At 50.1% G+C, this 71,258-nt stretch overlaps 1 protein-coding gene across 1 annotated transcript; it reads right to left on the bottom strand.

The window, feature by feature from the left end:
- Positions 1-41,252: 41,252 nt before the first annotated feature.
- MRC2 (mannose receptor C type 2) lies at positions 41,253-68,994 on the bottom strand. The gene is made up of 30 exons (XM_030231462.2): positions 68,706-68,994; positions 57,433-57,831; positions 56,984-57,157; positions 56,642-56,806; positions 56,355-56,468; positions 55,514-55,657; positions 54,825-55,013; positions 53,922-54,076; positions 53,541-53,648; positions 51,100-51,215; positions 50,822-50,970; positions 50,487-50,704; positions 50,124-50,266; positions 49,390-49,492; positions 49,163-49,301; positions 48,887-48,922; positions 48,228-48,388; positions 47,845-47,912; positions 47,491-47,591; positions 47,244-47,389; positions 46,720-46,834; positions 46,476-46,639; positions 46,162-46,270; positions 45,474-45,712; positions 45,218-45,386; positions 44,894-45,043; positions 44,498-44,617; positions 43,835-44,014; positions 43,395-43,421; positions 41,253-42,567 (listed from the first exon to the last, which is right to left on the bottom strand). Exons 1-30 carry the CDS (start codon positions 68,818-68,820, stop codon positions 42,347-42,349), a joined length of 4,437 nt encoding a protein of 1,478 aa, XP_030087322.1. The 5' UTR covers positions 68,821-68,994; the 3' UTR covers positions 41,253-42,346.
- Positions 68,995-71,258: the final 2,264 nt, after the last annotated feature.

The following is a 71,258-nucleotide window of genomic DNA, read 5'->3' as shown; positions in this document are numbered from 1 at the left end:
GCTGTCTTCTGCGGCGGAAAGCAGGTCTACCCCGGCTTCTGCGGCTGACACCTGGTCTACCCCATTTGCCGCGGCAGACACGAGGTCTACCCCGTTTGCCACGGCGGACACGGACTCTATCCTTTCTTCTATGACGGTCACCACGTCTACCCTGCCTGCCGCGGTGGAAACCAGGTCTACCCCATCTTCCGCGGCTGACAACAGGTCTGCCCCGTTTGGTGCGGCGGACACCATAACTTCCCAGTTTGTTGAGGTGGACACCAGGTCTACCCCTTCTTCCCCGGCTGACACCAGGTCTACCCCGTTTGCCGCGGCAGACAGGAGCTCTATTCTGTCTTCTGCGGCGGACACCAGGTCTACCCCGTCTTCCGCAGCGGACACCAGGTCTACTCCGGCCGCCATGGCGGACACCAGTTCTACACCGTCTTCCGTGGCGGACACCAGGTCTACCCCATTTGCCGCAGCAGAAACCAGGTCTACCCTGTGTTCCCCGGCAGACACCAGGTGTACCCCGTTTGCCACGGAGGACAGGAGCTCTACCCTCTCTTCTGCGGCAGAAAGCAGGTCTACCCAGGCTGCCGCGGCGGACACCAGGTCGACTCCGGCCGCCGCGGCAAACACCAGGTCGACCCAGTCTTCTGTGGCGGACACCAGGTCTACCCGTTTGCCGCAGAGGACACCAGGTCTATCCTGTGTTCCGCAACAGACACCCGGTCTACACCATTTGCCACGGCGGTCACCACATCTAGCCCGTTTGCCACGGCGGACACCAGGTCTACCCTGTTTGTTGCCGCGGCAGACACCAGGTTTACACCATCTGCTGCAGCGCAAATGAGGTCTACCCCGTTTGCCACCATGGACACTAGTTCTACCCTGTTTGCCGCGGTGGTCACCAGGTCTAACCCGTTTGCAACAGCGGACATCAGGTCTGCTCCTTCTTCCGCGACGGACACCAGGTGTACATCGTTTGCTGCGGCGGATACCAAGTCTACCCATTTTTTGCGGCGGACACCAGGTCTACTCCGGCCGCCACAGTGGACACCAGGTCAACCCAGTCTTCCGTGGTGGACACCAGGTCTACCCCTCTTACGCGGCAGACTGCAGGTCTATCCTGTTTGCGGCAGCGGACACCAGGTCTATCCCTGTGTTACGCGGCAGACACCAGGTGTACCCCGTTTGCCACGACGGATAGCACGTCTAGCCCGTTTGCCACGGCGGACACCAGGTCTACCCTGTTTGTTGCCGCGGCAGACACCAGGTTTACCCCGTCCGCTGCTGCGGACACGAGGTCTACCCCGTTTGCCACGGTGGACACCAGGTCTACCACGTCGTCCGTGGCAGACACCAGGTCTACTCCGGCCGCCGCGGCAGACAGCAAGTCTACCCCATTTGCCGCAGCGGACACCAGGTCTACCCCGTTTGCCACAGCGGACAGCACGTCTAGCCCGTTTGCCACGGGGGACACCAGGTCTACCCTGCTTGTTGCCGCGGCAGACACCAGGTTTACCCCATCTTGCTGCCGCCGACACGAGGTCTACCCCATTTGCCACAGTGGACACCAGGTCTACCGCGTCGTCTGTGGCAGACACCAGGTCAACGGCGGTTTCCGTGGAAGACACCAGGTCTACCCCTTTTGCTGCTGTGGACACCAGGTCTACCCCGTCGTCCGTGGCAGACACCAGGTCTTCCCCGGCCACCATGGCGGACACCAGGTCTACCCTGTCTTCCGCAGCGGACGCCGGGTGTATCCCGTCATCCATGGCAGACACGAGGTCTACCCCGTTTGCCATGGTGGACACTTGTTCTACCCTATTTGCCGCTGGAGACACCAGGTCTACCCCGTCTTCCACGGCGGGACACCAGGTCTCCTCCGGCTTGCGCGGCGGACACCAGATCTACCCTGCCTGCCGCGGCAGAAACCAGGTCTACCCCGTCTTCCGCGGCTGACACCAGGTATACCCTGTTTGCTGCGGCGGACACCAGAACTTCCCAGTTTGTTGAGGTGGACACCAGGTCTACCCCTTCTTCCCCGGCAAACACAAGTCTACCCCCACAGTCGCAGCAGACAGGTGCTCTACGCTGTCTTCTGCGGCAGACACCAGGTCTGCCCCAGCCTCTGCGGCGTACTCCAGGTGTACCCCGTTTGCCATGGCGGACACCAGATCTGCGTGTCTTTCGCGGCGGACACCTGGCCTACCCCGTCTGCCGCGGCATACAGGAGCTCTACCCTGTCTTCTGTGGCGGACACCAGGTCTACCCCGTCTTTCGTGGTGGACACCAGGTCTACTCCGGCCGCCACGGCAAACACCAGGTCTACCCAGTCTTCTGTGGCGGACACCAGGTCTACTCCGTTTGCCGCAGAGGACACCAGGTCTATCCCGTGTTCCGCAACAGACACCCGGTCTACACCGTTTGCCACGGCGGACACCAGGTCTACCCAATTTGTTGCTGCGGTGGACACCAGATTTACCCCGTCTGCTGCAGCGGACACGAGGTCTACCCCATTTGCCACCATGGACACTAGTTCTACCCTGTTTGCCGCGGTGGACACCAGGTCTGCTCCTTCTTCCGCGACGGACACCAGGTGTACATCGTTTACTGCGGCGGATACCAAGTCCCACCCATTTTTTGCGGCAAACACCAGGTCTACCCAGTCTTCTGTGGCGGACACCAGGTCTACCCCGTTTGCCGCAGTGGCCACCAGGTCTACCCAGTCTTCCGTGGCAGTCACCTGGTCTACCCCGTTTGCCACGGCGGACACCACATCTAGCCCATTTGCCACGGCGGACACCAGGTCTACCCAGTTTGTTGCCGCGGCGGACACCAGGTTTACCCGGTCTGCTGCAGCCGACACAAGGTCTACCCATTTGCCGCGGAGGACACCAGATCTACCGTATCGTCCGTGGCGGACACCAGGTCAAAGGCGGTTTCCGTGGCAGACACCAGCTCTACTCCGAACGCCACTGTGGACACCAGGTCTACCCGGTCTTCTGTGGCAGACACGAGGTCTACCCCGTTTGCCATGGCGGACACATGTTCTACCCTGTTTTCCGCTGGAGACACCAGGTCTACCCAGTCTTCCATGGCGGGACACCAGGTCTACTCCAGCTTGCGCATCAGACACCAGGACTACCCTGCCTGCCGCGGCGGACACCAGGTCTAACCCGTCTTCCGTGGTGGACACCACGTCTACCCCCTTTGCTGCGGCGGACACCAAAACTACCCAGTTTGCCGCGGCGGACACCGGGTCTACCCCATCTTTCCCGGCGGAAACCAGGTCTACCCTGTGTGCCGCGGCTGACAGGAGCTCTACCCTGTCTTCCTGCGGAGAAACCAGGTCTCTCCCGTCTTCCGCGACGGACACCAGGTCTCTCCCGTTCGCCGCAGAGGTCACCAGGTCTACCTCGTGTTCCGCGGCAGACACCAGGTTTACCCCGTCCGCTGCTGCGGACACGAGGTCTACCCCGTTTGCCACGGTGGACACCAGGTCTACCGCGTCGTCCGTGGCAGACACCAGGTCCAAGGCAGTTTCCGTGGCAGACGCCAGGTCTACCCCCTTTTGCTGCTGTGGACACCAGGTCTACCCCGTCTTCCGCGGCTGACACCAGTCTACCCCGTTTGCCGCGCGGACACCATAACTTCCCAGTTTGTTGAGGTGGACACCAGGTCTACCCCTTCGTCCCCGGCTGACACCAGGTCTACCCCAGTTGCCGCGGCGGACAGGAGCTCTGCTCTGTCTTCTGCGGCAGACACCAGGTCTACCCCAGCCCTCTGCGGCGGACACCAGGTCTACTCCGGCCGCCATGGCGGACACCAGTTTCTACACGGCAAACACCAGGTCTACCCAGTCTTCTGTGGCGGACACCAGGTCTACTCCGTTGCCGCAGAGGACACCAGGTCTATCCCGTGTTCCGCAACAGACACCCGGTCTACACCGTTTGCCACGGCGGACACCAGGTCTACCCAATTTGTTGCTGCGGTGGACACCAGATTTACCCCGTCTGCTGCAGCGGACACGAGGTCTACCCCATTTGCCACCATGGACACTAGTTCTACCCTGTTTGCCGCGGTGGACACCAGGTCTGCTCCTTCTTCCGCGACGGACACCAGGTGTACATCGTTTACTGCGGCGGATACCAAGTCCACCCATTTTTTTGCGGCAGACACCAGGTCTACCCAGTCTTCTGTGGCGGACACCAGGTCTACCCCGTTTGCCGCAGTGGCCACCAGGTCTACCCAGTCTTCCGTGGCAGTCACCTGGTCTACCCCGTTTGCCACGGCGGACACCACATCTAGCCCATTTGCCACGGCGGACACCAGGTCTACCCAGTTTGTTGCCGCGGCGGACACCAGGTATACCCGGTCTGCTGCAGCCGACACAAGGTCTACCCATTTGCCGCGGAGGACACCAGATCTACCGTATCGTCCGTGGCGGACACCAGGTCAAAGGCGGTTTCCGTGGCAGACACCAGCTCTACTCCGAACGCCACTGTGGACACCAGGTCTACCCGGTCTTCTGTGGCAGACACGAGGTCTACCCCGTTTGCCATGGCGGACACATGTTCTACCCTGTTTTCCGCTGGAGACACCAGGTCTACCCAGTCTTCCATGGCGGGACACCAGGTCTACTCCAGCTTGCGCATCAGACACCAGGACTACCCTGCCTGCCGCGGCGGACACCACGTCTACCCCCTTTGCTGCGGCGGACACCAAAACTACCCAGTTTGCCGCAGCGGACACCGGGTCTACCCCATCTTTCCCGGCGGAAACCAGGTCTACCCTGTGTGCCGCGGCTGACAGGAGCTCTACCCTGTCTTCTGCGGAAGAAACCAGGTCTCTCCCGTCTTCCGCGACGGACACCAGGTCTCTCCCGTTCGCCGCAGAGGTCACCAGGTCTACCTCGTGTTCCGCGGCAGACACCAGGTTTACCCCGTCCGCTGCTGCGGACACGAGGTCTACCCCGTTTGCCACGGTGGACACCAGGTCTACCGCGTCGTCCGTGGCAGACACCAGGTCAAAGGCAGTTTCCGTGGCAGACGCCAGGTCTACCCCTTTTGCTGCTGTGGACACCAGGTCTACCCCGTCTTCCGCGGCTGACACCAGGTCTACCCCGTTTGCCGCGGCGGACACCATAACTTCCCAGTTTGTTGAGGTGGACACCAGGTCTACCCCGTTTGCCGCGGCGGACAGGAGCTCTGCTCTGTCTTCTGCGGCAGACACCAGGTCTACCCCAGCCTCTGCGGCGGACACCAGGTCTACTCCGGCCGCCATGGCGGACACCAGTTCTACACCGTCTTCCGTGGCGGACACCAGGTCTACCCCATTTGCCTCAGCGGAAACCAGGTCTACCCCGTGTTCCGCGGCAGACACCAGGTGTACCCCGTTTGCCACGGAGGACACCACGTCTAGCCCGTTTGCCACGGCGGACACCAGGTCTACCCTGTTTGTTGCCCCAGCAGACACCAGGTTTACCCCGTCTTCTGCCTTGTTTGCCGCAGTGGACTCCTGGTCTACTGCGTCTTCTGCGGCGGACACCGGGTCTACTGCGGCCGCCTTGGAGGACACGAGGTCTTCCCCGGCCGCCACAGCAGCAGACACCAGGTTTACCCCGTTTGCTGCGGCAGACACGCAGACTACCCAGTTTGTGTCAGCGGACCCCAGGCCTACCCCGTCTTCCCCGGCGGACACCAGGTCTACCCTTTCTGTCGCAGTGGACAGGAGCTCTACGCTGTCTTCTGTGTCAAACACCAGGTCTACCCCAGCCTCTGTGGTGGACACCAGGTCTACTCCGGCCGCCACGGCGGACACCAGGTCTATCCCATTTGCCATGGTGGACACCAGGTCTACCCCGGCTTCCGTGGCGGAAACCAATTCTACCCCGTCTTCTGCAGCGGACACCAGGTCTACCCCATTTGCTGCAGCGGACACCAGGTCTACCCCGCCTTCCGTGTGAATACCAGGTCTGCCCTGTCTTCCTTGGCATATTCCAGGTCTACCCTGTCTTCCACAACAGACACCAGGTCTACCCTGTCTTCCGCGACAGACATGAAGTCTACCCCATTTACCGCGGCGGACACCAGGTCTACCCCGGCCGCTGCGGTGGACACCAGGTCTGCCCCGGCTTCCGCGGCGGACGCCAGGTCATAGGCGGTTTCTGCGGCAGACACCAGCTCTACCCCGTCTTCCATGGCGGACACCAGGTCTACTCTGTCTTCCGCGGTGGACACGAGGTCTACCCCATCTTCTACGGCAGCCACCACGTCTACCCTGGCCGCCGCGGCGGACAGTAGGTCTACACCGGCCGCTATGGCAGAAACCAATTCCACCCCGTCTTCTGCAGCGGACACCAGGTCTACCCCATTTGCTGCAGCGGACACCAGGTCAACCCCTCCTTCCGTGCGAACACCAGGTCCGCCCTGTCTTCCGCAGGGGACTCCAGGTCTACCCCGTCTTCCGCGGCAGACATGAGGTCTACCCCATTTACCGCGGCGGACACCAGTTCTACCCTGTTTGCCGCTGGGGACACTAGGTCTACCCCGTCTTCCACGGCAGGACACCAGGTCTACTCCGGCTTCCGCGGCGGACACCAGGTCTACCCCACCTGCCGCGGTGGACACCAGGTCTACCCCTCTTACGCGGCAGACAGCAGGTCTATCCTGTTTGCGGCGGCGGACACCAGGTCTACCCCGTTTGCCGCGGTTTACACCAGGTCTACCTCCTCTTCCAGTGCGGACACCACGTCTACCCCGTCTTCCGCGGCGGACACCGCGTCTACCCCGGGCGCTGCAGCGGTCACCGGGTCTACCCCATTCTCCAGGCGGCACTTAGCTTCTGGATGGCACGAGGTACACCTGTTTTCGAGGCGGGACTTTAGCTCTGGAGGCAACGGGGAAGACCTGTTGTCCCGGCCGGACTTAGCCTCTGGGAAACACGGGGTAGACCTCTTGTCCAGGCGGGTCTTAGCCTCTGGAGGGCTCGGGGTAGACCTTTTGTCCCTTCCAGACTTAGCTTCTGGGAAGCACGGGGTAGACCTGTTGTCTCGGCCGGACTTAGCCTCTGGAGGGCACAGGGTAGACCTGTTGTCAGAAAAGGAGCTCATTAGTAATTTTATCAAAGGTAGGATTAGATCAAGTATTCCTATAAGACTGTAGTAGTACTGTGAAAAGCCTTTTGGCATCTATTTGACTACAGGAAACTTGAGCAAGCAGAAGTGTCTTTCCCTGCTGCAAGCTGTACTTCCTATTTGCTACTGCTGCTTAAACATTGTTGAAAGAAAACTTGTCAAAATAAGACTACTCCATACGACCATCTGGAACTCTCCATCGCGTTCCAGCCACTTTGAACGAGAAAATATCAGACACACACTCTCGTTGAATATTCAAATGCATAGATGGAGTATACCATCACTAAGAAATGGGAACACTGGAGAAAGGAGAAAATGCAGATGAATTTCAGGGAAGGAAATTATTGGAGAGCTAACTGCAGTCCCTCGACTTGACAAGAAATGATGTCCAGTAAATCCCAACCTGAAACGTTAAGAACTCGCTTTTGAAATGGCTTGCATCTATGGTCCTCTGTTCTTCCTATATGAAGAAACTGTGTTTGGAATCAGTCTTCCAAGTGGTATGGCTAAAGACCTTAGATACCTCAAATTTTTTTTTTTTTTCCCAGAAGCAACTGTCTCAAAACCTCTTTAAACTGACTTTTTCCCTTAAGATGCCATATTTTAAAAGAGCACCTTGTCATTTAACAGGCTATTCCAAACATCATTTCCAAATTTAGACTAAAAGTAACACTCTTCCTATCTATGTTTCTTTTTTGCAGTTTCCTGCTAACATAGGCAACAGAGAACAGACCACAGCTCTTTCTGGAGCGTCTTGAACAAATGCCCTTGTTTATGTTCCAATCATTCACTTCACCAAAATCCCTAACGATGAAGAAAAGGATGTGAAGGCATTACTAGTAGTATTATATGGCAATGTACGGGTGTGATTTATCAAGTAGAATTTGTATCACATAGATGATACTTGGCAAACAGCAAATGAAGGGGTTTCTTTCAGCTCTCAGACTGATGTTCCATGCCAGGAATTGAATAAAAAGATAACAAGAAGGATATTTTTCAACAGTGAACACCCCTCCCCATGAACATCTGAATCTTAGGAATAGACAGTGTCTGATTTAGAAAAAAATAAAGAATGATCACAGTTTAAAGAAGCATATGATCATGAACGCTTTGCTGAAATGAAGCAGGTAGACAGGACATAGGAAATATCGTTTTGTGGATCAAACATTTATTTTCTAAAGTGATGCTTACAGATGGTGAACTCACCAACTTCGACATTGCACAGGAGCTAAGGGTACCTAACTTGCTCCATCAAGTTATCCCTTGGAATCATCATCCAAAGGGATTTTCCCCTGCCTCTGTGAAAATGGGCTTACCTTTTTCACAATACTTTTGCAGCAGCATTGTTAGGCCTGATCAGCTGGTATGGAGGGTGAATTATCAGAGGCAAGGTGACTGGCCAGGGTCATTTGCCTCAATGGATTTTGATCTAGGGGATATTTTGAAGACCTGCTTCAGCCCTGTTGGTCAACACAGCCTTCAAATGGTGCTAAACAATTATTCGGTCTGTGGACCACATGAAAACGTCCTTTCTGGTGCCTGTACTGGGCCATACGATCTTTATTCTCTCCCTCAACTTCTCCATCACCTCTCATCTGTTTCACATGAGCTGGGTTCAAGGTCCACAGGATACTTTTCACAGAATCTTCAGGCCTGATGAAGTAAGAGTGATGAACAGAACGCAGCTGGCATGAATTTTCCAGTTTGGATAAAACCTCTTGTGCACACAGATCCCCCCATGCCCAGAAAAACCTTCACCAGTACTAGTGTGCTACCTAAACCACAATTTAGTCTGAAAGAAAAGCTTTGGTCAGAGAGTATAGGAGAGATTTGCATGAAGCACAGGTATCTGACAGATGCACTTTTGAAGAGCAGAGGAAAAAGAAAATGGCAAGAAGTTTTTAATGTTACCCTGTTACCTTGTTCACAGGGGTCCCAGGATGAGGGAAGAGACGAGAAAGTTGACTCCATGTTTCAGAAGGCTTGATTTATTATTATATGATAGATAATATATAAAAACTATACTAAAAGAATAGAGAGAAGGATTTCACTACAAGGCTAAGCGAAGAATAGCAAGGAATGAATAACAAAGGTCTTCTCCCAGACCGAGAGCGGCCGGACAGGTGAACTGTGATTGGCTCTTAATTGGAAACAGTCTGACGAGGCCAATCACAGACCTCCCCTGTTGCATTCCACAGCAGCAGATAAAAATTTTTTACAGTTTGTTCCTGAGGCCTCTCAGCTTCTCAGGAGGGGAAAAATCCTAAGGAAAGGATTTTTCATAAAACATCTCGGTGACATTACCCATTCTAATTTTCAATTCCATGCACTTTTTCAAAAAGTGTCAATCTCAAATGGCCATCAACATCTTTCAGTCCTCTGTAAGTTAGTATTCATATCAAATGTGTTTCAAATCAAAAGAATTTCAAACCTTTCCTCAAAGTTGATATGCCTAGATTTAGTATTTCTGATCTAGATTAGATGAAAGGAAGACCTTTTTTTGCTGTTGGGGTGCTGGAAGCCTGGAACAGGTTGCCCAGAGAAGTTGTGCTAGTCGCATCCCTGAACGTATTCAAGGTCAGCTTGGATGGGGCTTTGAACAGCAATGAATGCCATCCTTGATGGCAGATAAACAAAGCTTGAATATAGAAGAAACTCATATGGAAGTATAGGAGCAAATTTTCTCTCAGCTCTTGGGGTAAATCCAAAGGTGTACAAAATTGCATTTCTCTGTCATTTCCACTACTGTAACAGAAAGGTTAATGAAAACTATGCAGAAGATATCAAATTTTAAAAGAGATAAGAACTACAACATCAAAAACATGGGATGGGTTTCAACATGGGATACTCTCGGAGAGAAAATCTCTGTCTTTCAACACTTCATCCCAATCACGAGGATTTAATGAAGTGCCAAAGATGGCGGCAAAATATTTTTCAGGACATTATTTACTGTAGTTCAGCCTGGCCATTAGTCGGAATTGGTCTTTGAACTAATGTAGATGTACCACGCACACTTTCCATGCACTGAAAAATTACTGTTTACAATGAATAAGCAATGAGGATCGAAATTGATTGAAAGCATCTTAAAAATGTCAAGTATTTCACTGTAAATAATCAATGATCAAAATACTTATTCCCCCTTAGTCAGGGACCAATAAATTCTTCCATACCATGATGGTTTAAAATTGTATAACCAATGTTTTCTTCTGAAAAGACATCATCTAATTTTTTCTATTTTTAGAAGAAAATATTCCTAGACATAGAACAAAGTAATTTGAAAGGAACAGAAGAAAGGAAAATATTCTGCAAACAGAATTCAATGAAAAGCTGTGTTTTAAATGTGAGATAGATATTAAACAGAATTTTTGTACCAGATATTTGAAATAGTGTACCAGCTCTTTTGCCCACAAAGAGAGGCATTTAGCATTTCAGTCTTTTCCAAGGTGTTCACGATCTGCTATGCTGATCTCTGCCTGCCTAGGTGTGTGCAGAAGGGGGGGGCAGGTGAAGGGGAGTGTCTATGTTTGCTTAAAATTCGTAGTGGCAGATTCATGCCTCAGCTACATAATTTGTTTTAGAAACTTCATGGAGAGTGGATATGAAGTTTATTATCCAAAAGAGATCAATTCCCAAGTCTCCCATTTTACTCTACCTTGTAAATCACATGCTTTGTTGCATATTTAATCAAATATATTTTCAAGCCACATGGAGGAATGAGAATGAAAAGCTGTTTCACGCTGTCCTGGTTTGAAAGGAAGTGGTTTTTTTTTTGGAGACAGTGGTTAGCCCAGTGGGGGCTCAGGTGTGAATATTGGCACCTGTTTGGACCAATGAGGAGATGGTTCCGCCTCTGAGAACACAGGGTACAAAGGTAGAACTCCCAGGAAGTGACACTCTCTTGCTTGTCGGTCAGCAAAGGGATCAGGTCAGTTCTCTCTCCCCCTCCGGCTGTAGGCTGGGTGGGGGAGGGGAAAAGGCCACGAGGCGTCGTGAGCTAGGCCGCAGGCCTTGGATCTTGGAGAGAGAGAGAGAGAGAGAGAGACCGGGGGGGGGAAGTGAAAGGATGGAGGGGTGGAAGTAGTGAAAGCACCGAGCAAATTTCCCCCCCCCCCCACCCCGCTTCCGAGAGAGAGAGAGAGAGAGAGAGAGAGAAGAGAGAAAAGAGATAAGACACGCCGGGCAGCTCCTGGAAGTCGGCCAAGAGTGAGAAGAGAGTCCGGCACCTAGAGATGATTTTAACTTTTTTTCCTTCACGATGGAAACCTTCCAGACGTTGATCCTCCCGGAGGACAGAGATAAGAACAAGAAGAAATGGACAAGTGAAATGAGAGGTTTGTGTGAGTAGGGAGTAGTGGAGTTAATGAGAAGAATTTACTTGGGAAGAGATAAACAGAGGAGCAGTTTTTTTCAGCTGTGGACGGACTAACTTTCTATTGTAACACAGAGACTGCGGTTTTGGGGGGAAAGCAATGGCTCAGACCCAAGAAAGGCAGTGAAGAGTAGTGGTAGGCAGAAATCAGAAATGGGAGGATTTCTGTCGTGAAGCCCTTGCCCCGGGGGAAATGGGGGGGATTTTGTTATCCCAAAAATGGAGAGACTGTCATTTTGTGGAACTGACCAAAGTATCCTTAAAAAGAGTAACCCCAAAAGCAATCTTCTGGTCCATTTCCATGGTGAGAGCATGGAATATGGAAAGGGGTTAGTCAAGAAATGGCACAAGGAGAAGACCCCTTCCTCTTTAATAGAATGTATTGATTGTTTGAAGAAGGATAATGGACTGAGAATTAACACCTGGGAGATGGAGACTGAAGGAAGATTTGAGTTCGTATTGTATGTTGTAATGTGGGTTGAGAGGGGGAGGAGAAATGTGATTGAAAGATTTCCATTCTGTTCTTTGTGTGTGTGTGTGTGTGTGTGTGTGTGTGTGTGTGTGTGTGTGTGTGTTAATAAAGTTTTTTTTCTTTTATTCCTAAGTTGGTGTTTGCTTGCTCTGTTTCTGGTCACATCTCACAGTAGATACTACGTGGATGTGTTTTCATGGAGGCACTGGCATTGTGCCCAGTCCAAAACCTAGACACACGCTTTCTCTTAAGAAGAAACTGGGCCAGCACAGCAAGTGTCCCTGGAGGTTTTTCATCAGGTTAGTCGAGTTCTTACCATCTCTGATGCAAAAACAAAAAGTAAGATTGGCCACGGAGTGCTGCGTAAGGTTTAGAAGGAATCTGAGTTTTAACTGCTGGAACATTTTCAGTTCTTGTCCTCTGTCAGTTTGAGAGCTGCACACTCAATCCCCGTGCTGTGCGGCTTCGTTCTTCCCGTCTCAGCATCTGCTGAGCTCTCCGTCTCCCAGAGGCGAAGAAGCGGCTTTTTCACACACAGAGCATTGTGCCGGTCGCGGTGCACTCCAGAGAGCCTCTGCTGCCAAAAGATGCTGGGGACCGACACCTACCTTCGGAGAGCTGCGGATGCCCATCTTCTGCAGCTCTTGCAGCCTACATCTTAGAGAAAAGCTTTCCCCCGCTTTCTCTCAAGAAGAAACTGGGCCAGCACAGTAAGGGTCCGTCGACGTTTTTCATCAAGTTAGTCGAGTTCTTACAATCTCTGATGCAAAAACAAAAAGTAAATTGGCAACGGAGTGCTGCATAAGGTTTAGAAGGTTGCAAGGTAAAGTTGTCCAAGAGCTCTTTCACTACTGATGCTAATGTACGTTTAAACTGCTGGAAGGTTCAAATACTTTTCCTCTGTCAGTTTGAGAGCCGCACACTCAATCCCAGTGCTGTGCGGCTTGGTTCTTGCCGTCTTGGCATCTGCCGAGCTCTCCATCTCCCAGAGGCTAAAAAGCGGCTTTTTCACGCACAGAGCATTGTACCATTCGCGGTGCGCTCCGGAGAGCTGCTTCTGCCAAAAGAGGCCATGAACCGGCACCTACCTTCTTGAGAGCTGCAGATGCCCATCTTCTGTGGCTCTTGCCGCCTACATCTTAGCGAAAAGCTTTTCCTTGCTTTCTCTCAAGAAGAAATTGTACCAGCACAGCAAGTGTCCTATGAGGTTTTCATGAAGTTAGTCGAGTTCTTACCATCTCTGATGCAAAAACAAAAAGTAATATTGGCCATGGAGCGTCGCATAAGGTTTAGAAGGAATCTGTCAGCGCATAGCCGACAGAGGGCGCCATTATGGAAATTGGCCAACTTTGCTGGATTTCTACTAAACGAATGCTGCCATCAAACTCGACTCCTGCACGTCCTTAAAGCCTCAAAAGCCGTCTTCAAACTGATACCCAGACCCTGGGGAAACGATGTTTTTTTCCCCCCAGTAAATGACCTCTCTTTGAACCTTCTGCGCATGGCCGACAGAGGGCGCCATCCTGGGAATTGGCTAACTTTGCTGGATTTCTCCTAAATGAAAGCAGTCAGAATCGAGGACCTGGCAAATATTTAATGCCCTAATAGGCCAGCTTTTAACTGATATCCAGACCATGGGGAAATGACATCATTTTACCACAGAAAATGGTCTCTCTTAGAACCTTCTCAGCATGGCCGACAGAGGGTGCCTAAGAGAATATTCGCCAACTTTGCTGGATTTCTCCTAAACGAAAGCTGATAGCCGCTAGGACCTGGCTAATATTTATTGCCCAAAAAGGCCAGCTTTAAACTTATACCCAGACACTAGGGAAATTACAGCATCTTCCATCAAAAAATAAAATCTTTTTTTGGCTAATCGGCCTGGCAGACAGAGGGCGACAAACAGAAAACTGGCCATCTTTCCGGGATTTCTCCATAAACAAAGGCTGCCTGCAACCAGGATCTTGCATGTCCTTAAAGCCCCAAAGGCCATCTTAAAACTGATACCCAGACCCTGGGGAAATGACGTCTTTTTCCTCCAGAAAATGGCTTCTGTTTTCTACTTCTCTGCAGGGCCGACAGAGGGCGCCAAACAGAAAATTGGCACTCTTTGCTGGATTTCTCCATAAAAGAAAGCTACCAGGAACAAGGACCTGGCAAACCTTTCATGCCCCAAAATGCCAGCTTTAAAGTTATACCCAGGCCGTAGGGAAATGACTGGTCCTTCCATCAAAAAATAGACCCAGTTTTTGCCTAATCGACCAAGCTTAGAGAGGGTGCCAAACAGAAAATTGGCCAAGTTTTCTGGATTTCTCCATAAACCAATGCTACCAGCAAGCAGGACCCTGCACGTCCTTAAAGCCCCAAAGGCCATCTTCTCACTAATACCCAGACTCTGGGGAAATGGCGTCTTTTTCCCCCAAAAAATGGACTCTCTTTGCACCTTCTCTGCATGGCCGACAGAGGGTGCCAAAGAGAAAATTGGCCAGCTTTGCTGGATTTCTCCTAATCGAAAGCAGACAGCAACTAGAACCTGGAGATAGTTAATGCCCCAAAAATGCCAGCTTTAAACCTATACCCAGACCATGGGAAAACGACTTCTTTTTCCCTCAGAACATGGTCTCCATTTTGGCCTACTTCGACTGGCCGACACTGGGCATCATCCTCGAAATTAGCAATTATTCCAGGATTTCTGTAAAAACGAAAGCTGCCAGAAACTAGGACCCTACGCGTCCTTAATGCCCCAAAGGCCAGCTTTAAACTGACACGCAGATTTAGGGGAAATGAAGTGTTTCTTCCCCAGAAAATGGCATCTGTTTGAAACTTCCCAGCATGGCCGACAGAGGCTGCCAAACAGAAAATATGCCAACTTTGCTGGCATAAGCCTAAACGAAAGCTGACAGCAACTAGGACCTGGCAAATATTTATTGCCCCAAAAGGCCAGCTTTAAATTTATACCCAGACCCTGGGGAAATGACTTCTTTTTCCATCCAAAAATGGACTCTGTTTGTGGCTAATCGGCCTGGCCAACAGATGGTGCCATCCTGGAAATTGGCAGTTTTTCCAGGATTTCTCTATAAACAAAAGCCGCCAAAAACTAAGACACTGCACATCCTTAAAGCCCCAAATGCCAGCTTTAAACTGACACCCAGACTCTGGGGAAATGACTTCTTTTTCCCATGGCAAATGGACTCAGTTCTCAGACACTGACTTGGGCCAACACAGGGTCTCAAGATAGAAATAGGCATTTTTTGCTGGATTTCTCCATAAACGAAAGCTGACAGCAACCAGGACCCTGCACGGCCTTAAAGCCCTAAAAGCCCTCTTCAAACTGATACACAGACCCTGGGGAAATGACTTCTTTATCCCGCATAAATGGCTTCTCTTTGCACAGTCTCTGAAGACCGACAGCGGGCATCATCCTGGAAATTTTACGACTATTTTGGATTTCTTCTAAATGAAAGCTGCCACCAACCAGGACCCTGCACGTCCCTAAGTCTCCAAAGGCCATCTTCAAAATGATACCCAGACCCTGGAGAAATGATGCTTTTTCCCCCAGGAATGGCCTCTGTTTGCACCTTCTCCGCATTGCCGATAGAAGGAGCCATCCTGGAAATTGGCCAACTTTGCTGGATTTCTTCTAAACAAAAGTAGTCAAAAACAAGGACCTGGCAAATATTCAATGCCCTAAAAGACCATCTTCAAACTGATACCCTGACCCAGGGGAAATGATGTTTTTTCCCTCCAGAAACACCCTCTCTTTGCAGCTTCCCAGCTTGCCCGACAGAGGGCACCATCCTTGAAATTGGCCAACATTGCTGGATTTCTCATAAACGAAAGCTGCCACCAACCAGGACCCTACACGTCCCTAAATCTCCAAAGGCCGTCTTCAAACTGATACCCAGACCCGGGGGAAATGATGTCTTTTTCCCCCAGGAAATGGCCTCTCTTTGAACCTTCTCCGCATGGCCGACAGAGGGAGTGATCCTGGAAATTGGCCAACATTGCAGGATTTCTGCTAAACGAAAGCTGCCACCAACCAGGACCCTGCACGTCCCTAAATCTCCAAAGGCCACCTTTAAACTGATACCCAGACCCTGGGGAAATGACATCTTTTTCCCCCAGAAAATGGCCTCTCTTTGCACCTTCTCCGCATGTCTGACAGAGCGTGCCATCCGAGAAATTGGCTATCTCTATTGGATTTCTCCATAAACGAAAGTTGACAGCAAGCAGAACCCAACATGTCCTTCAAGCCCAAAAAGCCGTCTTCAAACTGATACCCAGACCCTGGGCAAATGACGTCTTTATCCCCCAGGAAATTACCTCTTTTTGCATATTCTCCGCATGGACGACAGAGGGCATCATTATGGAAATTGGCCAAGATTCCTGGATTTTGTGTAAAGGAAAGCTGACAGCAACCAGGACCCTGCACGTTCTTAAAGCCCCAAAATCTATTTTCAATATGATACCAAGACCCAGGGGAAATGATGTTTTTTCCTGCCGGAAAACGGCCTCTCTTTGCACCTTCTCCGCATGGCCGACAGAGGGCGCAATCCTGGAAATTGGCCAACTTTGCTAGATTTCTGCTAAATGAAAGCTGCCAGGAATCAGGCCCCTGCATGTACTTAAAGCCTCAAAAGCCGTCTTCAAACTGATACCCAGACCCTGGGGAAATGACACCTTTTTTCCCCACAAATTGGCATCTGTTTGCATTTTCTCCTCATGGCCAACTGAGGGCGCCAAACAGAAAATTGGCCTACCTTTCTGAATTTCTCCTCAACGAAAGCTGAAAGCAACTTGGACCTGGGAAATATTTATTGCTCCAAGATGCCAGCTTTAAAATTGTACCCAGGCCCTATGGAAATGACTGCTTCTTCCATCACAAAATATTTTCCTTTTATGGCTAATCGGCCTGGCTGGCAGAGGTCGCCAAACAGAAAATTGGAACACTTTGCAGGATTTCTCCGTAAACGAATGCTGTAGGGAACCAGGACCCTGCACGTCCTTAAAGCCCGAAAGGCCTTCTTCAAACAGAGACCCTGGGGAAATGACGTCTTTTTCCCCCAGAAAATGATCTCTCTTTGCACCTTTTCCGCGTGGCCGACAGAGGGCGCCATCCTGGAAATTGGCCAACTTTCCGTATTTCTCCAAAAACAAAAGCTGCCAGCAACCAGGACACTGCCCGTCCTTAAAACCTCAAAAGCCATCCACAAACTGATACACAGACCCTGGGCAAATGACAGCATTTTTCCCAAGATAATGGTCTCTTTTTGGAACTTCTCTGCGTGGCCAACAGAGGGCGCCATCCTGGAAATTGGCCAACTTGGCTGTATTTCTCTCTAAACGAAAGCTGCCAGCAAACACGACTCAGCACGTCTTTAAATCCCCGAAGGCCCTCCTCAAATTCATAACCAGACCCTGGGGAAATGATCTCTTTATCCCTCAGAAAATGGCTTCACTTTGCACCGTCTCTGCATGACCGACAGCGGGTGCCATCCTGGAAATTTTACAACTATTTTGGATTTCTTCAAAAAGAAAGCTGCCACCAACCAGGAACCTGCACGTCCCTAAGTCTCCAAAGGCCATCTTCAAACTGATACCCAGACCCTGGGGAAATGACACCTTTTTTCCCCACAAATTGGCATCTCTTTGAACCTTCTCTGCAGGGTCCACAGAGGGCACCAAACAGAAAATTGGCCAACTTTGCTGGATTTCTCCTAAACGAAAGCTGACAGCAACTCCGACCTAGAAATATTTATTGCTTCAAAATTCCAGCTTTAAACTTTTACCCAGGCCCTATGGAAATGACTGCTTCTTCCATCACAAAATATAATCTTTTATGGCTAATCAGCCTGGCCGACAGAGGTCGCCAAACACAAAATTGGAACACTTTGCTGGATTTTTCCATAAACGAAACTGCCAGCAACCAGGACCCTGCACGTCCTTAAGGCCCCAAAGGCCATCTTTGCACTAATACCCAGATTCTGGGGAAATGACGCCTTTTTCCTCCAAAAATATGTCCTCAGTTTGCACCTTCTCAGCATGGCTGACAGAGGGCACCAAAGAGAAAATTTGCCAACTTTGCTGGATTTCTCCTAAACAAAAGCTGACAGCTTCTACGACCTGGCAAATATTTATTGCCCCAAAAGGCCTACTTTAAACTCAAACCCAGGCCTATGGAAATGACTGCTTCTTCCATCAAAAAATGGACTCTGTTTGATGATATTCGGTCTGGCCAACAGATGGCGCCAAAGAGAAAATTGGCCAACTTCGCTGGATATCTCCTAAACGAAGAGTACAGCAACTAGGACCCGGCAAATATTTAATGTACCAAAGGGCCAGCTTTAAACTTATACGCAGGCCCTAGGGAAATGACTTGTTTTTCCCTCGGAACATGGCCTCCTTTTACCCCCAGTACGCCTGGCCGACAGAGGGCGCCATCCTGAAAATAGGCAATTTTTCAAGGATTTCTGTATTAACAAAAGCTGCCAGCAACTAGGACCTTGCACGTCCATAAAGCCCCAAAGGCCAGGTTAAACTGACACCTAGACTCTAGGTTTATGACTTCTTTTTCCCACGGAAAATGGCCTCAATTCTTATCTACTGACCTTGGTCAACACAGGTGTCAAGCTAAAAATTGGCCAACTTTGCTGGATTTCTCCATAAACGGAAGCTGACAGGAACCAGGACCCTGCACGTCCTTAAAGCCCCAAAGGCCAGATTTAAACTGACACATTTAGGGGAAATGATGTCTTTTTCCCCTAGAAAATTGCATCTGTTTGCAACTTCCCAGCATGGCCGACAGAGGCCGCGAAAAAGAAAATATGCCAATTATGCTGGATTTCTCCTAAATGAAAGCTGACAGCAACTAGGACCTGGCAAATATTTATTGATTCAAAAGGCCAGCTTTAAACTTATACCCAGACCCTGGGGAAATGTCTGCTTCTTCCATCAAAAAATGGACTCTGGTTGTGGCTAATAGGCCTGGCCGACAGTGGGCCCCATCCTGGAAATTGGCAATTTTTCCAGGATTTCTGTATAAACAAGAGCTGCCAGAAACTAAGACCCTGCATGTCCTTAAACCCCCAAAGGCCAGCTTTAAACTGACGCCCACAATCTGGGGAAATGACTTCTTTTTCCCATGGAAAATGGTCTCAGTTCTCAGACACTGACTTGGCCAACACAGGGTGTCAAGATAGAAATAGGCAATTTTTGCTGGATTTCTCCATAAACGAAAGCTGCCAGCAACTAGGACCCTGCACGGCCTTAAAGCCTCAAAGGCCATCTTCAAACTGATACCCAGACCCTGGGGAAATGACGTCTTTTTCCCCAGAAAATGGCCTCTGTTTGCATCTTCTCTGCATGGCTGACTGAGGGCGCCATTCTGGAAATTGGCAAACTTCGCTGGATATCTCCAAAAGAAAGGCATCCCGCAAGTAGGACCTTGCAAGAACTTAGTGGAGCAAAGGCCACCCTTAAACTGATACCCAGACCCTGGGGAAACTACTTCCTTTTCCCATGGAAAATGTCTTCCTTTCTCAACCACTCAGCATTGGACAACAGTGGGCGAAAAGCAGGATTCTGCAATTTTTGGTAGATTTCCCCAAAATGAGACCTGCCAGTGTTATGACTTAGCACATTCTTAGGTCCCGAAAGGCTAGCTTTAATCTGATACTCAGACCCTGGGGAAATAACTTCTTTTTGTCACGGAAAATGTCCTCTGTTTACAGCCACTTGTCCTGCTGACAGAGGGTGCCATCCTAGAAGTTGGACAACCCTACTGGATTTCTAGAAAACGAAGACAGTGACTACAACAAACTTGCAAGCATTTAGGGCCCCAAAGGCCACATTTCATCTGATACCCAGACCGTGGGGAAATGACATCATTTTCCCCCAGAAAATGGCCTCTAATTGCACCTTCTCCGCATGGCCGACAGAGGGCGCCATCATGGAAAATGGCTAAATCTCTTGGATTTCTCCATAAACGAAAGCTGACAGAAACCAGAACCCTGCGCGTCCTTAAATCCCCTAAAGCCGTCTTCAAACACCCTGAAAAATAATGTCTTTTTCCTCCAGGAAATGGCCTCTCTTTGCACCTTCTCCGCATGGCCGACAGAGGGAGCCATCCTGGAAATTGGCCAACTTTGCTGGATTTCTTCTAAACGAAAGCAGTCAGAAACGAGGACCTGGCAAATATTAAATGCCCTAATAGGCCAGCTTTAAACTTACACCCACACCCTGGCGAAATGATGTCATTTTTCCCCAGAAAATGACCTCTTTTTGGACCTTCTCTGCATGGCCGACAGAGGGCGCCATCCTGGAAATTGGCCAACTTTGCTGGATTTCTCATAAACAAAAGCTGCCTGCAAACATGACCCTGCATGACCTTAAAGCCCCGAAAGCAGCCTTCAAACTGATACCCAGACCCTGGGTAAATGACGTCTTTATCCCCCAGAAAATGGTCTCTCTTTGGACCTTCTCTGCATGGCCCAAAGAGGGTGCCATCCTGGAACTTGGCCAACTTTGCTGGATTTCTCATAAACAAAAGCTGCCTGCAAACACAACCCTGCATGACCTTAAAGCCACAAAAGCCGTCTTCAAACTGATACCAAGACCCTGAGCAAATGACGTCTTTATCCCCCAGAAAATAGTCTCTCTTTGGACCTTCTGCATATGGCCGACAGCGGGCGCCGTAATGGAAATTTTATGACTAATTTGGATTTCTCCTAAACGAAAGCTGACAGTACCAGAACCCTGCACATCCTTAAATCCCCTAAGGCCGTCTTCAAACTGATACCCTAACCCTGGGCAAATGAGGTCTTTTTCCCCCAGGAAATGGCCTCTCTTTTTGGACCTTCACTGCATGGCTGACAGAAGGCGCCATCCTGGGAATTGGCCAAATTTGCTGGATTTCTTCTAAACGAAAGCAGTCAGAAACGAGGACCTGGCAAATATTTAATGCCCTAATAGGCCAGCTTTAAACTTACAACCACATCCTGTCGAAATGATGTCTTTATCCCCCAGAAAATGGTCTCTCTTTGGACCTTCTCTGCATGGCCGACAGCGGGCGCCATCCTGGAAATTGGAAACTTTGCTGTATTTCTCCCTAAAAGAAAGCTGCCTGCAAACACGACCCAGCACGTTCTTAAATCCCTGAAGGCCATCTTCAAATTGATACCCAGACCCTGGGGAAATGATCTCTTTATCCCCCAGAAAATGGCATCTGTTTGCAGCTTCCCAGCATGGCCGACAGAGGGTGCCAAAGAGAAAATATGCCAACTTTGTTGGATTTCTCCCAAACGAAAGCTGACAGTACCAGAACCCTGCACATCCTTCAATCCCCTAAGACCATCTTCAAACTGATATCCAGGCCCTGAAGAAATTATGTCTTTTTCCCCCAGGAAATGGCCTCTCTTTGCACCTTCTCTGCATGGCCGACAGAGGGCGCCATCCAGGGAATTGGCCAACTTTGCTGGATTTCTTCTAAACAAAAGCAGTCAGAAACGAGGACCTGGCAAATATTTAATGCCCTAATAGGCCAGCTTTAAACTTACACCCACACCCTGGCGAAATGATGTCATTTTTCCCCAGAAAATGACCTCTTTTTGGACCTTCTCTGCATGGCCCAAAGAGGGCGCCACCCTGGTAATTGGCCAACTTTGCTGGATTTCTCATAAACGAAAGCTGCCTGCAAACACGACCCTGCACGTTCCTTAAAGAGCTGAAAGCCGCCTTCTAATTGATACCCAGAACCTGGGGAAATGACATCTTTATGCCCCAGAAAATGGCTTCTCTTTGCACCTTTACTGCGTGGCCGAAAGAGGAAACCATCCTGGAAATTTTACGACTTTGCTGGATTTCTCCTAAATGAAAGCTTCCAGCAACCAGGACACTGCACATCCTTAAAGCCACAAAAGCCCTCTTCAAACTGATACCAAGACCCAGAGCAAATGACGTCTTTATCCCCCAGAAAATAGTCTCTCTTTGGACCTTCTGCACATGGCCGACAGCGGGCGCCATAATGGAAATTTTACGACTTTGCTGGATTCCTCCTAAACGAAAGCTGACAGTACCAGAACCCTGCACATCCTTAAATCCCCTAAGGCCGTCCTCAAACTGATATCCAGACCCTGGAGAAATGATCTCTTTTTCCCCCAGGAAATGGCCTCTCTTTTTGGACCTTCTCTGCATGGCCGAAAGAAGGCGCCATCCTGGAAATTGGCCAACTTTGCTGGATTTCTTCAAACAAAAGCTGACAGCAACACGGACCTGGGAAATATTTACTGCTCCACAATGCCAGCTTTAAACTTGTACCCAGGCCCTATGGAAATGACTGCATCTTCCATCACAAAATATAATCTCTTTTTGACTAATCGGCCTGGCTGGCAAAGGTCACCAAACAGAAAACTGGAACACTTTGCAGGATTTCTCCGTAAACAAATGCTGCTAGCAACCAGGACCCTCCACGTACTCAAAGCCTGAAAGGCCATCTTCAAATTTATACCCAGACCCTGGATAAAAGACGTCTTTATCCCCCAGAAAATGGTCTCTCTTTGGAACTTCTCCGCATGGCCGAATGAGCGCGCCATCTTGGAAATTAGCAAACTTTGCTGTATTTCTCCAAAAACGAAAGCTGCCAGCAACCAGGACCATGCCCGTCCTTAAAGCCTCAAAAGCCATCTTCAAACTGATACCCAGACCCTGGGGAAATGACGGCATTTTTCCCCAGATAATGGTCTCTCTTTGGAACTTCTCCGCATGGCCGACACATGGCGCCATCATGGAAATTGGCCAGCTTTCTTGGATTTCTCCATAAAAAAAAGCTGACAGCAACCAGGAACCTGAACGTCCTTAAAGCCCTAAAAGCCATCATCAAACTGATACCCAGACCCTGAGCAAATGACGTCTTTATCCCCCAGAAAATGGTCTCTCTTTGGACCTTCTCTGCATTGCCCACAGTGGGCGCCATCCTGGAAATTGGAAACTTTGCTGTATTTCTCCCTAAAAGAAAGCTGCCAGCAAACACGTCCCAGCATGTCCTTAAATCTCCAAAGGCCATCTTCAAACTGATATCCAGACCCTGGGCCAATGATGTCTTTTTCCTCCAGGAAATGGCCTCTGTTTTTGGACCTTCGCTGCATGGCCGACAGAGGGCGCCATCCAGGGAATTGGCCAAATTTGCTGGATTTCTTCTAAACGAAAGCAGTCAGAAACGAGGACCTGGCAAATATTTAATGCCCTAATAGGCCAGCTTTAAACTTACAACCACATCCTGGCGAAATGATGTCATTTTTCCCCCAGAAAATGACCTCTTTTTGGACCTTCTCTGCATGGCCGACAGCGGGCGCCATCCTGGAAATTGGAAACTTTGCTGTATTTCTCCCTAAAAGAAAGCTGCCTGCAAACACGACCCAGCACGTTCTTAAATCCCTGAAGGCCATCTTCAAATTGATACCCAGACCCTGGGGAAATGATCTCTTTATGCCCCAGAAAATGGCTTCTCTTTGCACCTTTACTGCGTGGCCAAGAGAGGAAACCATCCTGGAAATTTTACGACTTTGCTGGATTTCTCCTAAATGAAAGCTTCCAGCAACTAGGACCCTGCACATCCTTAAAGCCACAAAAGCCCTCTTCAAACTGATACCAAGACCCAGAGCAAATGACGTCTTTATCCCCCAGAAAATAGTCTCTCTTTGGACCTTCTGCACATGGCCGACAGCGGGCGCCATAATGGAAATTTTACGACTTTGCTGAATTCCTCCTAAACGAAAGCTGACAGTACCAGAACCCTGCATATCCTTAAATCCTCTAAGGCAATCTTCAAACTGATTCCCAGACCCTGGGGAAATGATGTCTTTTTCCTCCAGGAAATCGCCTCTCTTTGCACCTTTTCCACATGGCCGACAGAGGGCGCAAAAGAGAAATTTGGGCACCTTTGCTGGATTTCTCCTAAAAGAAAGATGACAGCAACTAGGACCTGGGAAATATTTAATGCCCTAAAAAGCCAACTTGAACTTATACCAGGGCCCTAAGGAAATGACTGTTTCTTCAATCAAAAAATGGACTCTGTTTGTGGCTAATCGACCTAGCCGACAGTTGGCACCAAAGAAATTTTGGGCATTTTTTCCAGGTTTCCTGTATAAACGAAAGATGCCAGAAACAAGGACCCTGTTTGTCCTTAATGCCCCAAAGGCCATCTTCAAACTGATACACAGACTCTGGGGTAATGACGTCTTTTTTCTCCCAGAAAATGGCCTCAGTTCTCAGTCACTTACTTTGGCCAACACAGTGTGTCTATGTAAAAATTAACAATTTTTGCTGGATTTTTCGATAAACGAAACTGCCCGCAACCAGAACCCTGCACGTCCTTGAAGCCCCAAAGGCCATCTTCGCACTAATACCCAGACTCTGGGGAAATGACACCTTTTTCCCCCAGAAAATGGCCTGTGTTTGCACCTTCTCTGCATGGCCCACAGAGGGCGCCAAACAGAAAATTGGCCAACTTTGCTGGATTTCTCCTAATTGAAAGCAGACAGCAACTAGGACTTGGAAATATTTAATGCCCCAAAAGGCCAGCTTTGAACTTTTACAGAGACCCTAGGAAATGACTTCGTTTTCCCTCGGAACATGGCCTCCATTTTGCCCCCACTACGCTTGGCCGACAGTGGGCGCCATGCTGCAAATTGGCAATTTTTTAAGGGTTTCTGTAAAAACGAAAGCTGCCAGAAATTAGGACCCTGCACGTCCTTAAAGCCCCAAAGGCCGGCTTTAAACTGAAACCCAGGCCCTAGGGAAATGACTGCTTCTTCCATCAAAAAATGGACTCTGTTTGATGATATTCGGCCTGGCCAACAGACATCGCCAAAGAGAAAATTGGCCAACTTCGCTGGATTTCTCCTAAACAAAAGTGGACAGCAACTAGGACCCGGCAAATATTTAATGTCCCATATGGCAAGCTTTAAACTTATACGCAGGCCCTAGGGAAATGACTTGTTTTTCTCTTGGAACATGGCCTCCTTTTGCCCCCACTATGCCTGACCGACAGAGGGCGCCATCCTGGAAAGAGGCAATTTTTCAAGGATTTCTGTATAAACAAAAGCTGCCAGCAACTAGGACCCTGCACGTCCTTAAAGCCCCAAAGGCCAGCTTTAAACTGACACCCCGACTCTAGGTTTATGACTTCTTTTTCCCACAGAAAATGGCCTCAATTCTCAGCTACTGACCTTGGCCAACACAGGGTGTCAAACTAGAAATTGGCCAGCTTTGCTAGATTTCTCCTTAAACAAAAGCTGCCAGGAACCAGAACCCTGCACGTCCTTAAAGCCCCAAAGGCCATCTTCAAACTGATACCCAGACCCTGGGGAAATGACATCTTTTTCCCCCCGAAAATGGCATCTGTTTGCAGCTTCCCAGCATGGCCGACAGAGGGTGCCAAAGAGAAAATTGGCCAGCTTTGCTGGATTTCTACTAAACAAAAGCTGACAGCTACTAGGACCTGGCAAATATTTATTGCCCGAAAAAGCCAGCTTTTTACTGAAAGCCAGGCCCTAGGGAAATGACTGCTTCTTCCATCAAAAAATAAAATCTTTTTTTGGCTAATCGGCCTGGCCGACAGAGGGTGCCAAAGAGAAAATTGGCCAACTTTGCGGGATTTCTCCTAAACAAAAGCGGACAGCAACTAGAACCTGGAAATATTTAATGCTCCAAAAATGCCAGCTTTAAACCTATACCCAGACCCTGGGAAAATGACTTCTTTTTCCCTCAGAACATGGCCTCCATTTTGGCCGACTTCGACTGGCCGACATTGGGCATCATCCTCAAAATTAGCAATTTTTCCAGGACTTCTGTATAAATGAAAGATGCCAGACACTAGGACCCTACACGTCCTTAAAGCCCCAAAGGCCAGCTTTAAACTGACACGCAGATTTAAGGGAAATGACGTGTTTTTCCCCCAGAAAATGGCATCTGTTTGCAGCTTCCCAGCATGGCCGATAGAGGCTGCCAAAGAGAAAATTGGCCAACTTTGCTGGATTTCTCCTAAACGAAAGCTGACAGCTACTAGGACCTGGCAAATATTTATTGATTCAAAAGGCCAGCTTTAAACTTGTACCCAGACCCTGGGGAAATGACTGCTCTTCCATTAAAAAAATGGACTCTGTTTGATGCTATTCGGCCTGGCCAACAGATGGCGCCATCCTGGAAATTGGCAATTTTTCCAGGATTTCTGTATAAACAAAAGCAGGGAGAAACTAAGACCCTGCTCGCCCTTAAAGCCCCAAAGGCCAGCTTTAAACTGACACCCACAATCTGGGGAAATGACTTCTTTTTCCCATGGAAAATGGCCTCAATTCTCAGTCACTGACTCTCGCCAACACAGGGTGTCAAGCTAGGAATTGGCAATTTTTGCTGGATTTCTCAATAAACAAAAGCTGCCAGCAACTAGGACCCTGCACGGCCTTAAAGCCTCAAAGACCATCTTCAAACTGATACCCAGACCCTGGGGAAATTATGTCTTTTTCCTCAGAAAATGGCCTCTGTTTGCATCTTCTCTGCATGGCTGACTGAGGGCGCCATCCTGGAAATTGGCAAACGTTGCTGGATATCTCTAAAAGAAAGGCATCCCGCAAGTAGGACCCTGCAAGAACTTAGTGGGGCAAAGGCCATCTTTAAACTGATACCCAGACCCTGGGGAAATGACTTCTTTTTGTCACGGAAAATGCCCTCTGTTTGCAGCCACTTTTCCTGGCTGACAGAGGGTGCCATCCTAGAAGTTGGCCCACCCTACTGGATTTCTATGAAACGAACACTGTGAGTACTACGAACTTGCAAGCCTTTAGGGCCCCAAAGGCCACATTTAATCTGATACCCAGACCCTGGGGAAATGACGTCTTTTTCCCCCAGAAAATGGCCTCCGTTCTCAGCCACTGATCTTGTCCAACACAGCGTGTTAAGCTAGAAACTGGCAATTTTTGCTAGATTTCTCCATAAACGAAAGCTGCTAGCAACCAGGATGTTGCATCTCCTGGGAGCCTCAAAGGCCGTCTTCAAACTGATACCCAAACCCTGGGGAAATGATGTCTTTTTCCCCCAGAAAATGGCCTCTGTTTGCACCTTCTCCACATGGCCGACAAATTGCGCCATCCTGGAAACTGGCAAACTTTGCTGGATTTCTCCTAAACAAAAGCTGACAGCAACCAGGACCCTGCAAATACTTAGAGGCACAATGGTGAGCTTTTAACCAATAGTCAGACCCTGGGGAAATGCTAGTTTTTCTCACGGAAAATGGCTTCAGTTTGTGGCCAATCAGCCTGGCCAACTGAAGACGCCATCCTGGAAACTGTCAAATTTTACTGTATTTTCTCTATGTCGATCTGCATGCTAAACTAAGAAAAATAATAAAATTAAGCTTTTTAGCAAACTGCAAAGAAGAATTGCCTTCTTCAGAGTCTTTCCAATGTGTTGGCTTTGCTTTGAATGCTTGGTAGGAGCCTGAACTCCCACATCTACACAATACAGCTTTCTGGTACTGGCAGCCAAGTAACACAGTTTGCATGTGAATCCCATACAGAGTGTTTTGTTTTGAAGTTTTTAATTTGAACTGATACCTGTATTCAACTCTCATTTTGTAACTCACAACTTCCTGCCTACACATTCCACACAAGGAGAAGTTGCAAGGCTCATTCCTTTCCCCACATTTTAAAACTAGGATGAATTCAAATGTGCATAATTGCTAGATTATTTAGAGTAACATTTGTGTTTTGAGGTGCTCGATATCATATTATACTGCTGTATTTTTAAGTTATTATTTGTGATGTATTCCTAGCGATGCCAAAAGCACCTAAACATACGGTTAGGTGCCCTTTTCATCATTTCTATTTGATTAAATAAATAATTCAATGTGCCAGAGTCCTTCCTATTAAGTAGAGAAGATGCACAATCTGGTAGAATTGTCTTTCTCAAATTATTTGCTGTAAACTGTCTATATTCGGATTCTGCATGCCTCCTAGCACTACACATAAAAGAAAATTATTTCCTAGAATACTCTGAGGGAAGCATTCACCAGCAAACTATTTTCTATATGATTGATTTTCCACTGTTGTAAAATACACATGAAGACAAAATCTTTTACTTAGGCTGAGATTGGCTGACACTCACTGAAAGCCTGAAGAACACCATCATGGCTTGAGAAGAAAAGAATATGGAGAACTAGGGGGAAAGGGTGGGGAAAGAGACAACAGTTAAAAGAACAATCTGAGGAACCCTTATAAGCACACTAAAGCACAGAAACACATAGCACAAAGAATACAACAACCCAGTTATAGTCTCTCCCATGAGACCCATGAGAGGGATACACCCCCACACCCAAACCACCTAAACAAAAATCAGAGGTATTTTGCTCAAAGTCCTGTGACAGATAAATTCACAATTAAGGGTGATGATGCTTCCATTTGTAGACTAGCTGGTCCTGCCTCTTCCTACTTAAAATTTTCAAAAGGAGTACAGTAGTTCTCAGAAACACTATTAGTAGCCTTAGCAAATTTTATCAAGCTTGAATTTACATTTAACATCCAGCATGTGCATTCTGTATGTGCACATGTACAAAAATCCCTCCTATCTGCTGTTCTCCCTCTAATCCCCTTCAGCTCCTCTCCCCCTCACCCTGCCTCCAAATCTACACAGCATTTCTTGTTTCTAATCAGTGGAATAGAGCCATCTCTGTCTTGGAATAAGGGTTACTCTTCCATGACAGAAATACTGTACAGTGTATTTACAGGGGAAATAATTATTAATTTCTATGGATAGTGTCAGTATTGGCCACTTGTTTTGTATTGTGTTCTTATATGTTTTAGTTGCATTAAATTGCACTTTGGTTTATCCCAGTTACCCCCCTGTCAGAATGGTTCCGCCCCTCCTGCCGCCTCCCTTCTTTTTAATGTCAATCTCCCTACCCCCTCCCCGTGTTCCCCAAAAGCGGCTGAACCCTTCCTTTAACCCCTCCCCAGTGTCCTGTCCTTCACTTGATGGCCAATCCCCTCCCTCTAGAAGCTCCCACCAAGGGCGTCGAGTAATAGGTTCAGGAATTGGGACCCCTCCTTCAGGTGGCTTCTATTGGTCCTCCTACCTGTCTGTTTCCCTGATCGCCACGTCATCCTGTATCCCCATTGGCAGGCGGGCAAATCCCCTGCCAAATGCCTCCGTGACGCTGTCTTTGCCCCAGGGATCTCGTTTGATCTCCGGAATAAACCTAGACTTTTACCCCAACTGGAGTCCACTCTCCTTCTTCTACCAACGCTTTAGCCGCTCTCCCGATCTCCAAAGGAATGGGAGATTGTTCCTCGCTGCTTGCAGTGCCAGAGCAAGCCGGGGTGACTCCGAGCACACCCTCGGAGAGGCACTGCGACATGCTTCGATTTTAATTACAGAAGCAAAGATCCGCGGAGTTCTGCCACTGCTCCTAGCAGTGAATCAGAAGAGGAGGGTTTGCAGCTCTGTCCCCAAGGGGGCAGGACCAGGAGTGCTGTCCTCGCAAGGCAGTGGGGTATACCCAGGGTTTCTCGAATTGGGTGATCAGTCCAGCGGGTCCTGGGTCTGACTGGCATCGTTTGTAGTTAGGGCGAGGAGTGATCGAGGTTTTCAAGTGTCTCTTCCGGCTTCGGACCTCGGCCCTGCTGTCCAGACACCACTCTGACCTTTTAATTCTGCTTCGGCTCGTCTCTTTTGGGGTATTTTCCAGGATTTGGTAAAGGTCCTGTTCCAAGGTAGTCTGGGTTTGGGGGAAATTTGCATGTCTCCTGAGATGCAAATATCCCCCTGTCCCCACCGTCCGGGGTGGGGGGGTTGTCATCCTCCTGGCAGCAGGCCAGGGTGGTGCTGAAATAAACAAGAATCTTCTACATAGAGAGTCAAATGACTATACTTAAGGATACTTAACTGGCGGTTACAACATTTCACTAACAAAGAACTCTAGGGCAACGGTCAACTCTCAGATCAACTCAGAAACTTCTCTGCTGCTCCTTTTCTTAGGAAAAAAAAAACGGTAACCTTTTTTTTTTTGTTCATAACACAAACAAAACACTTGTTTGTCGAGAGTGAGACAAAATAAATGTTTTGCCCTGAGGATTGATTAGATTCACTATTTTAAGAAAAAGTATTCAATTAGAAACATAGAGTGGAAAATTGGGAAGACAAAATCAATTACCCCCTCATGGAACATTTCCAGGGTGTTGCCTTTTATTTTGTGACAGTTACCAGTTACAAGTACCATGAAATCTTCACTACCCACAGGTGGTCAAGATAGTTTGCTGTATCTCCCTCAGAATTAGCACTTCTAGAGAGTTCACATCTCTTTCATGATCTGTTTCTGGAAAATTTAGCACCATGTGATTTTGCACCTAGCTTCCCACTGTGCTAAGGTTTTCCTTAGAGACCTTCCATCTAAGAATGCAGGAAATTAATTCCTTGTTTTTCATGTTAGTTATTATCATCTACATTATAGTTGAATTAGATTTAAAAAAGGAAGCAGCTACCTCCTTCCAAATACCGTACACGTGTACCGTCTCCCAGTTCTGGATTTTACATCTGTAGTTTCAATTGTACCATCACTTTATTCCTTTTAATTGATATTTGGTGGTTGCCATTGCTCTTGTCTAATCAGTATTTGACATTTGCTTTCTTCCTGATCTTCACTAATATTCACTGGGCCAGACCCATATCTCTGATGCATTTTAGTAATTTAATGTAAAAGAGGTCAAATACCTACCCAGCCACAAGACAGGTTATCATTACTGAAACATGGCCTGAGTGTAGTCAGTTCTATCATCCTCATGTAGTTCAGCACAAAGCAGTCACCAAGAAGGGAAGCATAGATTTGGGTACAGGGTCATGCTCACATCTACAGAGCCTGTGCAAATTCACAAGAACAGAGCCATGCACACTGACACACGCATGCAGAGTCCCAGACCCCGGAACAGACAGGCACACACACTGGCACATGTGCACAGCCCTCCCCTAGAGCTCTCCTGGCCCTGACTTCTCTGTGATTCTCTCCCTCTGGGATTATGTCATGGTGGGGATGGGACAGGAGAGGGGAGTATGGATGGGACATTGTGTCACAGTCTTCTTCACCTTTTTGTCTTTCCTCATTGTTCCAGATTGCAAGGCAAGACATATTCTATTACCATCTCTATGGCAGCATTGCTACCCAGATATAATCTGGTAGTTCTGAAACACCAGCACAGCTTCCCACTGGATTCCCCCAGAGGAACAGCAGCAGCTTCTTCTTCCACGGATCTGTGGAGGAAGAATACACCCTTTTCTACAGGGCCCCCATGCTCCAACCACACCTGACATTTCAGGATGACTGCAGCCACTTTTCTAACTGGACTGCTGCCAACACCCTGACCAACAGGGTGTCAGGTTGAGTTCTGACTCTGTCAGTGTGGTTCTAGTGTATTGCATTGTTTTATTTGTTTTTTTTTTTTTTTCCTTCCCTATTAAGGAACTGGGCAGTATTTAACTGTTTAGCCACACAGCATGCCCAGTACTTTCCAGCACTCCCGGTGGGGTCCTGGAAAGAGACTAGTAGCACCCTCTGTGCATTTGGGGTAGGAACAGACAGTGCTGTACTAAAGGAAATGTCAAAGAGAGACCATGCTGGATTCTTGCCTCCTGCCTCTTACCCTAAAAGGACGGGAGGGCACAAAACTGAGCACCTTTTGCTGTCCTGTCTTCCCCAGGGTCTTGACTAGCATGTAGGTGAGGATTAGGAGGATTTATTGAGGAACACTGCTAGTGCATAGCACACATGGCATCCCTCACCCCTTACATTAGGAAAAGAGGAAGGGGAAGTGTAGGTGACAGTAGAAAAATTGTTGTGTTTAGTCAAGGGGCACCTCTTGCCCCTTAACTGAGTGGAGGTACTTGTGGTCCCTGTTTCTGTGGAAGACAGCTCACGATCTCTAGGGGATCAGGCACACATGATAAGAAAAGCTCCAGGCCTCTCTGCAGGGTTGACAGTGACTTTGAAACAGAGTTCATCATGGTATTATCTCAAACTGAAAGAGGGAAATGTTTTGACACCCAAGCTCTTCTCTTAACTTGAAAGAGAAGTAGCAGTTGTTAGTGTTAAATTTGAGTCTGCAGGTGTCACTATGGAGTCAGTGCTCCACTTGATTAAAAGTTAGAGTTCACAGAGAAAGAGGAAAAGGTAGGAGGTGGCAAAAGGAAGGAGGAAAACAAAGCATACACCATGCCAGTGTTTTTCTCAAATTCAGGATTTTTTGTTTGAACGGAGTGGGGTGCAGAGTAGCTTTCTTTTGAGATTCAGGACTGAGAAGCTAGAAGCTAGAGAAGTCCCTTCTCCCTGATTTGTACTGGCATTGTTCTTTAATTTTTATATGGATGTTTAAAACCAGACACATCCACTCTTTTTTCGACTCGCTTCGGCCAGTACACCTGGTTGGACCCAGTCTCTCTCTCAGTCCACTCTATCACACAATACTGTATAACCTTATCTTCACTCTTGGTCTTGGGGTCACATCTCCACCAGGTTAGTCTTCTTCCCAGAGGGCTATTTAGGGTTATCCTTTCATTTTTCCCTCCCCTTGGAGATTCTTTACTTGCTCTTAGTTCCATTTCTTTCTATCAGCCCTTTGCAACAAAACATCCCTCTTAATAGTTACTCACAGATCTTTGCAAGAAAATCTCACCTTCTTAACTCACCTCTTTGCTAAGGGAAGACAAAAAAAAGAAAACAAAAATAAAGAAAAAAAATCCCTGCCTTTCTCTAAGATAGCAAAAGCAAACAGAGAACTAGCGAGACAGTAGGCAACTCTCGCTAAAATGAGTATCCTTTTAATGCCTTTATTAAAAGTGATCAGCTCAAGGTTGGGAGTCTCAGCAGGTCCACAGTCTAATTATCATCACTCCCAGGTGTGGCTTGGAGAAGAAGGATAATGCAGCTTGGTCCACTAGGAGGCAGAACTGGGAATCCCATCCTCACGAAAGCAGGGAGGTTAGATTCCATGTTTCCACTTTCCTGGTTTGACATTTGACATCCTGTGTCTAGCCAACATCTTTCAGGTTATGGTGAGGGGCACAAAGGGTTTTCAGCGTCTCTGCTGGCTCCGGACCCCACCTAATGTCAAGACACTACTATGATCTCTTAATTCCATATTGGCTCGATGTTTTAGGGGTTTATTTGCTGAGTTTGGGGGGGGGGGGGGGGGGGGGTGGGGTCCTCTCTCATTGCATTCTGTGTCTGAGGTTATTTGCATGTACTCCATGTCCCCTCCTTGCAGCTGTCTGAGAAGGGCTATCAACTTGGCTCCAGGCCGGGTGGTACTGATACAAAAAAGGAGAATTCTCAACAATAGGTGGTTAATGAGTGATACTTCACAGGTGATTACAACATGCAGCTGACAAAGAACCCTTCTCTGCCAGCAATCAGCTCCCAGCTCAACTTGTAACTCTGCAACCCTTTTTAATAAAATGAGCAACTCTTTTTTACTCATAACATTAAGCATACATCAATAAAACCTCTTTTAACATACACAAAATATTAATCCTCTAATTGTGAGAGCCAATAATTATGTGAAAAATGTGTATTTTATGATTGGCTTTTCACAAATATTAAAATTAATATTATATGTGTTTTGTTAGAAAGTAATACTGTATTAATTCTCTTAAGTAGTGTGTTAAATATTTAGGTTATAAAAAATTAGTTAGTTTTAGGTTATAAAAAATGTTAAAATAGAAACTATGCTATGTAGGATATTTTTTTTAAAGAAAGGACTTGCAGCAAGATAGCAGCCACAGGGCACCTAAATCTTTCAAAGAAAAAGAATTTATTGCCCTTTTATCAGAAGAAACGAACTTCTTCCTGCCTCAAAGGTGCTGTTAGGATTCAGAGGAGAAGTTGATGATGACCAGACAGAATCCTGTGTTTGAATGGAATTTATGCATCATGTATGAAGTGTATGAATAAGCAACAGGCTATTGCTTTTAAGGGTTAATCCTCTGTCAACGTGGGTCCTTTTTCAGGCTTGTGCTGCCCAGAAAATGTTACCTGGATGTCCGTAATTCTTTGTTTCTATTGTCTCATATTGTCCTAATCCAAATTATTATTACTCTAATTGTATTACTATTTTTATAACCATTTTATAACTACTAAACTTTTAAAAATTTAAAAACAAGTGATTGGCGTTTTTCACAATTATATTACCTATCTATAATATTGGGTCACATCCTCACTGCTTTCTTTTGACTGTTATAGAACTTTATCAGTTCTCTTTTGTTGTTGAGCTCTTTTTTGCCAGGAATGACTAAGAAATTAGGCCTATGAGGACTTTTTTTGATAGTGCTGATTTACGTGAGTAGAGATACAGCCAATGCTAACAAATCACCAACTCTCTTCAGTAGTTTTGGCAGCAATGAATTAGGGAAATGTAGTTAAACTAAAGGTGAAAATGAGGGTTTGATGAGATCATTTTCCAGGACTTGTTCTTATGATAAGCATCCCAATCCATAGGAAAGCTCTTCTTGGCTTGGTGAATACAATTTCCATCTTGAGAGATCCCTCATTATTCCACTCATTTCAGGTATACACACAGAAAGAGTCAGGATCCATTTGTGGTGCTGTCATTTGTGATGAAGTCAGAGGGTCAAATTAGAGCCCATTTCCCCTCTCTTAGCTTGGTACAAGCTGCAAAACAGTGGATGAAAATTTCCAGTTAATTGGCAGTCAAACTCTGCATAGAACTGTGTTCTGTACCTTGCAAAACTCTCTGGAAGGACATATTTTATGTTTTTAAATCCGTAGAATATCTTTTCACTGGAGCATTAGGGGTGTACTTGAGCTGCTCTAAAAAAAAATCACATCAGCTGATCCAGTGGCTGTTTGTGGTTTGTCTGAAGTCTTTCATCAGACATCCTGAAACTACAGGGATAGTGACTTCCTGACTGTCTTGAGGTTGAGAGGGATTTTAATTAGAACCCAGGCTATGAGATGCTGGAGTTTTGTGAATCTTTTATAGTCTTCTAATTTTAAAATGTCCTATTTAAAATAATACTGTGATAAGAATAATTATTTTCTTTTATTGTTATTATTGTTATATGTGTATCCTTAAAATTAGTGGTTATTTTGGGCTTAGTTATGGCTGAACATCATTAAAACAAGACAACCTCTCTCAAAAAAACCCAAAGAACCAAGCAACCTCACAGTTTTCTCCTGAAAAACCATTGGTTCACAACAAAAAGGGAAGTAATACTTTGAGATGAAGCACATAAGTCACCTCTCAGTATTAGTTTTGGCAGTTCCACAAATTCTCACTTGAAATATAATTTTGACTGTCTATTATAATAATATTAAAACCTTTCCATTTGCCATTCAAAAAATGGAATGCAGTGCCAGTGCCAAGTGAACTCAGCAGAGAATTTTACACTCCCAAAAGCTGGGCAAAAGAAGGGAGATTAATTTTAGATATCCCCAGTACAAAGCCAATATCAGTTGGCCACAATTTTTTTAAGGTTGGTATACAGTCTAAGATATAGGAATATGCTATTCTATATGTGGTTCCTTTTACCTTGCAAAAGATAACTTTAACTGGTTAGAGGAGCCTCACTGTGGAAAATCTTGTCTTTTTAACAGCATAACCAGGTAATCTAGAAATACCTCTGAAATGCTGGGTTCAGGTGTGAGATACCAAGTAACAGGTGAGAGGATTAGTCGTAGAATCTGCTTTGGTGGGTAGGAATCTGCTCTCATACAGCAGCAAGTCAGATTTATAGCCAGAATGAGTCTGGTTTCTGAGCAGCCTCAATTATTAGTTAATGCCCTAGAATTACGTCATCAAATGTGCTCTGAATTAGTCCAACTCCCTCTCCTGTAACACAAGCCCATTCATACATGTGGTACATTTACTGCAAGCAGGAGAAACAGTACAAAATGCTAAATATTTTTAATTGCTATAATTTTCCTAAAATAATCAGGAATTGAAGTGACAGCTTTAGTGTCAAATTATGCAATGTTGCAGCCAGAGGTTACAGGTGGCCTGGCTGAAAACTCTCCTGAGGAGACTGTTGGCAACAGGCAGAATGAAAGCAAAACCACTTTCAAACAAGCACTTCAGAGATAATACTGAATTAAAACACAGAGCCATGGCTGGGGTTCAGGGTGGATTTTCACAATCCTTTATCAGTTGATCATTCAAATATTTTGACACAGAATAATTTATATTCAGTTGTGAAGTACATGTGCTTTCTGATACCTGAGTTGGTCCACTCCATGCAAATAAATCATCGCAGAAAAAATAAAGGAGCAGAGGCACTGTCCCAAATGTGGCTCAGTGGTGGAACTGCTGCTTCTGTGATGGACAACTGATGAGACTTTGATCCTGTTTTAATAAAAGTTTACCATCAGAACTCTTCTGCCACTGAGCTGTTTGCATCATTTCACCTTTTAAAGTCCAAACATTGACAGCTAATTACTATCAAGGACCACAGGTCAAGGTAACCAGTAGTGAAGTCAATGGCATTTCTGTTGATTATGTCCCAAAACTGCCTCACCTAATTGGAAACAGTTGGCTAGTAAGTTGTGTTTATAACTAACCTCCTTTGACCTTTAAAATTACAAGCTGTGGAGATTCCTGTAGTCCCCTGATGTGCATCTGGAGTCACCTCTAACACTGACATACTTTGCTTTTGAGGTTTCTTCTGATTCGAATTTGAGCTTATAAAGTGATGTGATCTTGTCCACAGCTTCCAGCCAAGGGAACCAGAGCACACTTGTACATCTGTGAACAACACATAGAGTGTTTTCTCTCAGCTGGAGTGTGATGAATTTTCAGGAAAGTTCTTGTATTTTACATTCTCTAATAACTACTATGGCCTCAACAAAGTGGGACTTTTCCTTTGTTTTATGAGGGAGAATGTAGGCAGAAGGAAAACAATTGCTCAAATCTTGACTTGAATGCTGGCACAAGAGTTGAATCCGTGGAAAGCAACTAGAAAATACAGCTGTTACTTGGAAGTGAAGCTAGGAAAGAGCCTGAAGGTTTCACTGCACTGTACGTTAAGAAGCCTGGACCATTTGCATCTCAGCAAAATAATTGATCAGTACAAATTTGCTGTATAAATTCTTTTAAGCTTATTTTTAAGGCTCAGATTTGTACATGAACTTTCTGAATTCTTGCCTGATTTACACATTTTCTCAATTACATGAACTTGAAACATATTGCTTAACACATTATAACTCTCCTTACTCTGACAAGATGGTATGTATTTGTAAATTTTAAGGGACTTATTATCCCCTATACTGCTGGTTAACTCCATACTGGTTATTGTCCATCACTGGAAACCTGATCCATATGTGGAGCTGTGCTCACTGGTGTTCACATTGGACCTTATAAACTGTGTGAATTAGAAGGTAACAATTAAGCATGAACTGGTAATCATCCCAAGTGAGGAGCACCCAGCATATTTGATTATTCCTGAACAAAATCACTTACTAAGCAGACACTGCATTCACAGAACACTGGATTCCTCCTTTATCCCACACAGATTAATACCTTCTGAGTCAGGCTTATGTCTGGCTTCTGGGAATGAGGAAAGAAAGGTCTTGTGGTGACTCGTTTTGCACAAACTGGTTTTTTTCAGAGTAGCGGCTTTTACCACAGGGTGAAATGAAAACAGCTGCCAAGAGCAATTTGATTCAAAAAAGGAGTGGCCTTTTGAACAGCCCAGACACGTCCATGGCTCTGCAAAGCCCTGACCTCTGTTGTACTGCAGCCCCTCAGCACATTCATGTTCCTGAACATATAACACTGAACTGTGACCTTCACAAGCACCACTGTGTTGGATCTGAGTCACAAAGAGCAGCTCAGCTGAGCAGGCTCATCACCCTCCCTACACTCTGCTAGCTACGGCTTGTAGACAAACCCACCACATGCCTTAAGTAGAGCTGAGCATGGATTCTGCACTACCTGTGCTGTAGGACTCCCAAATATACTAGAGTGCTTCCCACACACTGTGGATATTGGGGCCATCTCAGTGCATGGCTACAAGTGTTCAGTGCAGATGATGAGTAAGGCATAAGCAGCTTAGGTCTGTTTTTACCTATCAAATTGAGGGACTTAGCCTTTGAGGGCAGGGGTGCACGTCATCAGGTGCTGTGTAGACACTGCAGCTCACCAAGCTGCCCCAGTCTCTTGTTTTTATTCAAAACAGGGAACTTTAGGTCACTGTTCACCTGACCCAATTTAGATCTGCCAGCGCCCAGTGAGTGCACCACAGTTGACACAATGGGAGGCTCAAGCTGTGCCAACACCGTGAGCTGACTCAGATTTATGAGACGAAACCCAGCCTGGGGTCTGGGTGTGGTGTGCTGCCCTTACATGTGCTATAAACTGCTTCTGAAAATAAAAGGGACATTTCCCTTCCACACCCCCACACCAGCCCATGATCCAGGGCTGATCTGTGATCTAACAGGCAGCTCACCTGACAGAGACTAATTTAGAATGTGCTAGTTGCCTGCTTTGGAGGTTCTGCCTTCCCTCTATCTGATACCTTGCTATTCAGCAGGGAAATTAAAGGGGATTGAAATAACGAGGCTATTTTGTATCCTTCTCCAGATGAATCCATTCTGAACCAGATCTCATGGAATTTTCTAAAGGGTCTTTTAAAATGAGCATGCTCAGTTCAAGTTTAGAAGAGTTGATAAAAGGCGGACATTCTTCAGGCCTGTGAGAAAGGGCCTCTGGTTACTAGAAACTGTGCTTTTCCCCAAAGACCATATTTCTTTTGGATTAAAATATAAATAAATAAACCACATTCTGATCTTCACTGTTTCACACCAGTGTTTGCTGAGATTCATTTGAAGAGAAAACACATACCTGAATTCAGGTCAGATCACCCTGAGAGGGTTTAAACCCCAGAAGGAAGAGAAGTCCAGTCTCCTTTTCCCTGCTGCAGTGCAGTGTCCCTCTGCGTTATTTCCACTGCTGTTTACAATTAAACAGAGCAGCCCTCCCTGAGATCCTCTCACCTCTTGGGTGAAAACCAGAAGTGAAAAATAATTTCTTCCTTCAAAGCATCCTGAGATGTTCTGCTCCAGGTGCCTGCCCTGTGCTCTTCACCCAGTCAAAAACAAAATCAAATGGCCCCAGTAAACCCAAACAAAACCTCATAGAAATTTAAAAGCTGTGTGGATGAGGCAACTAGGAACATGGGTTAGTGGTAGGCTTGACAGTGCTGGGGGAATGGTTGAACTCGATGAGTTTAGAGGACTTTCCCAACCTAAACAATTTCATGATTAAGTGATTCTGTGATTATGAAATTGCCTCTCTCCTGGGCACAGTGGGCAAGCAGGGACAGTGCTGGTTCTGACCCCAGGGAAAGGAGTAGTGGGTGTAGACAGCCTCAGGCCACTGAAGGGATGGGGAAGCCCCAAAGAAGAGGGAGGTGAGGAAACAGCACCGAGTGACCAGTGCAAGCAAGGGAAGCTTAGTGTGCGGGAGCGCTCCAGCCAACACTTCAAAACAACCAGTGGAACAGAGACACCATATCCATGGGACATGCAACCAAAAGACACAAGGAATCAATACAATATCCCCCTCACCTGGGCACCCTGGAACCTCCTCTGCTGCAGGCAGGTAAGTGTCATTTCAGCTTTACATTCATTACTTGTTGGGGACATAGGGAAAGACAAGTTTTGCTTTTCCCAATTAAAAGGAAGGGGGGGAAAAAAAAGGAAAAAAAGAAGTGGATAAGGAAATTTTATTTCCAAGTTTCTAAAAGGAACTTACAAACCACAGAGAGTAAAAAAAAATAATTATATATATATATATACATACACACACACACACACACACACATATATATATATATACATACATGTGTGTATGTGTGTGTGTGTGTGTGTGTGTGTGTGTGTGTGTGTGTGTGTCTGTGTGTGTCTGTGTGTGTGTGTGTCTGTATTTGACAGGGTCCTGTAAAGCAGCTCTTCACATTATCTAATGGTGATAGATGATACCATGTAAACATATATGTGTTTCCCTGTAATCCTGATCACTGCTGACAGCTCACAAAACTGTTCTCAGACAACATTTCTCCTAAACTGTACAGATTTATTTTCTCAAAAGCAAAGGAGAAGGAAAAAATACAAAGCAATCCAGAAGAAAGGAAAAAAGAAAACTCTCTTAAGCAAGGTCTTCCAGGTTGGACTGCGTGAGAGCCAAGTTTAACACCTCCTGCATGGCTGTGGGAGCTCCTTCCCAGCCTCTCCATGGCACAGAATTTCCTCCAGCACTTATCACTCTCCACCATCCCACCCATAATGCCCCATGTTACCCTGCCCCCACCCTGTGCAGGGTCTCATCACTTCAAAGGAGCCCCGACTCTGCCCAGCTGCACCCTCAGCACTGCTCTGCCCTCCCACCTGCCCATCAATCCTAACCTCCATCTTTATTTTTTAGGACTTTCTAACATCTCTGCCCATCCAAGAGTTAATCCTAGACCTCCACCCCCACCAGCAGCACAGCTTCCAGCTCAGCATGCTATTCCAAGCACCCTGGCAGCAGGAATTCCAGATGCTGGGGATGAGAAGGGACTCACGCTTGGCTTTTCAGCTCTAGTTCCCACATCAGGAAGGCATGGGCTCATGGCTTGAACCAACTGCTCCAAACTAGAAAGGACCTCCGGAAAAAAAGGCAGAGAAAGCTGAGAGAGAGAAACGGAGCTGGGGCAGATCTATGTGCTCCAGATTCTTCCTCATCCTGAAATTTCATGGCAGCTTTCAAAGGTTGCCAGAAATTAAACAAAAATTCAGCGGTACCTAACCCTGGTTCCCCCATTCCACCCCCAACAATTTCTTAAACACTTAATGTCCAGCTTAAGTGAAATAAACAGATTTTAAAATCCACACAGGTGTCAAAAAGGTCTTACAAAAATTTCCTTGTTCCTGTTCTTGCAGCAAAACCAACCTCAACTCGAGCCTCAGAGGCAGAGGGCTAAAGGCAGCATCATTTGTAGGACTGTGTCACCCAACTTCAGAGGTCCAAGGGCTCTTTGGATGCATTCCTAGCAGGGAACCGTTGTGGAGGACCTAACAACCCTCGCTGTCTCCAGATATCCTTCATCCCAAGGATGCTGCTGCATGCAGCTGATGGGAGGATGGCTCAGCCCAGAGCACCCCCACTCCTTCCCGCACAGCTCAAAAGCCAAGCAGGAAGCCACACACTGCCTTCCTCCTCTGCTACACCCTACATGGAAACAGGCAACTACACACATCCCAGTCAGCTGTGTGAAAAAAAGTATATATTCAGCACGCACTCAGTACAGTATAGCAAAAAAAGCTACCATAATTTCCTTAGAAAACCAACAAACCACCAACTTCAAAACAACACCAAAGCTTCCCAAATCCTCCCCACCCTACAGCACTGATCCTCAGCCTTCTGGGCCCAACAAGGCACCAGTGGCAAGTGACCCCAGCTCCATGCCATCCCTGCCTGGCAAGGCATAGAGGGTGGTCCCAGATCTCCTGCCTTGGAACCAAACTTCTCCTGTAGGGTCTGGGATGCTGAGGGTGCTCCATCAGAGGGGCTGGGCTGGTAGTTTGCTGTGGTGCTCTCCTTCCTGTGCAGTTATTTGGGGGACACACACATCAGAGAAAATGGGACAAGCTCTGGCTTACAGAACAGGGAAGCTGCCACAGCGTCACTGGGGCTGTACACAGCCCTAAGAATTTGCCAGGGAGGAGAAGATTCCATTGCTCATCCTGTGGGGCTTCATGCTGGGATCGCTGCAACAGTGTCTCTGCTTTCTGCTGGAGGTGGGGATGAGGCCGGCCGAAGAGAGGGAAGGAGCGACACAGTGACGGGGCTATGAGCTAGCAGGGCCCTTGCCGCTGCACACAGAGGGGAGGTAGTTCGGCTTTGGAGACCTCTTGCCTGGGAGGATGTCTTCGTGGACACCAGCTCGGTTCCTGGGGGAAGAGCCTGCTGCAGGGCCCTGAATGCCTGCACTTGCTTTCTCCCAAGGCAAAGGTGTCTTGGAGCCTGTTCATGCCACTGGAAAGCTCTCAAACTTGTGCAGCAACTTCTCTCAAACCTTTTTAGCTCTGAAACTGCCACCACAGCTGCTGCAGGCAAAATCCCAGCAGCTGGGGACAAGCGCAGAGGTGACAGCAGTGACATGTGGGGCAGGAGGGACCCTGGCTCCCTCCTTTTGCCCACCTGGCTGGACTGCAGCCCTGATCCCAGCCCCTCTCCCTGCCCTGCCACACCAGTCCTGCTGCCACCCCTGCCCCATGCAGCATGGGGGATAGCATGCATGATGCTCTCCATCCTCCCCCCTCCCCAGATCCCCATCCCCAGCATCCCCTCTGCCATTAGTCTTGCTGCTCGTTCATCTCCATGTCCGACACCAGGATGTTCTTTTCGGCAGATTCACTGGGGTTGGAGGTGGTGCGACTGTAGCGAGCGCTTTCAAAGGCGCTGCACTCTGCACTCTGTCGGCGCTTGTACAGGAAGACAATGACCCCCAGCACAGTGCACAGTGCCAGTGTCGACAGCACAACCACTGCGATGGCTGTTGTGTTCTCTGGCAGAGCTGCAGGGAGGAAAAGGCTGTTGAGAGGCAGACAGATGGCTCCTGCTCCCTTCTCGGCCTGCAGGAGAGGCTGAGGCTGGTGGGGCTCCAGCTAGACCCATGTATCTGGGCAGGGTGATTTAATCATAGAATGTCCTGAGTTCGAAGGAACCCACAAAGGCCACCAAGTCCAACTCCTGGACCTGCACAGGACACTCCAAGAATCCCACACTGTGCCTAAGAGTGCTGACCAAACACTTCCAGAGCTCTGGCAGTCCTGGGGCTGACCACTGCCCTGGAGAGCCTGTTTCCTCTGTGGTGACTCAGAGCAGGACAGGAATGGAATGAGATTAGCTCCGTTAGTTAAGCATGACGCTAATAACACCAAGGTTGTGGATTTGATTTCCGTATGGGTCATTCACTTAAAGAGCTGGACTCAACGATCCTTGGTCCTGGTGGGTCCCTTACAGCTCAGCATATTCTGTGACTCTGCCAATCTGCTTTGGTGTTTTGTGGACATCTTGCTCCTGGGCAGACTCCCTGGGTCTTTTGTGGTGTGTATGAACATTTAGCAGCTGCCTGGGATGGATCTTTGGGATCCTACCAGCAGACATGCTGGCCATCCCCATGACTGACCAGGCAGTGTGGGCACTGAAAGGAGTCCGGCAAGCAGCTGGGCAGACACACACCTTCATGAAAGGATGGCTCCTGCTGCTGAGGAGTCCTAAGGCCAAAGTCAATGGCATTCCCCACCCGTAAACCCCATTCCTTTCATTATTTACACAAGTTGGGCTCTCAGTCCTGGTTTCCAGTCCCAGTACTATGCCCAGGCTGATGGTGCTACTCACCTGCCCTGGAAAAGCTGCTCTCCTCCACTGCAATGGCAACATAAATGGGTGAGTGCATAGTCACGACACCCTCCCGTCTTCCCACAATCAGCAACTCTGGACCCACACTCTGCTCTGCTCCCAGTGCTGCACCACACGGGCAACAGGTGATGAATAGCTGGGGTGGTCCTCTGGCTCTGCTCTACCACTGTCCCACCGGCCTCATCCTGCCCCAAGGAGCTGATGCAGCCAATGACACACACTAGGCACAGCCCATCACTGAGCCCAATGGAGACCTGCAAACCCCAACACCAACCCATACAAGCCCCTGCACTGGAATTACTGAAAACATGTGGTTGGTGCTGCACTGTGACAGTTCTGCCATGCACCACCCTGCTCAGACCCCTGGCTCACCCTACATCATCAGCCCAGAAAGCCTCAAGCAGCAGAGGGGTCCCTACCTCGCGGGATCTTGCAAATGACCCCCATGGTTACATTTGTGCAAGAGCCCAGACGCCACACGCCGTTGCTGCTCTGGATCCAGTAGCAGCTGTTCTGGCTAAGCATGCTTGGCCCCGTGTCATGCTGGCCCCAGTTGGAGTAGTTCACAGCACTGTTGTCATGCCAAACCAAGGTGCCACCTGGGAAATGGGAAAATTAGGCTTAAGGAAGATGAAGAGGACACCCCACCTTTGGTCCAGTTCAGAAAGTACAAGGAAGTGTGACAGGGCTCTGGAAAACCTGATCTAGTGGAAGGTGGCCCTGTCCATGGCAGGGGGTGAGACTGGTTTGGCCTTAAGGTCTCTTCCAACCCAAACCATCCCATGATTCTGTGATTCTATGGTGGGGCAGTGTGATGAGGACCAGGGGCTACAGCACACCTTCCTGAATTGCAGGCTCCAATGCCTTGAAGAAGGCTTTGGGTTTCCTATCCCACTGAGCCAGAGGATGGCACATGCAGTATGTCCAGCACAGCCTGAGACACTGGTGCACCTGGTCACACTGTGGTATGAGCCCTCCTCAGTGGTGCTAGCACCAACAGCTTCCTCTGCTCACCAGAGACTTGGAGGGAGCTCATGGAGGTGCCTGAGGAAGTATCTCAAACCTCATTCCTTCCTTTGTACCTTTGGGATTGAAGGTCATGCCCAGCCAGGCCCCCTTGGAAAGGCCCTCGTACGCCTGGAGATGCTCCCACACAAAGACATTCTCCATCTCATCCTGGATGGACAACACTGTGCCGCCAACTGCAGAGGGAAGACTGTCACAGAGGAGCCCAGAACTGAGAGGATTGAGTTAGGGGGCAGCAGTTCCCAACAGGACAAAGTTCAGAACCCACCTGTGAACAACACGACGATTGGGGAACCCTAACACGGAACAGCAAGGAGATGATGACTGACCAAGGCTGGACAGGGGCACAGCGACAAGGGGGCTCTGCTGCACCCACAAACATCCTGGGGATCCCACTCTCTTCCATTTCCAAGGATGCATCACCCTCCTTTACCACCCCAGCTCCCTCATACCTTTCTGGCACCTCTTCATGGCATCCTTCTGCCCAAGAGTGATCTCCATGTGGAAGGTGTAGCAGTGGTCCCGGAAGGGGATCCAGGACGAGTCCTCCAGTGATTTGGGACAGCTGCCACTGTAGGTCCACTTGTGCATGCGGGGGTGACCTGGGGAGCACATGGTATATTAAAGGTGTGGTTGGGGCACAGGATGTTGGGGTACCAGAGCACACTGGGGCACCCAGACCCACAAGGACATGCTCCAGAAGGTCCCTGGTGGGATGCTGTCTCCAACCCTTGGTTACACCCCACCCAGACTACACCAGGCCCCCTGGCCAGCACCTGTTTGGAGCTGGCAGATGCCCCCCTGCAGCCTGGTGTCACAGCCAGCTGTGCGCCAGCTCCCATCTGTGTCCATGTAGGAGCAGCCGGTGATCTGCTGAGGCTCTCCGTCCTGCCAGTTAGTGTAGATGAGATTCTCCTCTGTCAGCCACGAGTAGCTCCGGCCTCCCTGGAACACCACAGGGAGGAGGCACCTGGGAGGCTGCTGTGATCCCTCTGGGGACCTGTGCCCCAGGTGCCTGCCCCCTTCCCTCACCTCATCATTGGCCAACCCAATCCAGAGCGGAGCCTGCAGGCTGCTGATGGCCTGCGTGAGGAAGGCCTGGCTGTAGGGGTTGGGGATGGTGGCCAGGGTGGCATTGAGGGTCTCGCAGAGCAGCAGTGCCTCATGCCACCTGAGGGGTTTCTGCAGGATGCGGTAAGTGCTGTTGTGGTAAAAGAGGGTGCCAGTAGGAGGAGGAGGGAATGGTGCCTGTGCAGGGCTCAGGGCCAGGTCTGGAGGAGCAAAGAGACATGGTCAGAGGGCAGAGAGGACGTTCCTGCATCCCAGGTGGGTCACCCTTTTGTCCATCCCTACCCAGACCAGTCTGTCCCTGGCAGTATTGTGCTGGTTGCACCTGGTGACATCCTGGTGCAACTGGGAAGGGCAGAGGGACATCCTCAGGAATGACAAGCAGTGACACCCTAGCACCATCCCCACCTAGGAGCTGTCCACCAGGATGCATGTCCCTGTGGGGACACACCAAGCCAGGTTGGTGTACACAGGTTTGGGGCTGTCCCAAAAAGGCTGGTATCAGGGACCCATCCGCCTAAGTTAAATCTGTCTCCCTAAGCTAAACCCATTGTCCCAGGCTCCCCAGTCCCACCACAGCATGGGGCACCAGGGTGGCAGTGGCAGATCCTGAGCCAAGAGAGCTGGGGCTGTCCCATCATCCCCCTCCTACCTATGCTCCGCTGGCAGACATAGCCATGTTTCTCCTCCAGGCAGCTCCGGTCATCCCAGCGTCCCGTGAAGAGGGGGGGTGAGCCATGCCACACCACAACACAGTTGGTCTGCACAGCCAAACCACAAGATCAGCACTGCCCCTTAGCACTGGTGTCCTACACCACAGAGATTCCAATGCCAGAAACCCCCACCCTGCAGGGCTGCATCCTTTGAGAGCCACCTCAGCCCACTCAATCTTTCCTTTACCAAGGCTGGGCCTGGCACTGTGGGACCTTCCTGGGGGAAGGGGGTGTTATAGGGAACCTCCCTCACCGGCTTGTCATTGGGGCTGGAAGAGCTGCAGCCTGAGGGCTCTCCAGGTGCCCAGCTCACGTGCTGCAGCGGCTCCCCCGCCACCCACTGGAACTCCCCCTGGGCATCGTGCAGGCCAATCCAGAGGTCCAAGGAGATGTTGGGCAGCATGGATGTGATGAAGGCTGCAAATAACAGGTGAGATGCTGAGGACCACCCCTGGCAGGTAGAACCCTGGTGGGGTGGTGGGGCAGAAGAGACCTACCCTGCTCCAGGGGGCTGGCAATTGTGGCCAGGATGGCACCCTGGTTCTCACACAACTGCTTCGCCTCTGGCCACGTCACTATCTCGCCATTGTTGTGGCCATTGAAGCTGAAACACTGCACACGCAGGGGCACAGGATGGGCCAGGAGGTGCCGCTGACCCCAACCCTGAGCCCTGCACCCTCCCCACTCAGCCACCCTCTGCAGCCCCATTCGGCTACAATGGTTCTTCTTCCCTTCACATCCTCATGGGGGCCACCCCAATCCCTCTGGCCCTTCCACATCTCTCCTGCCAAACCTGCGCACACACCTCACCTTCGCCATCCCACAGCATGTCTCCCAGTATCCCTGTAAATGCACCCCCCAGCACTCCCCATAAAACATGTGCAGGCATCTCCATCCTGCCATTTTGCAGCCACCCCCTCTGTGCCTTCGCAGGGCTGGTGGAACACCAGGAAGTAGCCATCCCCTTTCCATCCTGCCATCCCCTCTCCCATCCTACTGTCCCCTCTCCCTCCAGTGGTACCTTATTGAGGAAGAGCAGCCAGCCTTGGGGACAGCCCCCACTTGTGGCACCAGGTACCGGAAAGAGGGAAGGCTTCACAGCTGTCCCATTGCTTCGCTTGCAGATGTAAGGCAGCGCTGTCATGCACTTCTGGTCCCCCCAGTCCTCTGCAGGAAGGGACAGGCTGGGCATGATGCCCCTCTGCACTGGTACCAGTGCCCCAGCCACTCAGAGCCCCATGTGGAGCCCTGCCCTGCCCTGCCCTCACCTCGGCTGGCTGTCATGTACACACACTTCCTGTCCTTGCTGATGGGCCGAGGCTTGCCTGGTGCCCAAGAGACAAAGTTGAGGAGAGACCCATCAGACCACCTGGAACAGCATCAGGAGGATGAGCAGTGACTTGGTGAATGGGACCACTTGAATGCCCTTACTGGGAGCGTTTTCCCCCGCTACCCTCTTGGGTGAGGAATCTCCAGCCCAGCATCCCAGGATGAGACCCCTGAGATGCAGCTGCTGAGTCACAGCACTCTGAGATGTGGGGTCAGTAGTGTGCAGGGACATAGTAGTATGGGGATGTGATGGGCACTGTAGAGTAGGGATACAGTGGCTGTCTGTGACTTACTTGAACCTCCCGTTGTTCTCGTAGGTGTGCAGTCCAATCCACCAGTGTTCCTCCTGGCCCCTGGAGAACTGCATGCCCAGAGAGGACATATCAGTGCCCTTCAGGGACTGAAGAGTCTTTGGGGGCAACCGAGACTGCCATGGGGATCAGACACCCTTCCCCAGCTTGCAAAGCAAGGCAAAAAACATCACATTGCTAAGCCCCAAACCCACCCCCAGGCATCAGGACCAGCCACCACACAAATCCATCATGACCCCAGCAAAACCCAGCACCCCCAAAAACGGTCCGTCCAGAGAAGGGTGAAAGAAGGCAAGGAAGAGCACCCACAAGGTAGCAGAGCCCATGGCCACCAGTGCCCTGGGAAGTTCCTGTCCCCTTGGTACCTTCTTCAGGTTCTGGCCCAGAAAGTGCAGCTCGGCTTTGCTGTGCACTGACGTCAGCTCAGCCTGGAACCAGCTGCAGATGCGCTGTGCCTGCAGCCATGTTGAGTGGTGTTCAAAGAACTTGTACTCGGCCTCCTGGTACTTCACCCACTCTTTGCTGCCTGCAGGCAGAGACCAGACCTCACAGTGAGGCTGACACCCCTGCCAAAGTCACCCTGCCAGGATACCCATATCCCTGTCTGTTGGGCTGCTTTGCTTTTGTCCCTCTCCTGCAACGGAGCTGCAGCGGGATGCCTGGGTTCCCCTCCCTCCCACAACCCTGCCCAGGATCCATTCTCCTCTTAATAACACTGTAGCAGACAGACACCCATTGAAGACATCAGGTGGTCTATGCATGACCTGAAGTTGAGCCAGGAGGGGTTGAGGTTGGATTTCAGGAAAAGGTTCTTCCCTCAGTGGGTGGTCAGGCACTGAACAGGCTCTCCAGGGCAGTAACTATGGCTCCAAGGCTGCCAGAGCTCAAGGAGCATTTGGACAACACTCTAAAGCACAGCGTGGGATTGTTGGGGTGCAAGGCTAGGAGCTGGACTCAATGGTCCTTGTAGGTCCTTTCCAACTCAAAATATTCTGTGACTGTCAAAAGGCTGTGGCTAACACACCTTGGGTTGTGATCTCCGGCTCCTTCACATCGGCACCTGGAGAAAGGGCAAGAGGTGTCGGTGGGGGATGCTCCCATGGATGCTTCTCCGCAAACCATCCATGGGCTACAATGGCAGGATGCCCCTCCTGAATTCCCCCAGAAGTGACTGGGAGCACCTCTCCCAGTCCCTGAATTAGGAACCACCCTCCCTCCTCCCAAGGATTCCACCACCCCACAGCCAATGCTCCTCCAGGTCAGTCACAGCTGATGGGTTTGGGGACCCCTTTGCCAGTACCTTTGGGCAGTTTGCAGATCCAGTCCAGCTGGGCTTCACACTGCATCGGCATCCACTGCAGGGAGGCCAGATCCAGCACTGTGCAGCTCCGGATGTCATCATCATCATAGTTGCTGCGGTCAAAGTTGTGGTAGAAAAACTGGGGGTTAAGAGAGATGGGCAGTGTTAGTTCTTTCCACCAGCACCAGATTCGTCCCTCCCACAACTCAAATGCCCCCTGGACTCACCCCCAGCCCGTCGCTCCACCTCCAGCTCTGGTCCCCAGCAGGATCTCGCCGGTTCAGGCCAATCCAGAACCAGTGCTGCTCATGGAGCTCCGGTTCTGACTCCCTATGAGGACCCAGGGGGACATGTGAGTACACAACCCCCTTCAAACCAGAGGGGTTTATACTTACATACAAACATATATTTATAATCAAGGCTTTTTCTGTTTGTTTTCAAAGCCTGCCATCCCCACATACCTGAAGATAGGAACTGGGATAACAGGCATGCTTTCTCAGGATTACAGCTGCTTTAAACCCATGCTCCATCCCCAAATTACACTGAACTTCCTATGCATCTCCCACATTAGCCACACCAACTGATGAACTTTCTGTACACCAGTCTGTGCACAGAGAGATTCATCCATCCATGCATCCATGCATCCATCCATCTATGCATCCATCTATGCATCCATCTATGCATCCATCCATGCATCCATCTATGCATCCATCCATCCATCCATCCATCCATCCATCCATCCATCCATCCATCCATCCATCCATCCATCCATCCATCCATCCATCCATCCATCCATCCATCCATCCATCCATCCATCCATCCATCCATCCATCCATCCATCCATCCATCCATCCATCCATCCATCCATCCACTCACATGTGCTAGACCACCAGGAGAACTGTGGGCTTGTGGCAAGCACACACCAGCAGTGGGACACACACTGACGCCCCCAGACTCTCACCCAAAAATCTTGTTTAGGGTGTTGGCAACAAAATGCTCCTCCTCGTAGCTGCCTAGGCTGAGCAGCTGGGCTCCCAGCTCCCGGCAGAATTCCTGTGCAGCGATCCACGTCTTCTTCTCTTGCAGCTTTTCGAAGTTGAATACCTGGGAAAGGAAAAACCCACAGCATGGGAGGCTCAGCAGCAGAACAGGAGCAGAGCCCTGTTCCAACCTGCAGGCAGCCATGTTCCAGGGCACAGTGGTGTCATCCAGCCCCAGCCAGGGTTGTGGAGTGCCTCTTGCAAGCACCAAAATGTGCCCCTTCACTCCCCTGCACTGGGGAGGCATGTACATTCCCACACCAACCTGTCCAATCCCCCTTCACCTTGTAGCAGTGACGAAGTTTGGGGTCGGAGCTCCATCCTGGGGGGCAGGTGGCAGTGAGGCTGGGCGTGGGGAAAGGACTGGGCAGTTCAGGATTGACTGGGGTGCCCAAGTTCTGTCGACAGATGTACTTGGCCTTGAAGGTGCTGCAGTTCTTCACCTCCCACAGCCCCATGGAGCTGCCAGTGGCCAGGGCCATGCAGCCACCCTTGTTGTAACCTGGAGTGCTCATGAGAGCAGGGAGAGATGCCAGCCTTAGAACTGGAGTGTATTGGGGGGCAGTGCCAGCCCTGCCCTATATGAAGGGGGAGTCCTCATCCCACCCCCATCCCTTACCGGGCTGGTTGCGGTTCCAGTGAGTGTATGTCACCTCATCACCGCTCAGCCAGTGGAATGCGCCTGTCTCATTGAGGTCCTGCAGAGCTGTCCAAAAATACTCCCCATCCCAGCCATAGATGAGGCTGCTCACAAATGCCTGCTCGAACCTGGAGGAACAGTGAGAGTGGGATCACCCACTGAGACACTGAGCTGCCCATGATGCTCCAGCCCTTTGAAGTCACTTCCATGCAGGGCTTGTTTTGGGGCAAACCCACCACCACTGGCATGGCACTGACCTGTTAGTGATGGTAACCAGTGTGGAGCTGTAGTCAGAGCACATCTTGCGGGCATCACTGTAGGGGACACGGTCCTCGCCCAGCCAGAAGCAGGATGGACTGTGCCACTTCCAGCCCTGGGGACGGGTGACAGGGAACATCCACCACTGCCCACCTGGACCTCCCCAGAAGGATGGGAGCAATCCCAGGGCATGAGAGCAACATCCCAAGTTCCCCACCATCCCCTCTGCCTTCTCCTGGGAGGTCTCCTGCTCCCCACTGCCCCAGCTTGACCCTGCTCAGCTTTGAGCTTCAACAAGCCACTGGCCCCAGAAGACATGGCTACAAGGGAAAACAAACACCCAGGCAGCTTCAAAGCTGGGGAAACAGCTCTCCCTGCCAGTGTTGAACCCCGGCCGGGGAGCAGGCAGGGAAACACAATCCTCCTCTTTACACTGCAGGACTGAGTCCAAAGCGAGTACCACCGCAGCCAGCTTTAATCCCCTGCCTTGTTGATGTTGGAGTCTCTCCGGGGTTGGAGACACAATAGTGTCTGTTTTCTGCCAGAGCAGGGAGCAGGGTGGCCCTGGGGCTGGCAGCGGTGGTGGTAAAGTCAGGAGGGACATGGGGGCTCATCTGCAAGAGGGGACATACACCCTTCACAAGGGTGAAGTGGCTCAGCCAAGGAGCCAAGTGGCTCCAGGCTCATGGACCCCCTGGAAGGGGGAAGCATCACTAGGGTTCTACTCCTGGATCCCCCGGGCATTGGAAGGACAGTGGGGGCACATGCCATATGCAGTGTCATCAGCACAGTGGAGAAAGAAGCAGGAGAGCACTTTAGGAAATGAAAACAACCTCAAATCCAGTTTTTCCTCCAAGTTCCTGCTCCTACAGCCTTTCTCCAAAGCTGACAAATCCAGGTACAGACCCATTAAGCTGGGTCCCTCTGGAACAGCATGGATGCAACTGAGCAACCAACCCATTGCCTGTCCTGGGACGACGCAATGTCCCCAGATGGGTCCCCGACCAGCACCAGCCTCAGCACCCCTAATACCCCAAGGGTGCACTCCCACACACAGCACCACAAGTCCCTGTGATCTAAAAGAGGACCAGGACAAGATCCCCAACCCCAAGTGTTGCCTCCAGCTTCCAACTCCAGTGTGCCCTCACATCCCTCTCCTGATCTGCCTTTCCCACTGCCCATACCTCTATACTTTGTTGCTTCCTTTTTAAGGCTGTTCCTGAAATAAAGGAGATTTTTTTAAAGGCGGAAAAAGCAGCAAGGCCACTATGAAAAACCAGCACAGTGGCTGGAGTAGATAGGACCAAATGCCTGAGCAAGATGTGCCTCCTCTCCACCAGCTTCTGCCTCTGGGTGGCAAAAGTCCTCACTGAGAATGAGTAAATAGAGAAGGATGGTTCTTGGTTCATTTGTCCCTTGCATTGGTTCATTGGTTCATTTATCCCTCACAGTTTGTTTCCCAGTGCATCTCTAGTGGGCACCCAAGGCCAAGCTAAGACTGGGGTTGGAGAGCCAGGAGGAAGTTAAATCTAAACAGGCAGTCCTCAGGACTACTTTGGGGACACGCAGATGAATGGTAGCAGAACTCTGCAACTGAGCATCTCATCCCCAGCAACTGTGGACACAGAGGCTCTTCCAGCTATGTCTGGCAGCCCTCAAATCTGGCTCTGCATGGCAGCTCTCCTGGCTGCTGTGCTTCCCCAAGCTCTGGCATAGCCAAGCAACTGCTAGAAATGGGACAAGGACATGGGAGGAGCCCAGCAGTGCCTCTGGGAGTTGGCCTGGAGTGGCTGCTTGCTAGCCAGGGTGCAAGCATGCCGGCCAGCTCTGAAAGGCTGGGAGAAGTTCAAGAGCCATGCTGCTGCCAGATTCAGTGCTTGGAGGCTTTGCATAGAACCACAAAAGCCACTTCCCAGCAAGCGTGGGAACAGGCCAGCTTCAGCCCTGTGTGACAGCTGGGGAAATCAAGGCAGGGCACAGGCTGAGTGAGAATCTGCTGGTTTAGTGTCCCCAAAATGCCCATGCACTGCCTGGAAGAGGCAACCTGCCATCTTGTCAAGGCATAAGGCTGGCAGCCACCTCCATCCTGCAAGGCTCCCATGTGCTCCTGTGTTTTGGCACAAATAGAGGGAAGGGGGGATAAAATGAACATCTCTGCTGGCAGCCAAGGCTGCCTGATGGGGAGAGTCTTGGACAATGTGCCCAGACACATGTGTTTTGTGTCCCAATTTCTTCCCATGGACTCCTCCACCACAGCAGCAAGGGGCTCAGCAGCCCCAGAGTGCTCCAGCTCAGCAGCTCTCAGGCACCGACCAGCTGCTCTGGGTGCTGCATATCGGGGCTCTCCAAAATGGTTTTAGGGAAAGGTCCCCTTGAAGCCTCAAGCACCATGCAGAATCGTGGAGCAGCCAGAACCACTGCTGCCCCATGTGCCCCTCACCTTTCGGCACCCGTGATCATCCTCCTCCTTCTCCTGGCTCACCCGACCAGGCTTTTTGCAGATGGAGGGCAGGGTCTGGTTACAGGGGCTGTCATTCCACCTCCCTTCCTGCAGGATGGTAAGAAGAATGGCAATGAGCCCATCTGACAACCTAGGGGATGTCCCAGCCCCTCCATCCCTACACTGAGTCCAAAGACTTTACTTCCCTACACCAAATCCCCAAGGATGATGAGACAGATTCCTCCCATCCCAATGGCTCAGATGAGCTAGGCTGAACTCATCTGGGGACACTCCCTGAGGAATGCCTTTTTCAGCAATGAGGATGCTGCAGTGCTCCCTGCAGACGTGCAGGATAACCCCCCATCCCCTCCAGGTTCTCACGGGTCCCCAGATGGTAACACAGTCCTCCAGGCTGTCACGGAAGTTGTTGGGCTCGAAGGGGTGCCAGTATGTGAACCTCACAGGCGTTCCGTCTGACCACTCGAAGTTCATTTGCAGCTTGAGGTCATTTAGGCCAATCCAGAGCTCCTCCACATCTGCCAGGACAGGAAGGGAGGGAGTGAAGTTCCCTCCTCCTGGCTGATCCTGTGCAGAATCCCCCATGACCTCAGCCCTCATGATGGAACTGGTCTCTGCACCAGTACCTGCCAAAACCCACTCAGGGCTACTCCTTATGCCAGTGGGCAGGAGAGGGCAGGAGAGGACAGTGCAGCTCCTGCCTGCAAGGATGGACCTAGAGGTGGGAAATTACAAGGACATGGACCGCCACAGTGGAAAACACAGGGACATTTGCCTGCAGCTTTCAGAAAGGGGCTAGCAGTATGGGAGTACAAGTCCAGGACTGCAAGCTCAGGTCCAGTGAACTACTGGTTTTCAACCATTCCTTTCCAGCACATCCCAGTCTGCTCCCAGCCTGGGGGCAGCAGTATTTCCTCTCCTTCCTCCACTCTCCTCAATCTCCTTGGTAGCCACCTCCAGCAAGTCCAGCAGAAATTTTTTTCCCATCTTTTCAAACATTAACTAGCTGGGACTAGCACTATTCCCAGCTGCAGCTGTGTAGTTTTGACTTAGCACTGCAGGCTCTGGAAACAGCTTTTTTATTTGCAGGATGGAGGATGCCCCCAGATTATGGGCTCCTCCAAGGAACACAGCACCCCCCAGCCTGGGACCTCCGCTCCCTGCACAAGCACGAAGTCAACTCTGCAACCTCCAGCACATCCAGGGACTTTTCCATGGACCCCACAAGACAGGAAAGGGGCTGCTGGCATAGAAAGCACCTCTTACCTTGCTTGATTTCCTTGGTGACAAATTCCAGCTCAGAGAGGGTGTGGATGCTGACCAAATCACCCCCGCTCCGCAGGCAGGTCTTCTTCGCCTCCTGCCAGCTCTTTTTCTCTCCTACCAGCCGGTAGCAGTTGGACTGGAAGGGTTGCCAGCTGGGCTCACAGTCCACCTTCACCTCCGACCACGAGTCTGGCAAGACACAAAGCAGCCTGAGGGTTCCTGCCCAGCTATCCAGCCCTCTCTTTGGCAGGGAAAGAACCGCAGTCCTACAAGTGCTCAGCAGGCAAAGCCAAAGCCACAGTGGGAAAGCCACGGCCAAAATATAATAGGGAGTGCGAGTTGTGGTAATGGTGTCTTGACAAGGGACAAAACAAAATCCTTTCTGTCTGCAGAAGAATGAGGGCAGAGCAGAGAGCATCTCTTCCCCTGTGGACCACAGGGACAAGCTGCTCTCCATCCCTCCCTTACCATCCAATCTGGAATGGCATAAAGCACTTCTTGGAAATGTTCCTTGGGGGTGACTTCTTCTAATCTAGGGAGCTCAAGCCCTGCTCTGCACACCTAGGACACCAGCAAGCTGAGAACACCATGGGTACATATATGGGCAGCATCCCCTGACCATGCTGGGGTGGGAGCACCAGATGGGTTATAGAGCTGCCCATTCCCAGTGCTGGTCATCCCCTGCTCACCTGTCAGGAAGGGGTCAGCTGTGGCATTGGGTTTCTTCTTGCAGACGTAGGGGAGGGCGATGCCACAGTCGCGGTTCTGCCATCCCCCAGATGACTCAGTGCGAATCACCCCGCAGTTCTCCTCACTGGGGTTGTCGGGCTGGTCTGGAGAGTGGGATAAGGAGGGGACAGGCTACTGGGGATAAGGAGGAGTCAGGACAGAGCCAGCAATGCAGCTCTCCTGGCTTCAACACCATTAAAACCCCTTTTATTTTGTTATTTTGCAAGATGAAGACACAACTCCTGGATTATTTATAGTGCCCAGGATTATTAATAGTGGCTCGGTGCATAAGAACCCAAAGGGTCACTGTTATACCTGGAAATGTCAATAGCAGTCAAGGGGTCAAAACACCAGACCTGAAATTCTCCCGCCTGCCCTCAAATCTACTCCAAGAATATCACTATTTTCCCCCAAGTGCCTTTGGGTGATGGCACCAGGTATGATCAATGGGCCCTCTTCCCTCTGAGTACCCCAGGATTAGCGATGGGTGTCTGCAGCTGGGAACCATTTCTCAGCCACACTCCAGCACTAAGCAGGGATGCAGCAACCCACCAAACAAGGAATGACAATCCACGTTATCCACAGGGTCAATGAACGTTTGCAGAGGGCCAATTCCGCCTTAGCACCCTGTGTCCCTGCTCCAGCTCCACAGATGTCCCAGGCTGTTACACAGGCCCCTGGGGCTCTCTGTCCCTATGCAGCAAGGGGATACCCTGCAGCAGCCTGGGTCACCTCCCTTGCCTCTGGTGGTCACAGGGTGTTCCTCAAGCCCCATCAACACCACAACCTCCCCTGTCTCACCATTCTCCCAGTTGAGGTACTTGAGGGGTGAGTTGTCTGACCACTGCCAGCCTCCATTGATGTCCAGGTCATTCAGGCCAATCCAGAGCGTGGAGCTGTACCCAGTCAACAGACCTGGAACCAACACAGCCAGCGGGGCAGAATCATTCCCCCAAGCCCAGCTCAGTCCCCAGTTTGTCACCCCCTCAGACCTGGGGCAAGCAGAGCAAACTGGCAGTGGCAATGCCCACATTGCCATCAGCTCTGATCCCGATGAGGAGTGCACAGATAGGCTGCCAGAATCTCACCATTGATGTAGGTCTGCTCATGGATCTCTGTGATGCTCAGCAGGTTGGCCCCTTGCTGCTCACAGCTATTCCAGGCTTCCTGCCATGACAGGGTTGACTGGAAGTTGAACTGGTAGCAGCTGTTTGTGAGGTGGTCCTTGTCCCAAAAGGTCTCACAGTCATTGCCTGTGGGGATGAGCAGGGTGAGCACCCAACACAGACACAAAAAAAATGCCAATAACCCAATAAACCCCAATAACATGCTGCTCCAGCTCGCAGGGGAAGACAAGAAGCCTGCATGTCCCCAAGAGGGATTGGCATGGGGTTTTTCCTTTTTTCCATGGGATGTGTCCCCCTACTTACTTTTAATGGGGCAGAAGCCCCACCTCTCGTCCTTGCCATAGTCCTGGGTGGTGGCACACCAGAGGTGCCCATCCTCCCGTCCTGTGCTGGTGCACTCGTGAAACCACTGGTTGTCGTACTTGAAGGGGATGGTGCAGGGCTTCCCATGGGAGTTGCCCTGGATGGTGTAAATCTCTGAGGGAAAAGAGGAGGCCTTGCTTGAGGATGTGTCTATGGGGGCTGGAGGGAGATTTAGGGTGAGGGGTGCAGGCTGGCCCAGTGTGGGGGGCTATGTGGTGCCCAGAGGCTTCCCATTCCCCATCGCCCTGATCCTGCCTGGTTCTGCAGCTCCAACAAGCTGGGACTGAGCTTCCCAAGCACGACCCAGTTGCTGCAGCACCACAGCCTCAGTTTACATTTTGGGGTTGGTTTGGGTTACAAGATAACACTAATGCCCAAGGAGGCGTTACCAGAGTAGGACATGGAGCACAGATCTTCCTCAGTGCCATACGTCCTCCACTGTGAGCCATGCACCTGGTCCCCCCTGTCCAGGGAGGAATTGCCCAGATGGGCACCTAGATGCTGTGAGAGCTGCTCCCCGAGCCCACGGCAGCTCCAGCGCATGTTCACTGACTCGCGGTCGCACTCATAGGTGGCCAAGAGGTGCGGCCCTGCTGTGGCATTGGTCCCATGCCATGATACTCCCAGGCACTGCATGGCCCCCACATTGAAGAGACGATTTCGGGAGACCCATTTCCACTGCTGGGCTGGAGTACTGGCATTGCAGCCCTTGGTCAGTCGCACCAGTGAGTCCTTGGTCTCCAGGCAGCCCTGTGTGCCCGTGTTGTAGATGAGAAACACTTTGGAGTCTGGGGAGAGAACAAATGGAAAGGGTGAAAGCATCGCTGGGTGAGATTCAGTATGTACCATGCATGGCCCTGACTCCTGACAGGACATTCTGGCTCTGTGCAAAGCAAGTTTTGGCATGCATCCCTGGGCAGAGTACCTGGGATGCAGGGGACCACCACTTCCCTTTTGCACTGACTTAGGGTTTGCCCCAGTGCCTATTCCTGCTGGTGGGCTCTGAGCAGAGTGACACAGGTTGGTGTCTGTATCCACTGTGGCATCACCAAGGGTGGCTCTTGGGCATTGGCGCTAGTGCAAAGTGCTCGCCTACTCTAACTGCATCGTTAGAGATGTTCAAAACTGACCTCCCATGGGCAGCACTTGGCTGCAGCACTCCCAGGCATTGCTATGATGCCAGCGCTGGAGAAGCCAATGGCTTTGGCACCAGCCATCTGCTCCAGGCAGAGAAAACCAGAGCAGGGAAACAGCGCATCCATCACTGCTATGTGTGTCTGGGGACCTGCTAAAAACTGTGGAGCAAACAGGAACTGCTGGGGAAGGTCTCCCACCCTGTGAAGGAAAATGCCTGCACAGCCCCAACCCCAGCAAATACAAAATGTCATGTCAGGACCCTTTGGAATCCCATCCCAGGCATTGGGAGGCAGAAACCAAGTGAGGGGAATCACTGCCAGCAGACAGAGGTGCAGCCAAAGAGGGAAGACAGGCTGAGATCAACCCTAACTCCACACACATCCCACAGTCCTGCCTTCTGCCATGGGCCAACTATGCTTCCCCAAGGAAGCATAGTTGGCCCATAATCATGCTTCCCTGACCCCCAGCACCACTGGGGGCCACTCCACCATGTGACTTTATCCCAAAACCTGCATAAACCAGTAAATGCCAGACTTTTTATGCTGGGACACGCTGCTCCATCTGATGTGTCAAGTTTAAAAGACACCTTATTTCTCCAAATGAATGTTTCTAAGCTAAATAGCCACCTCAGGGCTTGTCACTGTCTCTTCTTATCCCAACATCCCAGCAAGAATCTTCCTAAAGCACCACATCAACACCACCTCTTTTATTGTTCTTTGTTATGAAACATCCACTATTTTTCCACCACAAACACTCACCAGAAGTCCAAGTGAACTCATGGGCCCCACTATATTTAGCTTTGGTTTGCTTTGGTTTTTTGCCATTGTATGAATTTTTTGGGCTGAAAAGGTTTTCATTTCCTATTTCCCCACAACCTCGCCCTGCCCCAGCTCTGTTGTTAAAGACAGCTCCTGCACATTCAAGCAACATCTTGGTTCACAGAACTTTTCCACCCAGTGTATGAAAGGAAAAAAGAAGTGGAGGAAGACAGACATCCCTATTTCTTCTGGAAGTTCCAGCATCGACCCAACTTTGTGTCTGAAATTATGTCAGAGGCCCCTTCCCCAGCCCAGATGACATTTTTTTTATTATGTAAAATGAACAAAAGTAAAGCTTGTTTGCAGGGCTTTATTTAATTTAATTTTAAATATTTATTTAATATTTAATTAATAAAATAAAATAAAATTTATTTATTTATTTATTTAGTTTCACTGAAAATATTTTAAAAATCATGGCAGGTGAGAAATAAGCAAAAATTTAGACAGGGCTGATTCTGGCTGGCCGAAGCTCAGGCTCCTTAAGCTGCTGCTGGTGTTTCTCCAGCTGGAACTGGCCTGATCCCAAACTGGACAGTGGGAGACCAGCTCATCTCCAACCAAACACCTTCTCCCTATGCCAACACCACCCATGCCACATCCAGCCCATTGCTTTTTCTTTCCCACCTACAGTGAGGGCAGTGAAGCCCCTCCAGCACCAGTGCTATGGGGGCCTTTAAGCAGGTTTGGGTGATGTAGCATCAGTGCTGTGACTCACTGGAGCGGGACGAGGCCTTCCTGGGGCCTGATGCCTTGCTCTGCAAGAAGCCGAACACTAGTGCTTTGCTCCTTAGAACAGAAAAGCTGCTCTACCATAAGTATCACCACAGAGAGCATCAGCAACAGGACACCTGTGAGCCCTGTCTTGCAAGAAAAAAATAATATCAGGTTGGAAAAGCCCTGGAGTAGCTCAGAAATCAGTGTCAGGGTGCCACACTGAGGCTGGCAGCACCATGCAAGGGCCACACTCACCAGTGGTCCTGCAGTAGCACTATGTTCAAGGAAGCCATCCAGACTGGAGGGGGCAGGCCCAAGGACAGAGAAGCACAAAATACCATTTTACTCTAAAAAGAGAAGAGCTGGAGGTAGGAAATTATAGGCTACGGGATTTGGGCAGCCCCTGCATGCTGCAAGCAACTCAGCCCCCTGGCTCAAAGAAGGCAGGAGAGGCCATGCAGTCTGTGTCCCTAGTGTCTGCTGGGCCATGAAGGAATGGGAAAGCTCCAGCACCAGCTCAGCCCTGGCATCCCCCTCAGCTCTTCCAGCAAAACTGCTCACTGTGCACTGCTGGGGAGGAGCTGGGGGGGATGACCCACATGAGCTCAACACAAGGCAGCAAAGCTGTGCTTCATCAAAAATACACCTTTCTTTCCCTTATTTCTATGGAATTTGGAATTCACTGGGTCCATGGTATCCATGACATTTGCAGTGGTGCTTGGATAAGCTTCTGGGCACTGCAAGGATCCTTCAGCACTCCTGACCCCAGGACAGATGTTTAGTTGGGAGGGAGGAGGCAAGTTTGGATCAATGAATCCCTTTTCCCAAGCTGGTATTCCGCAGAGCAAACCCAATCCTTGCAGGAGTTGGCTCCAGAGGAGCATCCCAAAGAGACTGGGAATGTCCCCATCCCTTCCAGGGCCTGTTGTCCTGCACTACCCTCAGGGGCCATGGCACAGCTATGGCTGAACTCCTTTCAGAGATGTTTCTCAGGTTTTGGTACCACCTGTGGACCTGAAATCACACAGGCAGAGCTTTCCAAACATCCCCCAGTTATGCAAACCCACCCACATCAACACCTGCAGATCCTTCCCAAAGAGGGGCTGTCCTCTGGCACAGGACAAAGAGCACTGGAAAACACAATCCTGCTGGACGCTCTACCTGGAATCACCAAAATTAAACCAGGGCTGGTATTGGCACACTCCGTCTCTCCCTCCTGCAGCCTCCCTCTTTTGAGCAGGGCCAGCTTGGAGCAGCTCTAACCCATCACCTCCCGGTCCTCCTCCTCTGTGGAGGACTTGTGAAACCAAAGCAAAATCCCACACACTTCCATCAAGGATGGTGTCTTGCTCCAGCCATGCAGCCACTGGGATGCTGCCTTCAGCCTACTGGTGGGATCACAGAAAGCAGCTGGTGCTACAAGGCAGTGTGTTGGTGGGGACATGGGGAACTGGGACTGAAAGCAGGACACTGGTTCTGCCAGCAGAAACACTCTCCTCACCCATGTGAGAAATACTGGGGGCTCATACCTGAGCACCACAGGAGAAATCGGCCTTGGCACTGGTGGCTGAACACATCAGGGATGGAGAAGCTGCCATCTTTTGAAGCAGCCCTCAAGAGAGCTTTTATATCCTGTGCTGGCTCCAGGTTTTTTTTATTACTCAAAAAAAGCAAGTTCTTGGCCAGCAGGAAGCCTGAACTGAAGGAACTCAGCTCAACCCTTTCCACAACAGCCTTACCACCCCCAAGCAAATATGGAAAACTGCACAAACTTTCAGCTATTTTGGGGACTGTGGGCAGCACTGGATGAGAGAGGCCACAAGGACACTGGACAGAGAAAGCCCGGCAGCACAGCATGGATGGGCATCCTTGGCATCACCCAGCCCCAAGCACATTCCAGCTCAGCCACCCACAACACCCACAGCATCCCTGCTCCATTGCATTTGTCACCCTCCTATCACCAGCAGGAAGCAAATGCAAAAAAGGAACCCAGCCCCAGTTATCCTAGACTGGAGCAGCTCCAGGGCTCTGGCTTCAGTAACAACTGAAAGCAAATGCTGTCCCCAACGTCAGTGCTGCGAGGCTCTGATACCACATCCCTGCCAACCCCTGCCACCTCTTTGGCTCCTCTGTGAGGGTGATCATGGCACCGTGTGATGCCACAGCCCCTTGCAAACCTCTGGAACTCAGCCTTGCCCTGCAGCTGCCCTGGGAAAGGTGCTCCCTGCCCTTGTTTTCACTCAAGGTTCCCCTTTATGTGGGATGTCCTAAAAAACACAGCTCCAAGTTGCTTGCACAGGAGGCTGAACACCTCCAGAGCCAGAGGGATGGATCCCTCTCGGAGGTTCCTGTGCTGCAGACACACATTTGCTCCAAGTGATTTGATTTGCTCCAAATCAGACGGTAAAGGCAGCAAAGTCTTGAAGCCCACAAGGTGCCCTAGCCATACCAGCAAACAGGGCTCCACTGGCACTCTGAGACTCATGAGCTTCCTCAGGGGCTGCAGCCCTCTGTGCTTACTAACACCTTCACTTGGATTTGTGAGCCCAGGAAAAGGTTTTACCTGTAATGTCCTGCAGCAAGAAACCCACCCTTCACTTGCAAAGTGCAGAAAGGAATCCCCCTTTCAGCCTGAACCTCCTCATGTAATGTGGCTCACCTGCCAGCAAAGAGGGTACAGCAGCCCCAAGCCACCTACTCCAAATCACCATCATTTCAGCCCATTTTTGCAGCCCAAGGGTGAGCAGTGGCTCTGAAACACACATGGCCCTGATGAGTGAAAAACTGTGGGAACCAGGAACTCATTCACAATAAACATGGTGGGGATGCACCAAGTATGGGGGAAAGATCAGCAGCAGGGAAGAAAAATTCCCCTGGAATTAAAAAAAAAAACCATAGAAAAATATGACAAAAATGCAGACAGGCTGGAAGAGCTGGGGATGTTCAGCCTGGAGAAGTTTCCAAGGAGACCTTAGAGCCCCTTCCAGTGCCTAAAGGGGCTCCAGGAGAGCCGGACAGGGACTTTGGACAAGGGCCTGGAGTGACAGGACAGTGGCTTTAAGCTGGAGGAGGGCAGGGTTAGATGGGAAGAAATTCTTCCCTGTGAGGGTGGAGTGGCCCTGGCACAGGTTGCCCAGAAAATCTGTGACTGTCTCACCACTGGGAATGTCCAAGGCCTGGTTGGATGGGGCTTGAAGCAGTCCACAGTAGTGGAGGTTGTCCTTGCCAATGCAGAAGGTGGAAGGAGATGGCCTTTAAGGACCCTTTCAACCCAAGCCATTTTGGGATTCCACAAAGAACCAAAAATCATTGCTCGTGGAACACAGGAGAGTTTCACCTGACAGAGCATCAGCTGGGCCCAGCCTGCACAGCCCTGAGGAAGAGAAGGAACTGCTGGAATGGGGAGAGACCAGCCTGACAATTCACCTTCCAGTGACATTTGGGAGGGCAGGACCCCAGAACTGCCCCTGACTATGCCCAGACAGTTCTGCTGAGGGATACAGCAGGGTCACAAAAAAGTCCCAACTCCATCTTGAATTTCATGTTACAGGACAAATTATGTGTCTGGAGGAAAATCCCCTTGTTGGAGAGAAGTTCCCAGCAAAGCCCAGCTCCAGCAGTCAGCCCAGGCATGGCTGATGCTTACAGTCTTGGTGTAGAGAAAAGCAGAAAGGATAGCCACTGCCATGCAGAGCACCAATTTTTGCCCAAAGGAAGGAGGTCTGTGCATCTTTCTGCAGGCTGGGAACAGGAAACAGTGATAAAAGCATCAGCTGTGCTCAAGGGAGCTCCCAACAGCAGAGCTAGAGCATCCCTGGTGCCAGCGATCACAGGACACGAGAGCATTCCCAGCCTGTGAGAGGGACATCATGACTCTACCTCCCCCTCAGCTGCCTCTGGCATCGGTAACTCCATGCAACTCCTTAGAGAAGAACTTCAGAAAAAAAAAAAAAAAAAGGGAAGGAAATGCAGCCTTCTGCAAATTCTGGCAGGCCCAGAACACGTCTGGCTCAGGAAAGGCACCAGTCCCGTCTGCTCCAGAGCTGAGAGGAGACACAACCCCCACCCCTGATGCTCCTAAATTAGAGGTTTACAGCAAATGAGCAATGATGCCCAACATCCCACAGCATCACCCAGCACAGTGCAACCCTGAGGCTAGGCTGGGGCCAGACTTGCCAGAAGCAGCTCTGCGTGCTCCAAGCCAAGCTGCAGAATAAAAGAGGGTGGTTGTTGTTTTGTTTTAAAAACAGACCTTAGAGAGTTAAGGACCTCTTGCTACAAAGAAGAAAGTAAAGGTTTTGATAGCCTGGATGGGGGTATGGTGAGGCTGGATGTGCACTTGGAGCTGAGAAACTCCTCTTGGCTGGCCCAGCAGACAGAGAGAAGCTACTGTCTACATGGTGGGAGCTGTATGTGATGAGCTCCTTACTTGGCTGCAATGATGATGGCTACCTACCCCCCTGCTCACTCCTGCTGTCGCATAAAGGTTTCAGAAAGGGGCCCCATACTTCACTTCAGCCGCTCTGCAGACATTAAGAAGTCCATTTTTCCAACATCTTGCCTGGGTCACAGATGAATGAAAGCATTCCAGAAGGGATGCTTGTCCCTTGACAGCCCAAGGGACTCACCACAGCAATGGCCACAAGGGAGACAAGAGCCCTAGAATCTGTCCTCCGGTACCCAGCAAAGGACAGAAGGATGGAAATTTTCCCCAGTTTCTACCTAGACCTGGCCCAGGTTCCACCTCTGCAGCAGCTGTGTTCACCCAGAGGTTCTGACTCCCAGGGAATGCAGGGAGATAAAGGCACCACTATCCACTGAATGGGCTCCAGCCAGGATGGAGGAGTGCAATGGGTTCCACCAAGAACACAGTGGGAGAGGCAAAGGCTCTCTCTCAGGACACAGTGGTCAAACACTCACCCCTGAGCATTGCTCTGGCCCCAGATCCTCTGACTGTCCCCATTCCCTCAACCACCAGCACCCCAGATCCCCTGGACAGCAAAATGGCCAGTGGTGTGATGTGACATGCAGGACAGCCCTGACAAGTCCATAGACAAGGTGCTTCCAGCACAGTTGGCAGAGGACTTATCAAATATTATAATATTATCAAATATTTCAAAACTACTAAAGAAACTCCCCCCAAAATGATGAAAGATCCATAGATTTCTCCTCCCTTGTTTTTCCAGTACCACTCTTAATGTTACTTCCCTGAGCACTGGTATCACTGTCTCTAGACAGGGACACCCCTATTCACCAAAACTAAGAACATTCACACTACCAGGGGCAGTCTCTGGTGTCCCACATACATTCATATTTTTAAATTAAAATTATCTTTACCATGAAATTTCCCACCAGCTGCCCTTTGTCTGCCTCATGCCCAGCACTTCCAGACCAGACACTACTGGGGTAATGGGGCCTTTACTACAGAGCCCCAAGCTGCCGTGTAGGGATTCAAAGGGAGGAATGGGAAAAGCTCAACCTGTCCATCCCACCTATGCACCATCCTGCAAACAAGGCTGTTTTACATGGAAAATCCCATATGCGTCCTTATTGTGACATCACAAAGTGCAGTGCAGGACTGAGCAGTGGGATGGAAATTATACTGGAAAATACTCTGTGCCCCCTGAAACCACCAAACCTTTGCTCCCAGACTAAAGAGTGCTTCCAAGTCAGTCCACTAATCATCTTCTAATCCTTAAGAAATTACAGATGGGTTCTTTAAGATCAAGAGCATCTGTGTGGGTCTCTTTTGGGCTCCAAGCAATCTTAGGAATGAGAAAAATGTTGATGCTCTACGAGCTGGGCACTGCTCAGATTAATTAAAATCCTGCTCCTCACTGCAAGTGAAGAAACAAATTTTACAAATTGCTTAAACAACCCATCAGGAAATGCTGGCTTAGGCTGGGCTGGAGTGGGTGGGAGGTAGCTACCATTGTCCCTCCCACTCAAGATCCAGCCACATTCATGGGGCTGAGCAGGGAATGATGATCCCAGTGTAACACTGGAACCTCTGGCAGAGTTGGACCAAAGCCTTGTGTTCCCTCCTCCAAGCACCCACTGAGGCAATGGGACCAGAGCCTCTTGTGATGGATTTATCATCTGGAAAAAATGATTTAGTACAGAGGGATGATAACACCCTCAGCACATATTTGCTTTTATTTTGGGGCAAAATGTTTCCCTGGAAAACACTTAAGGAAATGATACTTAAGGAGAGTGCCTCTGCCTGCAGGGAAAGGTGCAAAATCCAGCCAGAGAGAAAATGAAACCAGAGAGAAAAACCTGCAGCATGGCTTTAACCTTCACCAAGACCTCAATGCCTGAAAATGCCTTTGCACATGTTGTCAAGGTTTCTCCATGGGAAACCACCTGGGGTCCCCATACCAGCTGGGGGGCTTTAGGGAAAGAGGACAGTTTTGCAGTTGTACAGTTTTACATGGAAGGTTAAATTAAATCTCTTTTCACTCTCGTCATTCTTGCACAAGCACCATCCCCAAGCCTGCTGCCATGTCCCAGTGCTGCTGCGGCTGCAGATGGTGGGGAGGTGAGGTTTCCACTATGCCTTGTACCCTGCCAGGCTCCAGCTCTGACCCCTTTTCCTGCTCCCAAACAGTCTGAAGAAGATCGAGATATAATTTCTTGGGGCTGCATTTGCCATGCAACAAGCTATTTCCATTATGAAGGGAAAAATGGGGGGAACTTCATGTAAAGGCTGCTCTGTTTGCTCTACAGGCGGTAAATTCTTTCCAGGTCCCTTGTGCATTCTCTCCTGCCCCACAGCTGACATGGCAGGATATACACTGAGGACTGGATGGGTGGGAAGTTGATCCAGCACCAAGGCCCGGCACTGAGACAAGGATCTTGTCCTGCCTGCAGCCATGGCAGGATGGGAGCTGCTGCCTCAGTTTCCCTGAGAAGGTATGTGGGTGCCCACACAATGCTGCACAGATGGGTGCACTGAAGAAGATATCCCAGCAAGGAGCCCCAAACCTTCAGCTAAGAGCTCTGCTTCACCTTTCTGGCTGTCCCGGAAGTGAGGGTTTGGCACAAACCTCTCAAAGAAGCAAGAGCTCTCCAGGGAAATCAATGCTTGTCTGCTGGGCTAGCCCCCACTGAAAGTGTCCTTGGGAACAAGGAACTCTTGGGACTACTCCATCCTGATCCCAAACTCCCAGTAAGATCCTCTCTGAGCTGCAATCGAGGCTGGTGCTGGGACATCCTGGATGTGGCACCTCCATTGGTGCCATCCTCTACCCCCTTCATCCACCAGGTCTGAAACAGGACTGATGCAAGGCAGGAGCAGCTGAAAGTGGGGATGGGGAGGAGAAAGAGCTGAAGGTGCTCAGCACCAGCAAGGCATGAGTGACATGGCCCTGCGGGCTGGCGGCCGCTGAAAGCTGCCTTGTTCCTCGCCCAGGCCCGGCATGGGGTCGGCTGCCACTGCTCCCGCCCCACGGCCAGGATAGAGGTGCCTCTGTCCTCAGAATTGAGAGATTTGGACCCCACTGACATTTTTTGGGATGAAACAGCCAGAATCAGTCTGTAAAGGTAGCAAAACCTTGCTGAAATGAAGTAACCCCCTAAAAACCCACAAAAGGAAGAATTCACGGCCCTCAAGTAAATTATGGGGAGGTCTACCAGGAATTCAGCTGTGAAAAGTCCAGTTGAGATGTCTACAAAGAGCAGCAAACCCTGACTGCTCTTCCAAGTACCCCAGGATACAGGGGTCTCCTTTCCCATTGCTTCCGACTTTCTCAGTCTCCCAGCCAAGCAGTTTCTCCTCTGATGCCAGAACCGACCCCTTGCTTGGCATGGGATTGCTGCCCACTGTCATCGAGTCCACATTTGCCCCTTGAGTGACGCATCTCAGCCCCAGGCACTGTGAAACTGAGGGGAGAGGGGAAAGCCTTGGGGGGGAAAGGGGAGATGGGAGACGGGATCAATGTATTCTATGCTGCCACTTCCGAATCTGCTTTGGATTCGCTAAATGTGCTCTGACAAAATAGGCCAAGGGATTACAGTTATTTTCGGGCAAAAGTGGCCAATTTTGCATTCTTTCAAATCTTAAAATTTTCTGAATATAGCCAAAATATTTCAAGGAAGTCCCAAAAGCAGTTCCTTAGTTCTAGGCTACACTGTGTTGGGAATAAAAGGGTCTCAAACGGCAATTTCAGGGGCCATGCAGAGTAGTCTCCAGTGTCTAGCTCATGGTGCCTTCAGAAGGTTAAAAAAAGATAAAATACAACCCGTTGACTTTATTGTGAAGACTTACTAGAAAAAACCCCAAAGTTTGCAAATACCCACTCGGGCCCGATCCGATAAAAAAAAGATTTTATGAAAATCTTTTTCATAAGATTAACAAGTCGGGAGAGGGGAGTGGGTCAGGATGGGAGAGGGCGGCAAGCTCCAACAAACCCCTTCGGCCCCTTCCCGAACTGCCCTCCCCGGACAGACAAAGGGCCGGAGCGGGGCTGCGGAGCGCAGCGGGCCGGCAGCTGCCCCCGGTCCAGGAGCCCCCCTGCCTCCCCCCCCCGCGGCCGCGGAAGCGTTTCCGCCGGCCGAGGCCGGCGCTGCGTGGCCGCTCGGCGCGGGGAGTTAAACTCAAGAGTGATAAAAGGGAGTGAAAACGTGGCGGAACGGGAAGAAAACACGGCGCGACTAAACTGAAGAAAACAAAACGCGGCGGAAGGCACCGCGACGGGAGAGGGATAGAGTAAAGCAAACCGTAGTAAAAGCAAATAAAACATTCCGTGAGGAAATAAGCCACAACGCTGTGATCCCCGTTAGAGCGAGGCACGCTCCCCCCCCACCCCACCCCCGCCGCCCTGCGCGCCGCCGCCGGGGTCCCGCTACCCCCTCCCCCGGGGGAGCCCGGCCGGGGGGGCCCAGCCCTGGTCTGGCTCCTCAACGTGGTTTGGCTTCTCGCCCCCCCTTTTCCCCCCGATAAGAAAACTCGAGAAAGTGGAGGGAGGGAGGGAGAGAGAGCGCAGTCCCACCTGGGTGCGCAGCGCCGAGCACCAGCTGGAGACCGAGGAGACAGCAGAGGGGGCCGCGGAGGGGGAGGCACAGTGGGGAGCAGAGGGGCCGCGGTCCCGCTGAGCCGCGCCCCATCCCCGGCGCTGCCCGCTCCGCTCCGCTCCGCTCGGGCCCCTCCTGCCGCTCCTGCCGAGCCGGGAACGCGGACGGGGAGGGGGGTGAGGGGAGGGGGAGAAGGAGGAGAAGGAGGAGAAGGAGGAGGAGGAGGGACGCGAGCGGGAAAGGGAGGAAAAGGGGGGGAGGAAAATGTTACAAAATAAAATAAAAAAAAAAAAAACCCGAAGTGTGTTCGCCAGGCTCAGACACTGCGTCAGCAGACCGGGGCCCGGCCCCGCGGCGGCGAGAGAGCGAGGCGCGGCCCGAGCCCCGGGGGGGGCTCCGCCCGCTGCAGCGCATCGTTGAGGCGGGGGTCCGGGGATGAAGCGGGGGAATGGCAGAAATGAAGCCCAGCCTGGCCAGGGCATCCCTGCAGACGCTCGGGGATGGCTGGTTCCCCCAGCAGAGTACCCACGCAGCCCTCTCCACACCCCGGGGGTGGCAATGGCTCGGTAAGGGGCGGAGGGTGTGGGGGAGATGCCCCCGTGCCGGTGTCCCGCGTCGGTTCCTGCTGCGGATCGTCAGCGTGGGACCCCGCCTCGCCGGGGAGAGGAGCCAAGGGCTGCCTTGAAATCCCGCCACACATCTTCGCTTGCACCTCTGGGTGCCGGGCACAGCCAGCCCAGCTGGATCCTCCTCCATCCATCCCTGTGGCACAGAGCTGGGCAGCTCCCAGTTCAGCTGTGGATGCTGAAGTTGGACACAGCTCACTACACCTTCCACCACAAGCCCAATCCCTCCAGCCATGGGTTGCTGGTGCAGCTCTCCTGCTTCTGGTGTTTTGCTTCAGGCATGAGACAAAGAACATCCACAATATCCAATGGAGGCTCCATATCCAGAGCTGAACATAAAAGGCTTTTAAAAACTTTTAAAGAACTTTTAAACTTTTATTTTCACACCTCCACTCCAGCAGGGCTGCCCATGGCCGCAAAAGCCACTCAAAGAAGGCAGTATACATGTAAAACACTGGAAGTTGGCATATTCCTGGCTTTTTACAACAATTTGGTGCATTTGGGTGAGGCTCATGGTGCCCATTTTTCTGGAAGCATCCCTAAGGGTGGGAGGGAGAAGCCTCACCTCCTCAAACTCTCCTGGGATTTGAGCAGTGCAGGGAGGGGCAATCAGTCCTTGAAACACAGACTCTGCCATACAGATTCAGGGGAGATGATGATTTTGAGGAGATCAAGCTGATGGCAGAGCTTCCTTGAGCAGGGAGCAGGATCTGGCCCCAAGATAGCACAAACCCCTGAGGGGGTGAGGAATGGGTGTGAGCCAGCCATATTTTGGCTATTCTTCAGAAAATAAAGGAATCTGTTGTTTCCCAGTAAGGCAGGAAGGACCTCCAAGCTAGTGCCAGGATGGGCTTTGGGGATGCAAACCCTCTGGGGGGGCTAATTAAGTACTTCAGTATCTGGACTGTTGGTTTTTCTAAAGCAGGGATTATTTTTTAATTGCAACAGCACTGAGAGAAAGGCCTTGCTGGCCTCCATGGCTGCCACAGGAAACAAGCATGACAGCCCAGAGGAGAGGAAGGAATCTGCCAGATCCTCTCTCCTATCCCAAAAAATTGGAGACCACTCCAGGGGGATGCCACCCACTGAGACACCAGTGGCTGGACATCATGGGGCTGTGAAGTGCTGTGAATGGGACCCTCCACACATACTGGACAAACCTGACATCCCTTTCAAGGAAGTTGAACCCATGTGAAAGAAGGAACATAGCAGAGTCAAAAGGCTTTGGCTCCCATGGAGCATTGCTGCTTCCTGGCCTGGTTCATCCTGTTTCTTGAAAACCCCCATGCTGCATGTGATTAGCAGATAATTAGCACTTCTTAATTAATTTCTTCAACATAGGCCAAGAGCTCCTTACCTACTCTCTTCTTAATGCGGTTTAGTACCAGCTGTATCACTACTCAACGGAGTGGATCAGGTGGAAATGTGTTTTTCCCTTGAGATGTTTCCAGGCTGTCTGACCCCTCTGGCCATAATGAGTTGCTGCCAGGCAAGGACAAGGGGACATGGCTGAGTGCAAGGGATGGTCAACTGGACCTCTGGCCACAATCTCAGGAGAGCTCCTTGCCTCGGAAGATCGATTTGGAGCAATGGGCTTATCCCAGGATTACCCAGAACTTGGGGTATTCAGTGTCAGTAGATGATTCCCACAGTTGAAGCATCTGTATCTTGTCATTTAATTGGGAAAAAAACCTCTGGGTTTTGGCCAGAGCAATATCCCATGTAGTGAGTTGTCACAGTGGCAGGACTGCAGTAGGATGAGTGAAACAGCATTGGCTCGAGTGAAAGTCTTCTTGCAGAAGGTCTGAAAAACATTTCTGGAGATAGATCCAAGCCACTTGCCCACCTTTGGCTGGAGGTCTGACCGGGTCAGGAGCACTTGGGAGAAAGCAGGTCAGTCAGGAT

Source organism: Serinus canaria, chromosome 27, assembly GCF_022539315.1.
Source record: "Serinus canaria isolate serCan28SL12 chromosome 27, serCan2020, whole genome shotgun sequence".
Classification (NCBI taxonomy): domain Eukaryota; kingdom Metazoa; phylum Chordata; class Aves; order Passeriformes; family Fringillidae; genus Serinus; species Serinus canaria.
Note: the sequence above shows the minus strand (reverse complement) of the source record. Positions and strands in the feature narration are given on the sequence as shown.

Coding starts and splice junctions, on each gene's coding strand:
- MRC2 (XM_030231462.2), bottom strand. CDS start 68,820: ATGGGGCGCGGCTCAGCGGGACCGCGGCCCCTCTGCTCCCCACTGTGC. Junction 54,077..54,824: donor CACCAAGGAAATCAAGCAAG/GTAAGAGGTGCT, acceptor CTGTCCTGGCAG/ATGTGGAGGAGCTCTGGATT. Junction 45,713..46,161: donor TGTCTGCCAGCGGAGCATAG/GTAGGAGGGGGA, acceptor TTGCTCCTCCAG/ACCTGGCCCTGAGCCCTGCA.